Source organism: Bombina bombina, unplaced genomic scaffold (genome assembly GCF_027579735.1).
Source record: "Bombina bombina isolate aBomBom1 unplaced genomic scaffold, aBomBom1.pri scaffold_520, whole genome shotgun sequence".
NCBI classification, from domain to species: domain Eukaryota; kingdom Metazoa; phylum Chordata; class Amphibia; order Anura; family Bombinatoridae; genus Bombina; species Bombina bombina.
This window is the reverse complement of record NW_026511806.1, coordinates 2951-75039: the sequence shown is the minus strand read 5'-3', so window position 1 is coordinate 75039 and position 72089 is coordinate 2951.

The following is a 72089-nucleotide window of genomic DNA, read 5'->3' as shown; positions in this document are numbered from 1 at the left end:
ATTAAAATTAAAAAAATCTTGATTGTTGATGATCTTAATCCTCAGTTTGCTCGTACCCTAGAATTGCACTTTTCTACAGCCTTCCAAGCCTGTGTGCCAGGCCTACTTGAAAAATATTTACACCAATCATATTTGTTGTCACAGTATTCTTAGTAATTAAAAATTATAATTTTTGTTAATAGTTTTTGTGAATCCTCAGTTTGCTGGTGCCAGTGAATTGCACTTTCCTCCTGCCTTGCAGCCTGCTGTGTGCCCGGCCCACCTAGCCAATTATTGCCAGCAATCATATTTCTTTTAACAGTATTGCAAAAATTGTCAATCATCACTGTTTTGACTGTCAGTAATCAGTCTCCTAGTGTCCTTGAATTGCATTTACCTCCTGCCTGCCAGCCTTTTGTGCCAGGCCATCTTGCCAACTATTTACACCAATCATAATTGTTGCCTACAGTATAGTTACTAATTAAAATTAAAAATTTTTTGATTGTTGATCTTAATCCTCAGTTTGCTCGTGCCATTGAATTGCACTTTTCTACTGCCTGCCAGCCTGTGAGCCAGGCCCAACTATCCAATTAGTGCCAGCAATCATATTTCTTTTAACAGTATTGCAAAATTTGTCAATCATCACTGTTTTGACTGTCAATCTGCAGTCTACTAGTGCCCTTGAATTGCATTTTCCTCCTGCCTGTGTGCCAGTCCCAACTAGCCAATTAGTGCCACCACTCATATTTATTGTAACAGGATTGGAATTTTTGTTAATCATAATTTTGACTGTGATTCTTCAGTCTCCTAGTGCCATTGAATTGCAGTTTCCTTTCTCCCAGCATGTGTGCCAGACAGGCCCATTTGCCAACTAGTGCCAAACAATCATATTTGTTGCCACAGTACTTGTAATATTTTAAAAAATTAACAATTTGTGATTTTTAAAACATCTGTCTTTTTTGTTGTTGTCAGTCTCACAGCGTATACTGTGCCCACTTTCACAGTGCCACCACTCAATTGGTGTAATAGTATTGTTAGTGTCCATTTAAAAAAAAATGACAGGCAGAGGCAGGCCACCCCGCATGTTCCGTGGTCGTGGTCGTGGTGCTGTGATTCCTTTAGACCCTACAAATATGCACATTGTTCAGACGCCGGGTGCCAGGGGGGACGCAAAAACTTCTGAGGAGGACCTAGTTGAATGGCTAACACAGGACACCCAATCTTCTTCAGCTTCCGCTGCTAGTCCTCCTAACCTTGACGCACCATCTAAGTCCAGCTGTGCTTTGGGCAGGTCTCAAGTGACCAGTGCCACTCCCCCGCCTGTCGCCACCACCAACACTAGCACCACAGCCGCTTCACTTGAACTGTCACAGGAGTTATTGACACATTATTTGGAAGAAATGAGTGATGCGCAACCATCATTGACAGAGGATGTAGATAATAGTGATCAGTCTCAGTCAGGCAGCATTACCGACATGGAGGTACGGTGTGATGATGATGATGTTGTACCCGCTGCTGCTTCCTTTCTTGATGTTTCAGATACAAGTGAAGCGGTTGATGATGATGTGTCGGTGGATGTCACGTGGGTGCCTGCTAGAAGAGAAGAAGAAGAGGGGGAAAGTTCAGATGGGGAGACAGAGAGAAGGAGGAGACGATTTGGAAGCACGGGGAGGTCGTCTCAAGGAGCTAGTGGCACAGTCAGACAGCATGCATCGTCACCAGGGGTCAGCCAGACAGCACGCTGACGCCCATCAATGCATGCTGTTGCCACCACCAGAATGCCGTCATCGCAGAGCTCAGCAGTGTGGCATTTTTTTTGTGTGTCTGCCTCTGACAACAGCGATGCCATTTGCAACCTGTGCCAAAAGAAACTGAGTCGTGGGAAGTCCAACAGCCACCTAGGTACAACTGCTTTGCGAAGGCACATGGTCTCCCATCACAAAGGCCGATGGGAAGAACACATGAGTAGAAGCAGCACACAAAGTGAAAGCCGCCCTCCTCCTCCTGCTCCATCATCTTCAGCCACGTCAACCAGTGCTGTCCTCCTTGCCCCCTCTCAACCATCCTCCACTCAGTCTCTCTTACGTAGCAGTTCCTGGTCATCTGCCCACAGTCAGGTGTCTGTCAAGGACATGTTTGAGCGTAAGAAGCCAATTTCTCAAAGTCACCCCCTTGCCCGGCGTCTGACAGCTGGCTTGTCTGAACTCTTAGCCCGCCAGCTTTTACCATACAAGCTGGTGGAGTCTGATGCTTTCAAAAAATTTGTATCTATTGGGACACCGCAGTGGAAGGTACCTGGCAGAAATTTATTTTCACAAAAGGCAATCCCAAACCTGTACTCTGTTGTGAGAAAGGAAGTTATGGCATGTCTGGCACACAGCGTTGGGGCAAGGGTCCATATGACCACGGATAGCTGGTCTGCAAAGCATGGTCAGGGCAGGTATATCACCTACACTGCGCATTGGGTAAACCTGCTGACTTCTGACAAGCATGAAATGCGTGGCTCTGCAGAAGAGTTGGTGACACCGCCACGACTTGCAGGCAGGCCTGCTGCTACCTCCTCTACTCCTCCTACTCCATCCTCTTCCATAACCTCTTCCTCGGCTGAGTCCTCTTCAACTTCTGCGTCTTGCTCCACATCTATGGCACCCCCCCAGCTCCCCAGGTACTATGCTACATCCCGGGTACGGCAGTGTCACGCCGTCTTGGGGTTGACTTGCCTGAAAGCGGAGAGTCACACCGCACCAGCACTCCTGACCGCCCTGAACGCACAGGTGGATCAGTGGCTGACTCCGCACCAACTTGAGATTGGCAAGGTTGTTTCTGACAATGGAAGTAATTTGCTGGCGGCATTGAAATTGGGCAAGTTGACACATGTGCCGTGCATGGCACATGTGTGTAATCTAATTGTACAACGATTTGTCCATAAGTACCCAGGCTTACAGGACGTCCTGAAGCAGGCCAGGAAGGTGTGTGGCCATTTCAGGCGTTCCTACACGGCCATGGCGCACTTGTCCGATATCCAGCGTCGAAACAACCTGCCAGTGAGGCGCTTGATTTGTGACAGCCCGACACGGTGGAATTCAACACTCCTAATGTTTGACCACCTGCTCCAACAAGAAAAAGCTGTTAATGAGTATTTGTATGACCGGGGTGCTAGGCCAGCCTCTGGGGAGCTGGGGATATTTTTGCCAAATTACTGGACGCTCATGCGCAATGCCTGTAGGCTCATGCGTCCTTTTGAGGAGGTGACAAACCTTGTCAGTCGCACCGAAGGCACCATCAGCGACATCATACCATTTGTTTTCTTCCTGGAGCGTGCCCTGCGAAGAGTGCTGGATCAGGCAGTAGATGAGCGTGAAGAGGAAGAGTTGTGGTGTCCATCACCCCCACAAACAGCCTTATCAGCATCGCTTGCTGGACCTGCGGCAACGCAGGAAGAGGATTGTGAGGAAGAGGAGTCAGAGGAGGAATGTGGCTTTCAGGAGGAGGAGGAGGAAGACCGAGCACAACAGGCATCCCAGGGTGCTCGTTGTTGTCACCTCTCTGGTACCCGTGGTGTTGTACGTGGCTGGGGGGAAGAAGATACCATCAGTGAGATCAGTGAGGAGGAGGAGGAACGGGACATGATTAGCTCGGCATCCAACCTTGTTCAAATGGGTTCTTTCATGCTGTCGTGCCTGTTGAGGGACCCTCGTATAAAAAAGCTGAAGGAGAACGAGCTGTACTGGGTGTCTACGCTCCTCGACCCCCGGTATAAGCATAAAGTGCCAGAAATGTTACCAAATTCCCGCAAGTCGGAAAGGATGGAGCATTTTAACAATGAATTAAAAACTATGCTTTACACAGCGTATAAGGGTGATGTCACAGCACCACGGGAATGTAACAGGGGAAGAGATGAAATTAATCCTCCTCCCACGACCACGGCGGCAAGGACAGGACGCTTTCCTGACGTCTTGTTGATGGAGGACATGCGTACCTTTTTAACTCCCATGCACCATCAGAGCCTTTCGGGATCCAGCCTTAGAGAAAGACTCAACCGACAGGTAGCAGACTACCTAGCTTTAACTGCGGATCTCAACACTCTCAGGAGCGATGGACCCCTTGACTACTGGGTGTGCAGGCTGGACTTGTGGCCTGAGCTATCCCAATTTGCAATGGAACTTCTGGCCTGCCCCGCTTCAAGTGTCCTGTCCGAAAGGACTTTCAGTGCAGCAGGAGGTTTTGTCACTGAGAAGAGAAGTCGCCTAGGTCAAAAAAGCCTTGACTATCTCACTTTTATAAAAATGAATGAGGGCTGGATCCCGAAGGGACTGACATTGGGCGATACATTTGAATAAAAAAGGCCTGATGATGAGATGAGCTGGCTTGGGCTACAACTGGTACACAGGCTGGCCTTTTTTTTTGGTTATAAAGCCGGAGGACTTGCTTGACTTATCCGCCAACAACTAGTGTTCAAGCCACAAGCTTTTAGGGCACTTTTTAAATTTTTTACAAACATCAATTTTTCTGGCCTCTGCTACAGCAGTTGCTACAACAATACCCAATTTTTTCAGTCATTTGTACATTCATAATTTTTCTGGCCTCTGCTGCAGCTCTGTGGGTACAAAACTCAAATAAAAAAAATAAGGCACATAACAATAGTGATTAAACTGTTACGAATTGTACAACTTAGCATTAGCAAACCACTCATATCTGGTGGACCATTAAATTGAACGCAAAATGCCACAAATTTGAAGGAGGAGGACCGACCAAGCATCTTTATCCGTCTCTTGGTTGCTCTAAATTATCTCCGTGTTCCATCTATGCCATACCTGTACTCTATTGTGCAAAAGGGTGGCATATGTGGTGTTTCATGCTGTTGTGCCTGTTGCGGGTCGTGGCCCATGGTATAAAAAGGCTGAAGGAGAACGACCTGTAATGGGTGGCCCATCAAATTTTTAGAAAAATGTTCCTGGTTCCTCTCAATTATCTCTGGGTTTCTAAAATGGATGCCATACCTGTACTCGCTTGTGCAAAAGGATGGCATATGTGGTGGTGTTTCCTGCAGCAGTTTCTGTTGAGGGTGCTGGAACCTCTTATAAAAAAGCTGAAGGAGAACGACCTGGAGTGGGAGTCCAAGCATGGTTTTTGGGGCTATTTCACTTTTGAAAAAAAATATCTGTGGGTTTCTAAAATCAATGCTGTACCAGTACTCTATTGTTCAAAAGGATGCCATATGTTCTCTTTCCTGCTGGTATTTTGTTTGAGGGTCCTGGACCCTCTTATAAAAAGGACTAAGGAGAAAGAGGTGTACTGGGTGTCCACTCAATTTTGTTTTCTATTTCACATTTGCCCAAAATTATCTCTGGGTTTGTAAAATCAATGCTGTACCTGTACTCTATTGTTCAAAAGGATGCCATACGTCCTCTTTCCTGCTGGTCTTTTTTTTGAGGGTCCTGGACCCTCTTATAAAAAGGCCGAAGGAGAAAGAAGTGTACTGGGTGTCCATCGAATCATTTGTTTGATTCAAATTCCCGGTTGCAACAAATTATCTCCGGGTTTCTAAAATCAATGCCTTTCCTGTAATCTAATTTTCAAAAGGATGCCATATGTCCTCTTTCCTGCTGCTGGTTTTGTGTAGGGTCCTGTAGCCTCTGCTAAAAAAAGGCCTAAGGATAAATAAGTGTACTGGGTGTCTAATCAATCTTTTTTTAGATTTCACGGTTGCAACAAATTATCCCAGGTTTTCTAAAATCAATGCCTTTCCTGTAATCTATTAGTCACAAGGATGCCATATGTCCTCTTTCATGCTGTTGTTTCTGTTGAGGCTCCGGGAGCCTCTTCTAAAAAGGCCTAAGGATAAAGAAGTGTACTGGGTGTATAATCTATGTTTTTTTAGATTTCACGGTTGCAACTAATGATCTCTGTGTTTCTAAAATCAATGCCTTTCATGTAATCTAATTTTCAAAAGGATGCCATATGTCCTCTTTCCTGCTGCTGGTTTTGTTGAGGGTCCTGGAGCCTCTGCTAATAAGGCCTAAGGATAAATAAGTGTACTGGGTGTCTAATCCAGTTTTTTTTAGATTTCCCGGTTGCAAAAAATTATCTCATGTAATCTAATTTTCAAAAGGATGCCATATGTCCTCTTTCATGCTGCTGGTTTTGTGGAGGGTCCTGGAGCCTCTGCTAAAAAGGCCTAAGGATAAAGAAGTGTACTGGGTGTATAATCTAAGTTTTTTTAGATTTCACGGTTGCAACTAATGATCTCTGTGTTTCTAAAATCAATGCCTTTCCAGAAATCTATTTTTCTAAAGGATGCCATATGTCCTCTTTCCTGCTGCTGGTTTTGTTGAGGGTCCTGGAGCCTCTGCTAATAAGGCCTAAGGATAAATAAGTGTACTGGGTGTCTAATCCAGTTTTTTTTAGATTTCCCGGTTGCAAAAAATTATCTCTGGGTTTCTCAAATCAATGCCTTAAATGTAATCTATTGTTCAAAAGGATGCCATATGTCCTCTTTCCTTTTTTTTTTTTTTCTCGGTATTTTTGTTTATTTTAGAAAATGTAATGCACTTATAGGTTCACTAAGATTATGACTTTGCACACTGCCATTTTCCATGCAGCATTTTGACATGTCGTGTGATATGACTAGAAGATTGAAGAATGGTATGTTTTGAATCTGCTGAGCATAATAAAAAAAAAAAAAAAATTAATTTAACTTGAGTTAATAACTGAAGCATGACTTCAGGAGTCAGGTGTGGTCGTAGGTAGTGGTTGTTAGCAGATTATTTTTATTGCAAATTGCAATTGCCACAGCGTGCATAAAATGTGCGTCACTAGTCCAAATCTTACCTTTTTTTTTCATTCAGGGGTGTCCAGCGCCATATTGGAAAGGCAAAAAACAGGTCTCCGTACCCGTTGATATAAGGGGTGACTAGTGCTTTTACCAGGCTCCTCTTGGATAGCCCCAGAAAGTGTGACTATGAATCCCAAAAAGAAAATTAAATTAAGGTTGAAAACTAACTCCAAAGTAACTTGTAAGACCTGGAGCTCCTCAAACACACGTCCTACCGCAACAGCTATAGGCTCCGCCCCCCCAAATCTTACCTTTTTAATGCTAATTGATATTGCCACAGCTGGAACAACAGTAAATAACATGTGCGTCACCACAGTCTCCGAAGCTGTTGTCGGATGTATACAAAAACACTGATAAAGTATTCCTTTCGGGGCGCAAAGAGATGGCTACCGGAACACTCCAGGAAGTGTGGTGACTTCCCAAGAGTCGCTGTCTTGTGTTTCTGGTGATGTTGGAGACATCTGGGTAGTGTACAGGGAGGCCCAAAATCCTCTCCATCTCTGTGCACCACAGGACAGGACGTCCTTGTCATCCATAAGCACATGAAATTGCTTGCATTTTCCTTGGTTCAAGAAGTTCAGCTTTTGTGGTGATAGTACAGAATTAAATAAACTTTGGTTTCCTACCATACTCAAGACAATCTTGTTGTTACAAACTGCTATTTGTGACTGGCCCTTTAAATGGAAGGTTTCCCTGCTTCCCTGGATTTTGGAGAAGCCTATTTGCCAGCCTCCTTCCTCATGACTATGGCCCCTGGAAGATTGTGCCCCTGAGAGTATATTGACTTTTGTTGGGTGTGTGTGGCCCTTTGGGAAACGTCTGGGGACATATTGTGACTCTGGTGAACAATGCCCCCTTTAAGACTATGTCCCCAGACCTGTGAAATGACTTGTCCCTGGCTTTCTCCCACTTGGTTCAGTTTCATTGTGTGCCATTAAGAGTTAAATTTTGTTCAGCTTCAAGAAACCTATTCTAAATACAAGTCTGCTGGGATTAGCTCTAATTAGGTTTAGTGATCAACTTTCCCATTGTCTAATCAGACTAGTATTGATAAGGTGGACTGCATTGTTTTATTGTGTGTAATGTTATCTGCTGAAGTAATGTTGTGGCCTGTCAAAGGGAGTGTCTCTCTATCTAATATCAAATGTGTGATGGGGGATTTTATGCCTCCCCCTGAGAGTGTCCTGTTTTGCATGTAACCTCAATAAAAAGGAGGCTGTGTGCTCCAGCACATCAGACCTATTTTCTGTCCCTCTAACTTGCAGCTTTGACTCATGTTTGTAGGGGACAGCTTCAGCTAATATCACTACAGGGATTGCTGACTACGGTGCTGCTGCTCCTTTGGTGAGCGCTAGGAGCATCCTTTTCTACGGTCCAACTTCCAGCCAGCCTGGAGGCAACCGTAACATTTGGCGGCAGCGGTGGGATTGGCGTCCTAGCGCAAGGAGCAGCACCACAACAGCACTGGTATCGTAGGAAAGTTATTGAGGGCAACGCTAGCCACTGCGCAGCGTCCCTACCTACAGCAGCATGGAGCTGACAAGATACTGGTCAGAACCCTGTGAAGAGCACCTCAACCTGATCCGTCGCTATGAGGGCGCGGATTTCGTTCCAGAGGTAAAGAGGCGGCTAGTCCGATATGGTCCAGGCCCTGCGCAGGAGGTAGTCAGTCGCCTCATCCGGGAATTGGCTACTGAGAACGAAGCGGCACGAGCCTTTGAGCGCCAACTGTGGAGTTTGAGGGTCTGGACACCTGGTCTCCAGCGAGAAAGTGAGTCACAGGGAGCGGAGAGCAACGACCTCCCTTCCCAGCGGCAGCCAGAGTTACAGGGAGAGGAGAGCAGCGACCTCCCTCCCCAGCGGCAGTATACCGTGCAGAGGGAAGAGACAACCAGTCCCCTTCCCCAGCCAGAGATACCAGAGGCAGCAGGCCTCATAGACTGGTCCTGGGAGGACCCCCAGCAGGCAGGTGGAGATGGGACCGCAGTCTCTCTACCGGCCCTACAGGGATGCTGGGCAGGCGGCCCAGATCCCCAGCGACAGACCCAGCTACAGGGAGGGGAGAGCATCGACCTCCCTCCCCAGCCGGAGTGTGCCTTCCAGGGAGAGGAGACAACCGGTCTCTCTCCCCAGCCGCAGCATGTTCCACAGGAAGCGGAGAGCATCGACCTCCCTTCCCAACGGCCACCGGAGTATCAGGAGGAGGAGGTAAGCCAATCTCCCCCTCCCCAGCTAACTCCTAACTTGGGCCCAGGGTTAACAGTGGAGATGTTAACCCCCACTGACCCCCACGTTCCCTTTGCCACCGGGCAGGACTATGCCCCAATTCCCCCAGCAGAAGAGCTGGCATCAGAACAGAGCGCTGCTGGCCTCTGCCCTACAGACCCCCTTGTTACAGGACTGGCCTGCAAACCCCTCACCCCAGCAGAAGCGCTGGCACCAGGGCAGAGTGCCGCTGGCCTCTGCCCCCCAAGTACCATCAGCTATTTGCACAGCTGCGCCAGGAAGGCAGAGGATGCTACACTTTCATCCTATAACCTGGAACCTACAGGCCAGTGCTACTTGTTGTGGGGGGGCTGCTTTGCTGCTAGTGTTTATTTGTGGGTGGGTTGCGAGACTAACTTAGGCACTGACCGACAGAAGGTCAGGTGCCTTGTTAGTCTCCCTCCAAAAGGGGAGATATGTTACAAACTGCTATTTGTGACTGGCCCTTTAAATGGAAGGTTTCCCTGCTTCCCTGGATTTTGGAGAAGCCTATTTGCCAGCCTCCTTCCTCATGACTATGGCCCCTGGAAGATTGTGCCCCTGAGAGTATATTGACTTTTGTTGGGTGTGTGTGGCCCTTTGGGAAACGTCTGGGGACATATTGTGACTCTGGTGAACAATGCCCCCTTTAAGACTATGTCCCCAGACCTGTGAAATGACTTGTCCCTGGCTTTCTCCCACTTGGTTCAGTTTCATTGTGTGCCATTAAGAGTTAAATTTTGTTCAGCTTCAAGAAACCTATTCTAAATACAAGTCTGCTGGGATTAGCTCTAATTAGGTTTAGTGATCAACTTTCCCATTGTCTAATCAGACTAGTATTGATAAGGTGGACTGCATTGTTTTATTGTGTGTAATGTTATCTGCTGAAGTAATGTTGTGGCCTGTCAAAGGGAGTGTCTCTCTATCTAATATCAAATGTGTGATGGGGGATTTTATGCCTCCCCCTGAGAGTGTCCTGTTTTGCATGTAACCTCAATAAAAAGGAGGCTGTGTGCTCCAGCACATCAGACCTATTTTCTGTCCCTCTAACTTGCAGCTTTGACTCATGTTTGTAGGGGACAGCTTCAGCTAATATCACTACAGGGATTGCTGACTACGGTGCTGCTGCTCCTTTGGTGAGCGCTAGGAGCATCCTTTTCTACGGTCCAACTTCCAGCCAGCCTGGAGGCAACCGTAACACTTGTAGTTCAAGCTTCGGACTTAAGTGGGAAACAGTGGCCTGTCCATACCAGGAAGATGATTTAGACAGAAGTAACGGGCTCTGATTGCAGGTGACACATGTTTATCGTCAATCAAAGGGGTTGCGTGCAGAATATGGCTGATGGCCCCTTATTCACATGTATGTCCAGAGCCACAACATTTGCAAACAGCCAGAAGAAAGGTCGGTTCTCACCAGCCTTAAGTTGAGCTTCAATTACCAAATGCTGATATTCAAAAAATAGACAAACAGTGCCTTAAAAAACACATTTGCAATATGGATTCACCAGAGCAAGGTCATTGCAAGTACTTCCCACGATAACAAAATTAAAATGCCACAACTCCGCAATCTTCCCCTTCACATTATTATTGTCACACTCCATTGTACTCCTATGCCCACCTCCCTGCTCTTGTTTTTGTTGAGGGTCCTGGAGCCTCTGCTAAAAAGGCCTATGGATAAATAAGTGTACTGGGTGTCTAATCAATGTTTTTTTCTATTTCCCGGGTCATATAAATGATCTCTGGGATTCTAAAATCAATGCCTTTCCTGTAATCTATTATTCAAAAGGATGACATATGTCCTCTTTCATGCTGTTGTTTCGGTTGAGGCTCCGGGACCCTCTTATTAAAAAGGCCTGAGGAAAAATAAGTGTACTGGGTGTCTAATCAATGTTTTTTTCTATTTCACGGTTGCAAATAATGATCTGTGGGTTTCTAAAATCAATGCCTTTCCTGTAATCTATTATTCAAAAGGATGACATATGTCCTCTTTCATGCTGTTGTTTCGGTTGAGGCTCCGGGACCCTCTTATTAAAAAGGCCTGAGGATAACTAAGTGTACTGGGTGTCTAATCAATGTTTTTTTCTATTTCCCGGGTCATATAAATGATCTCTGGGATTCTAAAATCAATGCCTTTCCTGCAATCTATTATTCAAAAGGATGACATATGTCCTCTTTCATGCTGTTGTTTCGGTTGAGGCTCCGGGAACCTCTTATTAAAAAGGCCTAAGAATAAATAAGTGTACTGGGTGTCTAATCAATGATTTTTTCTATTTCCCGGGTCATATAAATGATCTCTGGGATTCTAAAATCAATGCCTTTCCTGTAATCTATTATTCAAAAGGATGACATATGTCCTCTTTCATGCTGTTGTTTCGGTTGAGGCTCCGGGACCCTCTTATTAAAAAGGCCTAAGAATAAATAAGTGTAATGGGTGTCTAATCAATGTTTTTTTCTATTTCCCGGGTCATATAAATGAGCTCTGAGATTCTAAAATCAATGCCTTTCCTGTAATCTATTATTCAAAAGGATGACATATCTCCTCTTTCATAATGTTTTTTCTGTTGAGGCTCCGGGAGCCTCTTATAAAAAGGCCTAAGGATAAAGAAGTGTACTGGGTGTCCAATCAATGTTTTTTTCTATTTCCCGGGTCATATAAATGATCTCTGGGATTCTAAAATCAATGCCTTAACTGTAATCAATTGTTCACAAGGATGCCATATGTCCTCTTTCATGCCGTTGTTTCAGTTGAGGCTCCGGGAGCCTCTTATTAAAAAGGCCTGAGGATAAATAAGTGTACTGGGTGTCTAATCAATGTTTTTTTCTATTTCCCGGGTCATATAAATGATCTCTGGGATTATAAAATAAATGCCTTAACTGTAATCAATTGTTCACAAGGATGCCATATGTCCTCTTTCATGCTGTTGTTTCAGTTGAGGCTCCGGGAGCCTCTTATAAAAAGGCCTAAGGATAAAGAAGTGTGCTGGGTGTCCAATCAATGTTTTTTTTTATTTCACAGTTGCAAAAAAATTATCTATGGCTTTGTAAAATCTATGCCTTACCTGTCATCTATTGTTCAAAAGGATGCCATATGTCCTCTTTCCTGCTGTTGTTTTTGTTGGGGGTCCGGAACACTATTCTAAAAAGGCCGAAGGAGAACGACCTGTACTGTACTGGGTGTCCAATCATGTTTTTGTTTTCAATTTCACGGTTCATAATAAATATCGCTGTGTAACTAAAATCAATGCCATACCTGTACTCTGTTGTTCAAAAGGATGGCATATGTGGTGTTTCATTCTGTTGTGGTTGTTGAGGGTCGTGGCCGTGGGACAGCGTATAAAACGGCTGAAGGAGAACAACCTGTACAGCCTTGCTCCTCTTTTTAGGCAGGCCAGCTCTTTGCATACATGCCCACAGACTCTGTAACGCATGCCTCTTTTAGGGAGAGGTGCAGCCATAATGCAGGGTCAGAACCTCTGCCTGCAACTATTATACTCGATTTTGCGAAAGGAAGTAAGCTTACCATGGTTCCCTGCACGCACGTATTGTTGTTATATTTTGGTGAGGGTAATCATGATGGCCATGTAGACCACCACCACTGAGAGTCCTGGAAGTAACAGGTATGAGATGAAAGAGCTAAGAATAGTAGAACTTGAAACAACAGAGTTAGCCATGGGTGTTAGTGCAAGACCGCTTGGCTTTTTTTTGGCTTTGGGTGCGGCTATTCATGCAGGCCATATAATATAGAGCTGCCACCATTCGGTGTCGTATCAGCTATTAAACTAATAAGAACAGTACTACCAAAATACAGCCAATGAAGGGCCTTATGAAGAATGAGCCAAGGTTGGTTTGTAGTATTTGGTTAGGCTAATCATGATGGCCATGTAGACCACCACCGAGAGTCCTGGAAGTAACAGGGATGATGAGATGAAAGTGCTAAGAATAGTACTACTTGAAACAACAGAGTTAGCCATGGGTGTTAATCCAAGACCGCTTGGATTTATTTTTGTATTGGGTGCGGCTAATCATGCAGGCCATATAGAGCTGCCACCATTCGGTGTTGTATCAGCTATAAAAATAATAAGAACTGTACTATCAAAATACAGCCAATGAAGGGCCTATGAAGACTGAGCAAAGGTTGGATTGCAGTATTTTGTTCGGCTAATCATGATGGCCATGTAGACCACCCGTAACAGGGATGAAAGTGCTAAGAATAGTACTAATTGAAACAACCGAGTTAGCCATGGGTGTTAGTCTAAGACCACTCGGCTTTTTTTTGGGTTTGGGTGCAGCTAATCATGAAGGCCAGATAGACCTGCCACCATTTGGTGTTGTAACAGGTATTAAACTGCAAAGAACAGTACTACTTAACACAACCTACTTACCATGGGTCCCAGAGCATATGTTTGGTTATTATATTTTGTAAGGGTAATCATGCAGGCCATATAGACCTCCACCGATAGGGTGAGTATGAGTAACAGCTATTAAAATGCGAAGGACATTACTAATTAACACAACATAGTTACCATGGGTCGCAGACCAAGAGCAGATGTCTTATTATTATATTTTGTATGGGTAATCATCCAGGCCGTATAGACCTCACCAAATAGGGGGAGTTACAGAGATTAAAGTGCTAAGAATGGTAGTACTTAAAACACAACCTAGTTAAAATAGGTACCAGACCGCATGTCTTATTATTATATTTTTTCAGGGTAATCAGGCAGGCCATATAGAACACCCCCGATAGGGGGGGGGGACAGGGATTAAAGTGCTAAGAAAAGTACTAATTAACACAAGCTAGTTGGGTCCAAGAACGCATGTTTAATTATTAGACTTTATTAGGGTAATTATATATCTAACAAATCTATCTATTTCTCTTCTATCGATTCTATCTAACTATCAATCTATGTATATCTATCTATCTATCCTATCTATCAATCTATCTGCTGTCCGGGATGTTTTGAGACAGCCACTTTGGGAATGTTAGTTGATTTAGGCCCATTATGGCTTAAAAGCAGACTCTGCATAAACTATGTAATTTTCCATGGGAGTTTTGCCAGGGATCCCCCTCCATGCGACAGTCCAGGTGTTAGTACCCTTGAAACAACTTTTCCATCACTATTGTGGCCAGAAAGAGTCCTTGTAGGTTTTAAAGTTCGCCTGCCTATTGAATTCAATGGCGGTTTGCGCGTTCGCGAACAATACCGGAAGTTCGAGTCCGCCGTTCGCGAACCGAAAATTTTAGGTTTGCGACATCACTACATATAATGTGTGGCTTTGTGTATACATATAATGTGTGGGTTTGTATATACATATAATGTGTGGGTTTGTGCATTTAAAAGTCAGTAGTTAAGAGTTTTATGGGCTAACGCCGTAACATAAGACTCTTAACTAAAGTGCTAAAAAGTACACTAACACCCATAAACTACCTATTAACCCCTAAACCGAGTCCCCCCCCCCCACATCGGAAACACTTAAATAAATTATTTAACCCCTAATCCGGAGCAGGTCCATCTTCAATCCAGCCGACGCGGAGCATCCTCTTCAAACGAAGTCCAAGCGAAGAATGAAGGTTCCTTAAAATGACGTCATCCAAGATGGCGTCCCTTGAATTCCGATTGGCTGATAGGATTCTATCAGCCAATCGGAATTAAGGTAGGAAAAATCCTATTGGCTGATGCAATCAGCCAATAGGATTGAGATCACATTCTATTGGCTGATTGGAACAGTCAATAGAATGCAAGCTCAATCCTATTGGCCAATCGGAATTCAAGGGACGCCATCTTGGATGACGTCATTTTAAGGAACCTTCATGCTTCGCTTGGACTTCATTTGAAGAGGATGCTCCGCGTCGACTGGATTGAAGATGGACCCGCTCCGCTCCGGATGAATGAAGATAGAAGATGCCGCCTGGATGAAGACTTCTGCCGCTTGGAGGACTTCTTCTGCCCGGATCGGATGAAGACTTCTGCCCCTCAGGAGGTCCACTTGTGCCCGGCTGGGTGAAGACGGCTCAAGGTAGGGAGATCTTCAAGGGGGTAGTGTTAGGTTTTATTAAGGGGGGATTGGGTGGGTTTTAGAGTAGGGTTGGGTGTGTGGGTGGTGGATTTTAATGTTGTGGGGGGTATTGTATTTTTTTTTTACAGGTAAAAGAACTGATTACTTTGGGGCAATGCCCCGCAAAAGGCCCTTTTAAGGGCTATTTGTAATTTAGTATAGGGTAGGGAATTTTATTATTTTGGGGGGCTTTTTATTTTATTAGGGGGATTAGATTAGGTGTAATTAGTTTAAAAATTTTGTAATTATTTTTTTATTTTCTGTAATTTAGTGTTTCTTTTTTTTCGTAATTTAGTTTATTGAATTTAATTGTATTTAATTGTAGGTAGTTTAGTTAATTTATTTAATGATAGTGTAGTGTTAGGTGTAATTGTAACTTAGGTTAGAATTTATTTTACAGGTAAATTTGTACTTATTTTAACTAGGTAGCTATTAAATAGTTAATAACTATTTAATAACTATTGTACCTAGTTAAAATAAATACAAAGTTGTCTGTAAAATAAAAATAAACCCTAAGCTAGCTACAATATAACTATTAGTTATATTGTAGCTAGCTTAGGGTTTATTTTATCGGTAAGTATTTAGTTTTAAATAGGAATAATTTATTTAATTGTAGTTATTTTATTTAGATTTCTTTAAATTATATTTAAGTTAGGGGGTGTTAGGGTTAGGGTTAGACTTAGGTTTAGGGGTTAATAACTTTATTATAGTGGCGGCGGCAGATTAGGGGTTAATAAATGTAGTTAGGTTGCAGCGACGTGGGGGGCAGATTAGGGGTTAATAAATATAATGTAGGGTTCAGCGATGTTGGGGGCAGCAGATTAGGGGTTCATAGGGATAATTTAGGTGGCTGCGGTGTCCGGAGCGGCAGAGTAGGGGTTAATAATTATAATGTAGGTGGCGACGATGTCGGGGACGGCAGATTAGGGGTTAATACGTGTAATATTAGGGGTGTTTAGACTCGGGGTTCATGTTAGGGTGTTAGGTGCAGACATAAAAAGTATTTCCCCATAGGAAACAATGGGGCTGCATTAGAAGCTGGATGCTGCTTTTTTTGCAGGTGTTAGGTTTTTTTTCAGCCGGCTCAGCCCCATTGTTTCCTATGGGGAAATCGTGCACGAGCACGTTTAGCCAGCTCACCGCTACCGTAAGCAACGCTGTATTGAGGTGAGATGTGGAGCTAAAGTTTGCTCTACGCTCACCTTTTTGCGGCTAACACCCTGTTTAAAAAAACCTGTAATACCAGCGTTGTCTTAAGGTAGCGTAAAAAAAAAAAGGCTCGTTAGCAACGCACCCCTGTTACCGCAAAACTCGTAATCTCGGTGATTGTTTTTGTTGTGTTTTTTATACTAACTAATTCACAAAATATACATTATACTTGTCATATTTGGTATATAAGAAACGGTGGTGGTGGTGGTGGGAGGGGAGGGTTGTAGTGGACAGCTTTGCCTTAAAATGCCCAGGCCTATTTTTGGTCCCAGTCCGGCCCTGATTGCGCATGTGTTAGGTGTTCGTTTTTATTTTCAGGGAGTTATAGGAGTTACGGTGCTCACATATTCAGAGCAAGGCTTGCTGCGCCTGCCTATGTGTGGCGAGGTGAAAATAGAGTAAAATTTCTCCATTTTCGCCACGTAAGTCGGCACCGTATATGTGATGGCAAAACTAGACTAAACACCAGCCGCGCCGCATATGTAATCTTGGCCTTAATGTGGTTGTAACCAGCAGTTTGTCTGTTTCAGTGGGTATTTTAGGGACCTTCATGGAAGTAAAGTAAAACATGAACGAATCGCTAGGTGACTAATGTGTGTTTGCAGGTTTTTCAGTAAAGGTCCAGATTACAAGAAGAGTGCTATTTAACGCTCCTGTTTAACCATTAATTACGCTAGAAGTAAGCATTTTGCGCTCAACGGGTTACGCTTGTATTATGAGTTGAAAGTTGTTTTCACTCGCACGCTAACCCAACAAGTGCAAAAAGCCAATTTTACACTATTGTGGGATCGTTCACGTATTCCTCCATAGAAGTCATTGGAGAAAAAAAAAATGTAAAAAACCTAACACCCTACTAGTGCGCAAGCCCAATTGAATATTCTCGAGTGCCCTAACCCGACATGAAAATATGAATATTTCACATTCCAATTTTCTTCACATAGAAGAATATGTTCTATTCATTCATAAATACATATTTCTATATATATCTGATGTTTTTTTTGGTACAATATATATCTATACCTATATAGGTGATTATATATAGTTATGTATTTATAAATAGATATTCCTATATATATCTGTATATATCTATAAGACATATTCTGCTATGTTAAAAATGAATATTGCATAAAAATTATTTCACATGTTTTTATCTACTTAATTGCAAAGGGTTCCAATGCATATACATATATATATTTCTGAGATTATATGTGTATATAACATAATTTATGCTTACCTGATAAATTTATTTCTCTTGTAGTGTATCCAGTCCACGGATCATCCATTACTTATGGGATATTAACTCCTCCCCAACAGGAAGTGCAAGAGGATTCACCCAGCAGAGCTGCTATATAGCTCCTCCCCTAACTGCCATTACCAGTCATTCGACCGAAAACATGCAGAGAAAGGAAAACCATAGGGTGCAGTGGTGACTGTAGTTTAATGGAAAAATTACCTGCCTTAAAGTGACAGGGCGGGCCGTGGACTGGATACACTACAAGAGAAATAAATTTATCAGGTAAGCATAAATTATGTTTTCTCTTGTTAAGTGTATCCAGTCCACGGATCATCCATTACTTATGGGATACCAATACCAAAGCTAAAGTACACGGATGACGGGAGGGACAGGCAGGCTCTTTATACGGAAGGAACCACTGCCTGAAGAACCTTTCTCCCAAAAATAGCCTCCGAAGAAGCAAAAGTGTCAAATTTGGAAAATTTGGAAAAAGTATGAAGAGAAGACCAAGTTGCAGCCTTGCAAATCTGTTCAACAGAAGCCTCATTCTTAAAGGCCCAAGTGGAAGCCACAGCTCTAGTAGAATGTGCTGTAATTCTTTCAGGAGGCTGCTGTCCAGCAGTCTCATAGGCTAACCGTATTATGCTACGAAGCCAAAAGGAGAGAGAGGTAGCCGAAGCTTTTTGACCTCTCCTCTGACCAGAATAAACGACAAACAGGGAAGACGTTTGTCGAAAATCCTTAGTTGCCTGTAGATAAAATTTCAGGGCACGGACTACATCTAGATTGTGTAGCAGACGTTCCTTTTTCGAAGAAGGATTAGGACACAAAGATGGAACCACAATCTCTTGATTGATATTCCTGTTAGTGACCACCTTAGGTAGGAACCCAGGTTTAGTACGCAGAACTACCTTGTCTGAATGAAAAATCAGAGAGAATCACAATGTAAGGCAGATAACTCAGAGACTCTTCGAGCCGAGGAAATCGCCATTAAAAACAGAACTTTCCAAGATAACAACTTGATATCAATGGAATGAAGGGGTTCAAACGGAACCCCCTGTAAAACATTAAGAACTAAGTTCAAACTCCATGGTGGAGCAACAGTTTTAAACACAGGCTTGATCCTAGCTAAAGCCTGACAAAAAGCTTGAACGTCCGGAACTTCTGACAGACGTTTGTGTAAAAGAATGGACAGAGCTGAAATCTGTCCCTTTAAGGAACTAGCGGATAAACCCTTTTCTAAACCTTCTTGTAGAAAAGACAATATCCTCGGAATCCTAACCTTACTCCATGAGTAACTCTTGGATTCGCACCAATATAAGTATTTGCGCCATATCTTATGGTAAATCTTTCTGGTAACAGGCTTCCTAGCCTGTATTAAGGTATCAATAACTGACTCAGAAAAACCACGTTTTGATAAAATCAAGCGTTCAATTTCCAAGCAGTCAGCTTCAGAGAAATTAGATTTTGATGTTTGAAGGGACCCTGGATCAGAAGGTCCTGTTTCAGAGGTAGCGACCAAGGTGGACAGGATGACATGTCCACTAGATCTGCATACCAAGTCCTGCGTGGCCATGCAGGCGCTATTAGAATCACTGATGCTCTCTCCTGTTTGATTCTGGCAATCAATCGAGGAAGCATCGGGAAGGGTGGAAACACATAAGCCATCCCGAAGGTCCAAGGTGCTGTCAAAGCATCTATCAGAACCGCTCCCGGATCCCTGGATCTGGACCCGTAACGAGGAAGCTTGGCGTTCTGTCGAGACGCCATGAGATCTATCTCTGGTTTGCCCCAACGTCGAAGTATTTGGGCAAAGACCTCCGGATGAAGTTCCCACTCCCCCGGATGAAAAGTCTGACGACTTAAGAAATCCGCCTCCCAGTTCTCCACTCCCGGGATGTGGATTGCTGACAGGTGGCAAGAGTGAGACTCTGCCCAGCGAATTATCTTTGATACTTCCATCATTGCTAGGGAGCTTCTTGTTCCTCCCTGATGGTTGATGTAAGCTACAGTCGTGATGTTGTCCGACTGAAACCTGATGAACCCCCGAGTTGTTAACTGGGGCCAAGCCAGAAGGGCATTGAGAACTGCTCTCAATTCCAGAATGTTTATTGGTAGGAGACTCTCCTCCTGATTCCATTGTCCCTGAGCCTTCAGAGAATTCCAGACAGCGCCCCAACCTAGTAGGCTGGCGTCTGTTGTTACAATTGTCCAGTCCGGCCTGCTGAATGGCATCCCCCTGGACAGATGTGGCCGAGAAAGCCACCATAGAAGAGAATTTCTGGTCTCTTGATCCAGATTTAGAGTAGGGGACAAGTCTGAGTAATCCCCATTCCACTGACTTAGCATGCACAATTGCAGCGGTCTGAGATGTAGGCGTGCAAAGGGTACTATGTCCATTGCTGCTACCATTAAGCCGATCACCTCCATGCATTGAGCTACTGACGGGTGTTGAATGGAATGAAGGACACGGCATGCATTTTGAAGCTTTGTTAACCTGTCTTCTGTCAGGTAAATCTTCATTTCTACAGAATCTATAAGAGTCCCCAAGAAGGGAACTCTTGTGAGTGGAAAGAGAGAACTCTTCTTTTCGTTCACCTTCCATCCATGCGACCTTAGAAATGCCAGTACTAACTCTGTATGAGACTTGGCAGTTTGAAAGCTTGAAGCTTGTATAGCACAGATGTCTTCCTCTGAATCAGACATGTTTAACACACTAGCAAATAAACTAGCAACTTGGAAATACTTTTCAAGTAATTTACTATAATATGAAAACGTACTGTGCCTATAAGAAGCACAGAAAGAGTTATGACAGTTGAAAGTTAATAAACTGAAAGGTTATAGCATCAAATCTTTGTAAAAAACACAATTTTAGCAAAGGCTTGTTCCCATTAGCGAAGGATAACTAACCCTGATAGCAGAAAAAAAAGTTACAGAAATAAACGTTTTTTATCACAGTCAACTACAATCTCACAGCTCTGCTGTGAATGATTACCTCCCTCAAAACAAGTTTTGAAGACCCCTGAGTTCTGTAGAGATGAACCGGATCATGCAGGAAATACAATGAGCTTCTGACTGAATTTTTTTGACCTCCCCCTCACACACAACAGTGAGAGAGATCAGTAAACTGTCATAAATTAAATAAAACAACTGCCAAGTGGAAAAAATAATGCCCAAAACATTTTATTCACCCAGTACCTCAGAAAATGAAACGATTTTACATGCCAGCAAAAAACGTTTAACATAAATTAAGTGTTATTAAAGAGCCTGTTGCCAGTCCCTGCAAATTAGGCTAAAATCTTATGCACACAGTATAATTCCAGTGAAGTGCCATTCCCCAGAATACTGAAGTGTAAAATATACATACATGACAGCCTGATACCAGTTGCTGCTACTGCATTTAAGGCTGAGTTTACATTATATCGGTATGGCAGAATTTTCTCATCAATTCCATTGTCAGAAAATAATAAGCTGCTACATACCTCTTTGCAGATTAATCTGCCCGCTGTCCCCTGATCTGAAGTTTACCTCTCCTCAGATGGCCGAGAAACAGCAATATGATCTTAACTACGCCGGCTAAAATCATAGTAAAAACTCAGGTAGATTCTTCTTCAAATTCTACCAGAGAAGGAATAACACACTCCGGTGCTATTATAAAATAACAAACTTTTGATTGAAGGTATAAAACTAAATATAATCACCATAGTCCTCTCACGCATCCTATCTAGTCGTTGGGTGCAAGAGAATGACTGGTAATGGCAGTTAGGGGAGGAGCTATATAGCAGCTCTGCTGGGTGAATCCTCTTGCACTTCCTGTTGGGGAGGAGTTAATATCCCATAAGTAATGGATGATCCGTGGACTGGATACACTTAACAAGAGAAATGTCTGTAAATACACATATACATACATAAATAAATGGCTTGGCTGTGCCTTCTTTTAAAATGTATGGTTTAATGTATCACTGCACTTACTCTATAAATATGGAATGTAAATTAGGATATCTGTTAAATCTTTATAGTAATTTTCTCTGCTATATACTTACCTAATAATGTCACCTAGATAACACATTCCTTAGAAATAGACCAATGTATTGGACAAATAAAGCACAATCTGTTAAAGGGACAGTCAAGTCCCAAAAAAACTTTTATGATTGAAATAGGGCATGTAATTTTAAACAACTTTCCAATTTACTTTTATCACCAATTTTGTTTTGTTCTCTTGGTATTCTTAATTGAAAGCTATACCTAGGAGGTTCATATGCAAATTTCTTAGACTTTGAAGGCCACCTCTAATCTAAATGCATTTTGACAGTTTTTCACCACTAGAGGGTGTTAGTTCATGTGTTTCATATAGATGACATTGAGCTCATGCATGAGAATTTACCACGGAATGAGCACTGATTGGCTAAAATGCAAGTCAAAAAAACTGAAATAAGAGGGCAGTCTGCAGAGGCTTAGATACAAGGTAATTACAGAGGTAAAACATGTATTATTATATCTGTGCTGGTTATGCAAAACTAGGGAATGGGTAATTAAGGGATCATCTATCTTTTAAAACAATGTGTTGACTGTCCCTTTAACATGTTTTTTTAATATTAGGCAACCATCGCACACTCAAGTTATGCCTTCAGAAAGCAAAGAATCCCAGAGAAAGTATTCACTTTTGTATACAACATGCAAACAGGTGAGCATAGAAAGCCAAGTGAACACTTATGGTTTAAGGACATACAGTATTTTCAGCCAAACAAAATCATACATCATGGACAGTCAAGTGAAGGTCAACAGTCAAGTGAACACACACACCATGCACAACCAAGTGAAAGCCTACAGCCAGGTGAAGGCACACATCCTGGGCAGTCAAGTGAAGGCACACATCCTGGGCAGTCAAGTGAAGGCACACATCCTGGGCAGTTAAGTGACTGCCAACAGCTAATTGATGGTACGCATTCTAAATGGCCATTTACAGGCAAACAGTTAAGTGAAGGTACACAAGATCAACAGCAAAGTGAAGGCAAACAGCTAAGTGAAGGAGCAGATCGTTCACAGCCAAGTGTATGCCAACAGCCAAGTTTAGATCCAAATCTTGGACAGCCAAGTAAAAGCATACTTCTTGGACAGCTACATGAAAGTTCACATCCATGTGATGGCACACTTCCTGGGCAGTCAATTTATGGCACACACTCAGGACAGCCAGAAGAAGGCGAACAGCAGATTAATGGCACATATCATGGAAAGGCAAGAAAAGGTACACTTCACAGACATCCTAGCGAACAACAGCAGCCAACTGATGGCACACATCCTGGACACACAAATAAAGGCCAACAAATAAGTGATGATATACATCCTGGACATCCATGTGAAGGACCACATGCAAATGAGGCCAAAATTCCTAGACAGCAAAGTGAAGACACACATCCTGTAAAGCCAAGAGAAGGCCGCAAGCCAGGTAATGGCACACATCATGGAAAGCCCACAAATGGCACACATAAAGGGCAGTCAATTGGAAGTCAACAGTTAAGTGATGGCATACTTCCTGGACAGCCAAGTGGTAGCATTAATACCAAACAGCCATGTGAAGTCCCACAGCTAAATTATGTTATGCTTCCTGGACAGCCAAGTAATGATGCATATCCTGGACAGCCAAGAGAAGGACAACAGCCAAGTGATCACACACATGATGGACAGCCTGAAAATGTCACACATAAAGGACAGCCAAATGGAAGCATACATACTGGAGATCCATTTGATGGACCAAAGCCAAGTGATAGCACAGATCCTGGACAGCCAGGACAAGGTATAAATCATGAACATCCAAGTGAAAGCCCACTGCCAAGTCATGGCACACATTCTGGACAGCCAAGTGAAGTCCAACAACCAAGTTATGGCACACATCCTGGAAAGCTAAGAAAAGTAATACATAAAGTGCAGCCAAGTGATAACACAAATTCTGGACATCTAAGAAAAACTACACATCATGAACAGCCAACTGAAAGCCAGCAGCCATATAAAGGTTCAACTTATACTCAGTCAATTCAAGTCCCATGGCCAATTAAGGGCACCCAGCTACGTAAAGTAAAACATCATAGGCAGCCAAGTAAAGATCTACAGTGCAGTGAAGGCCAACAGCCAAGTGTAGGACAGTATCATATACAGCCATATGTAGGTCATCAACCATGTGAAGACAATCTGCAAAGTAAAGTCACACATAATGAACAGCCAGGTGAATCTAAACAGATAAGTGAAGGTATACATCATGGTCAGCCATATGAAGGTCAACAGCCAATTGAAGGACCACATCATACAGAACCTAATAAAAGTCAACAGCCAAGTAAAGGCACACTGCCAAGTGAAGAAATACATCATGAACATCCAAATAAAGACTTACATAGTGGTCAAAGAAGTGAAAACATACTTCATTGGCACCCAAGTGAAGGCCAACAGCCAAGTGAAGGCATTCATTGTGAGCAGCCAAGTCAAAACCAACTTCACGAAGAGCCAATTGCAAGTGAAAAGCTAAGTAAAGGCACACATCATGTACATTTTAAAATCAAAATGAGCAAACAGAAAGCAAAACATACCATAAGTGATGACTCCATACATCATGTACAGCCAAGTGAAAGCCAACAGCCAAAACACATCATACATCAAGGACAGCTAAGAGAAGACAAACAGTCAAGTAGAGTCACATATGATGGACAACCAAGTAAAGGCAAACCAACAAGTAAAGATTCACATCATGGACCGCCAACTGAAGACACACATCACAGACAGCCAAGTAAAGGCCAACAGCCAAAAAAAGAATCACATTATGAACACCCAAGTGAGGACCAACAGCTAAGCAAAAGCTCACATCATGGGAAGTCAAGTAAAGGCATAAGTAAAGGACAGACCAATAAAGGCACATTGTCAGTCAAAGCCATAGATCATGGAAAGCCAAGTGAAATCAAAGACCAAGAAAAGCTAAGAGAACACCAACAGCCAAGTAAAGACAAACATCATAGGCAGCCAAGTGATGGCCAACATACAAGTAAAATCTCACATCTCAGAAAGCCAGATGAAAGCAAGCATCAGAGAAAGCCAGATGAAAGCTCACATCACAGAAAGTCAGATGAAAGCTCACATCACAGAAAGCCAGATGAAAGCTCACATCACAGAAAGTCAGATGAAAGCTCACGTCACAGAAAGCCAGATGAAAGCTCACATCACAGAAAGTCAGATGAAAGCTCACGTCACAGAAAGCCAGATGAAAGCTCACGTCACAGAAAGCCAGATGAAAGCTCACATCACAGAAAGCCAGATGAAAGCTCACATCACAGAAAGTTAGATGAAAGTTTACATCACAGAAAGCCAGATGAAAGCTCACATCACAGAAAGCCAGATGAAAGCTCACATCACAGAAAGTCAGATGAAAGCTCACATCACAGAAAGCCAGATGAAAGCTCACATCACAGAAAGCCAGATGAAAGCTCACATCATGTGCCAAGAAATGACAAACAGTTTGGGCAGGTAAACAAAAATACACATGATAAAAAGGCAAGCACACACCTCGAACAGCCTAACAAGGACCCACTCAACAGCCAGCTAAGGAAAGGTAGACAGCATGAAAAAACAGGTAAAACTAGACAGGTTAATCAACTAAGTTTACACCCAAAGAATGGACATCCAAAAAAAGACACACAACATGGGCCCCCGAGTAAAAAAACCCAGCTTGGATATCCTAATAATGCTTTACAGCACGGACATCCAAATAAAGTCACACAACAAGTACAACAAAGTAAAGGCGTGCAGCATGGACAGTCAAGCAAAGGTAGACAGATTAGACAGCCAAGCAAAGTAACACATCATGGACCCTCAAGCAAGAGCAAACAACATGATGAGCCTAGCAAAAGTGCACGGAATGTACAACCAAGTAAAGGAAAACAGCATGAGCAGCCAGGCAAAGGTACACAAAATGGACAGTCAAGCAAAAGGAAACACCATGGACAACCAAGCAAAGGCACACATCATGCAAACACACCAAGCAAACAAGATGGACAGTCAAAAAAGGGGATTTTTGATAAAGTGAAGCAAATACTCTGGTTTCAAGCTTTCAGAAAGCGTAATGGAAAAAAAGCATTATAGAGACAAGGATCATAAAACAGAGGGAAGGAGCAGTGGTAAAATAAACTTCTCTCTAAAATGTCTGAATAGACCATTTATTTGAAAAAAAAATCTTAATGTCTTTAATTTCAATGGTTAAGGTGGCACAGAAGGGGTTTAAGTGTTGTAACTAATTAAAAGGAGGTTCATTTCTAAAGATACAGACAACACATCCCTATATGCATATCTTGATACGTGTAACCTACCATCACTCACCTCAGCTCAAATTGAAGCTCTCTAGACTCCCCAATAACTCCATCCAAAATAGCGTCAGCTATAAAGGACCTTAAAGTTGGAAAGAGCCCAGGCGGGTTCTCTGCCAAATACTATCAAATATTTGCCCCAATTCTCATACCGCACTTACTCAATCTATATAATAAGGTCTCGCCCTCCAACCCTTTTCCAACCTCTATGTCAGAGGCACACATAGTAGTCCTACCCAAGCCAAGTAAAACCCCAGAAAACCCCCAAACTTTCGCCCTATATCCTTACTCAACGTTGACACCAAAATATATGCTAAAATATTTGTGTTTGAATAATAAAAAAAGTGTTTGAATAATATACTTCCCCACATGATCCACCTTAACCAAATGGGCTTCACCCCATGTAGAGAAGCTTAAGATAACACTTTAAAGATCATTAGCCTAATAGAATATACTACAAGGACCAGAACCCTGACTATCTTCGCATCCATGGACGCGGAGAAAGCTTTTGACAGGCTGAACTGCAACTTCCTTAAACAGACACTAATCAAATTCAAATTCCCTGACTCATTTATATAGAAAATGTTTGCACTATATAGTACCCCAAATGCCAAAATCAAGTTAAATGACTCCTTATCGTCCCCCTTTTTTTTTTATTATTATCAGGTATTTGCAGAGCGCCAACAGATTCTGCAGCGCTTTCCAATTTACAACTGCACACGACAAGGCTGCCCCCTCTCTCCCCTTCTATTTGCTCTGGCAATTTAAGTCTTAGCTACCAGGATCAGACAAAACACAAATATCACAGGCATTAAGCTGAACAATAAGGAATATAAAACCTCCCTATATGCCGATGATATATTCTTGCCTCTCACCGATCCCCTACTTTCCCTAAAAGAACTTAACAACAAATTTTATTTATATGTGAAATAAAATGTGTCAAAATAAAAAAATAAAAAATCAGATACAGACTTGGGCCCAGATGGGTTCTCTGCCAAATACTATCAAATATTTGCCCCAATTATCATACCGCACTTACTCAATCTATACAATAAGGTCTCGCCCTCCAACCCTTTTCCAACCTCTATGTCAGAGGCACACATAGTAGTCCTACCCAAGCCAAGTAAAACCCCAGAAAACCCCCAAACTTTCGCCCTATATCCTTACTCAACGTTGACACCAAAATATATGCTAAAATATTTGTGTTTGAATAATAAAAAAAGTGTTTGAATAATATACTTCCCCACATGATCCACCTTAACCAAATGGGCTTCACCCCATGTAGAGAAGCTTAAGATAACACTTTAAAGATCATTAGCCTAATAGAATATACTACAAGGACCAGAACTCTGACTATCTTCGCATCCATGGACGCGGAGAAAGCTTTTGACAGGCTGAACTGGAACTTCCTTAAACAGACACTAATCAAATTCAAATTCCCTGACTCATTTATATAGAAAATATTTGCACTATATAGTACCCCAAATGCCAAAATCAAGTTAAATGACTCCTTATCGTCCCCCCCTTTTTTTTTATTATTATTATTATCAGGTATTTGCAGAGCGCCAACAGATTCTGCAGCGCTTTCCAATTTACAACTGCACACGACAAGGCTGCCCCCTCTCTCCCCTTCTATTTGCTCTGGCAATTTAAGTCTTAGCTACCAGGATCAGACAAAACACAAATATCGCAGGCATTAAGCTGAACAATAAGGAATATAAAGCCTCCCTATATGCCGATGATATATTCTTGCCTCTCACCGATCCCCTACTTTCTCTAAAAGAACTTAACAACAAATTTTATTTATATGTGAAATAAAATGTGTCAAAATTAAAATGTCAGATATCAAATAAAAAAGTCGAAGAGTCCTCTTGAGTAAGGTACAATGACAAACTTTAATCCTGTTCTTGCGGATCCTCAGAAACAATAGTGTAGGAGAGATATAACTTAGCTCTCAGTATAAGCGCTTAAAAATAAAACACCTCCTGGTTTACAGCAAACAGGTTTAATTAAACCTGGGTCCTCTACTCTTCTCCATCTATACTTTTTCGCTAGGTAAACTTATCAATAGTTATGGTTTCAAATATCACCTCTATGCTGATGACACCCAGATCTACCTTTCCACCCATGCTCTCTCTCCCTCTGTCCTCTCTCATGTCAGCAACTGCTTATCTGGTATTTCTTCCTGGATGGCCTCTCACCACCTAAAGATTAACATGTCCAAGACTGAGCTCCTTCTTATCCCCCCCTCAAGCTCTACGCCGACTTCAGACTTCTCTATCCCTGTTGACGGCATCACCATTTCCCCATCTCCCCAAGTCCGCTGCCTCAGAGTCACACTTGACTCAAACTTATCCTTCATCCCCCATATCCAATTGCTTTCTACATCCTGCCGCAATCATCTACGCAATATTTCTAAAATTCGCCCTTTTCTGAGCGCTGACACAACAAAGCAAATAATCCACTCCCTTGTTATCTCACGACTTGACTACTGCAACAACCTACTCGCTGGCCTTCCTCTTTCCCGCCTCTCCCCCCTTCAATCCATCCTAAATGCCTCTGCCAGGCTGATCCACCTTTCCAGTTGAACTGTATCTGCTGCACCTCTCTGCGAGTCCCTTCATTGGCTCCCCATTCACAGCAGAATTAAATTCAAAATTCTCACCCTTAAATACAAAACTCTCACCAACGCCGCTCCCCTCTACCTATCCTCTCTAATACACAAGTATACTCCAGCCTGTCCACTAAGATCCAACAATGACCTACTCCTTGCATCCGCAACTATCACCTCCTCTCATGCTAGACTGCAGGACTTCTGTCGTGCAGCACCTACCCTCTGGAACACTCTCCCTCGTGCTGTCAGGCTTTGCCCTAATCTTTCTTCCTTTAAATGCTCCCTGAAGACTTTTCTGTTCAGAGAAGCCTACCACCCAACTCAATAATAAATTAATTTCACTTACCTAATATTTCCCTCATCTAACTCTGTATTAACATCCTTCTCAATCTTGCAGTCCTCACCTCCTGTTTCCCAACCTCCTACCCTTCTAGATTGTAAGTTCCCACGGGAACAGGGACCTCAATCCCTCCTGTATGTGTTTGTAAATTTTGTCCTGTATCTTACAAGTCTTGTATTGTTTTATTTAAATGAATTGTATCCATGGACAGCGCTGCGGAATATGTTGGCGCTTAATAAATAAAGTATAATAATAATAATTAAAAACAAAAACAGACATAAATCACTAAGGGTTAAAAACAACTTTGCAGGTATGCACACGTTATTGTGTCAGTGTCCTAACTTCACAGGATCACGTATATACACAGCGAGTTCAAGGTAGCAGCCGTTTGCTGGTTTTACCCTTCTTTGTGACAACTGAACTAAATTCCGGGCATAATAAAACCCTGTCCTGGCTTGATAGACTACACACTATAAAGATGTCTGTTTTACCTAAAATCCTATACCTCTTCCTAACAGTACCAATCAATCTTCCTATATTCTTTCTCAATAAACTTTAAAGCATACTAAATAATTATTTGGCATAACAAGCCCCCCCCCCCCCCCGGGAATATCAAATCCACTATCTATAGACTTAAAACTAGATTAGGTATGGGCTTGCCAAACCTTCAACTTTACCAGATAGCTTGAACAACTGGTGCAAACACTCAGAACATTAAGAATGGATACAAAGAACATGATTTGGCAAGGAATAGACAGTTAGCGTAATGCACGTGGGATATTTCCCTATCAGACCAAACTTGGCCAGTAGTCTTCTTATCCCGGGGGTCAAGTGGAAGGATATAGAAATATCCCAGAACAAAGTAAGTTTAAGAAATGAGGTAAGCAGTACTCAGGGTAGACAGGGTAGTCCTTCACGGCAATAAGATTAAGGCAGAGAATGGTCAGAGACTGGCAGAGTTCGGCAACAGAAAGGCAATCCAGCAGTATAGCAGTACAGGGGTAAACCAATAGAATGGTCATGAACAGGCATAGGTCGGCAACAAAAGGTAATCCAGAAGTTTAGCAGTTCAGGGGTAAACCAATAGAATGGTCAGGAACAGGCAGAGGTCGGCAACAAAAAGTAATCCAGCAGTTTAGCAGTGCAGGGGTAAACCAATAGAAAGGTCAGACAGGCAGAGTTCAGTAATGATTTGGCAATCCAGCAATTCAAGGGTTAAAAAGGTAGAGTGGTCAGACAGGCAGAGTTCAGTAAAGATAAGACAATCCAGCAATACAACAAATAAAGCCCCTAGAGCACACACAGTAACACCTATACTTGGGCAAAGATGAGAGCAACTGAGGTACTTACATAGGTGCAAGATTCGCACAGAGGAGAGCACAGATGAGATCTGGACCGGCATCAGGAAAGAAAGGACATGCGGCAATGGCAACGGATCAGAGCGGCGGCTGTAACCTGAGGAGCGGCGTAACATAGCCCCCCCCCCCCCCCACTCAAGGGTTCCCTCCAAGAACCGGAGTCGGTTTCAAAGGATGAGCAGCATGGAATTTGGAGACCAAAGATTGAGCATGCACATCATGGACAGGGACCAGGAACGATCCGCCACAGAGTAACCCTTCCACTGAACTAGGTATTGGAGATGTCTGCATTTAATTCTGGAGTCTAGCAACCTCATACTCCGGTTCCCCTTGAATCATGAGTGGAGAAGGAGGACGTCTGAGTTGAGTATATTTACTTGTGATGTAGGGTTTAAGCAGGGAAATGTGAAAGCTCGGGTGAATGTGCAAGGTCTTAGGCAAGGGCACTCTGTAGGCAACAGGAGAAAGTCTTTTGAGGACTTTATAAGGACCAATCTACCGAGGTCCTAATTTGTGACAAGGTTGACATAAGCGGATATGTTGGGTAGAGACCCAGACACGATCACCTGCAGGAAAGGCACAAATATGAGCTTGATGATGATTATCAAACCTCTTGTATCTGGAGATGGTAGAGCGTATTCTTTGCCAATGGGTGGTGAGGTCAGTGAAGCGACGCTCTGCAGCAGAAACTACTGTGGATTGAGCAGGAAGAGAAAAACATGAGGTTGATAACCAGCTGCGGCCTGGAAAGGAGAGCATCGTAGAGAAGAATGTCAATGAGTGTTCTTTGCCAGTTCAGCTAGGGGTAACAAGCCAGACCAATTGGTATGCTGTGAATTGACATATGCTCTGAGATAAGCTTCAAGATCATGATTGGTCCTTTCCGTTGGCCCGTTAGTCTAGGGGTGATAACCAGAGGACAAAGAAACAGTGGTTCCAAGCAATTTGCAAAAGCTTCTCCAAAAGGTAGAAATAAATTGAGGGCCTCTGTCAGAGACGATATTCACGGGTATACCATGGAGCCATACCACGTGTAACAGAAAAAGAGCAGACAATTCTTGGGCTGTAGGTTTGGAGTATCAATCTACCACAACCCAGATGAGTGTATAATGGTCAGAAGGAGGGAGATCTACAACAAAATCCATGGCTATGTGTGTCCATGGTTGTTTAGGTATGGACAATGGTTGAAGTAGGCCATGAGGTAGGGAACGGAGTATCTTATTAACAGTACAAGTCTGACAAGCCTTGACATAATCCTGAGAGTCCGACTTCATGGTAGGCCACCACACATGTTGGGAAAGGAGTTTAAAGGTTCTTGTAAAACCAATATGACCTGACAGCTTGCTATCATCTGTTGACACTCTACAAATAATCGATAATAATAATATCATAAGCCCAGGATAGCACAGGAGAGCGAAGGTTTGGAGGAACATAAAGGATCTCAGGAGACGCAGGGGCTTCAGAAGGTTTTCTTGACTGGGCACTTTGCAGTCTTTGAAGAAGAGAAGTGTAAAGCTGAGCAGCCACACAGGAGGGATGTATGATGTGTTCGATAGAAGCTTCAGAAGAGTCATTAGACTGAGAAAACTGACGGGAAAGCCTTCATCAGCCTTTTTATTCTTGGTCCCAGGAAGGTTAGAGACTAAAAAGTTATAACGGGAAAAGAATAGGGCCCACTTGGCCTGTCGAGGATTGAGTCGATGAGCAGTCTCTAGGTATGTCAGATTCTTGTGGTCAGTAAGAATCTGAATGGGGTTGGCAGTACCCTCTAGCCAATTATACCATTCAGTCAGGGCCATCTTAATGGCTAAGACTTCACGATTACCCACATCCTAATTCCTTTCTGCAGGAGTGAACCGTTTGGAGAAAAAAGCTACAGGGTGCAACTTGGAAGTTAAAGGGTCCCTTTGGGTTAAGACTGCACCAGTTCCTATCTCAGAGGCATCAACCTCTAAAGTGAACTGCAAGTCAGGATCAGGATGGCAGAGCACAGGAGCAGAACAAAAGACCTTTTTCAGATGAGAGAAAGCATCCACAGCTCCAGGAGAGCAATTCTTGCAGTCTCTGTTTCGTTTAGTCAGCTCAGTAAGTGGAGCAACAATTTGGGAGACATTCTTTATAAACTTGCGATAATAGTTGGAGAACTCCAAGAATCTCTGTAGTTCCTTTAATGAGGTGGGTTGAGGCCATTCCAGAACTGCGGTTAGCTTTGTAGGATCCATGGTAAAACCTTCCTTCGAGATGACATAGCCAAGGAACTGGATCTGAACTTGATCAAACTCACATGTATCCAGTTTGGCTACCAGAGAATTGTTTCTGAGGTGAAGAAGTACCTGTTTTACATGCTCATGATGCTCCTCAAGGGTGGAGGAGAATATGAGGATGTCATCCAAATAGACAATGACAGTGTGATTAAGGATGTCACTGAAGACATCATTTACAAATGCTTGGAAGACAGCAGGGGCATTACACAGCCCAAAAAGCATTACGATGTATTCGTAATGCCCTGATCTCGTGTTGAAGGCAACCTTCTATTCATGTCCTGGGAAGATACGAATGAGATTGTACGCCCCACATAGGTCCAACTTTGTAAAGTAGCAATCATTTTGGAGCGAATCATATAATTCAGTGAACAAAGGAATAGGATAACGATTCTTGATAGTAATGTTGTTTAGGGCTCTGCAGTACATGGTTTGAGACCACCATCCTTTTTACCGACAAAAAAGAAGCCAGCCCCGGCACGAGAGGAGGAAGAGACAAATAAAGTCTTTAGCTAGGTTTTCTTGGATATATTCCTCCATGGCCTTGGTTTCGGCTTTGGAGAGCGGGTAAGTCCTCCCTTTTGGAAGTGGGGCTCCAGGAAAAAGGTCAATTTTGCAGTCGTAAGGATGGTGAGGTGGCAGCACATCAGCTGCTTTCTTTTCAAAAACATCTGTAAATTCTGCATACACTGAGGGAAGATTAGACGGGGTCTGAAGGCTGGCTATAGGGATGTGATGCAGCAGAGTAACCTAAGCCAGGCAGGAGTGAAAAAAGGATTTACCCCAGGAGGCCAACTGCCCCTCAGTCCAGTCGAACTGAGGATTGTGTTTACATAGACAAGGAAGACCAAGGATAACTGGTTGTGCAGGAGAATGAATGACATTGAACTGCAATTGTTTGGTATGTAGGACTCCCACAGTCATGGTTAGGGGTGCTGATTTAAAATGGATTAAACCTGATCTAAGGGGAGTGCCATCCAGAGTAGTTATTTTAATACATTGTTTTTTCTGAAGAAGATCCAGAAAATTTCCAGCTGCCCCTGAATCAATGAAGGCTTGAGCGTGGACAGAATTCTGAAGAAAGGTAAGGGTAACAGGTACCAGGATCCGAGAAGAGTGAGGGGATTTAGTAGTGGCCACGCTTAGAGGTACCCCACTGTTATCCTCTAAGCGTTGGCTTTTCCCGGCAGTATATCACAATTCTTGAGTCGGTGTGAATTAGAACCACAATAGAAACACAGTCTCAATCTCCTTCTCTGTCTTTCAGATTCAGAGGGCTTAAGGGAAGAGAGATCCATGGGGTCCTCTTCAGAGGTAACTGGAGGTGTTGAAGGGGTAGAGGATAGTCTAGAGACTGGACGAGTAGGAGGATAAGGGGGAAGGATTCTGCATTTGCTCTCTCTCTCAGCTTGTCTCTCCTTAAAGCGAGAATCCAGACTGATACAAAGTGTTATGAATTCATCCAAGGAAGTTGTAACATCACGATAAGTGAGCTCGTCCTTGATACGCTCATGCAGGCCTCTCCTGAAGGCCGCTTTGAGAGCACTGCCATCCCCACTGGTCTCATGTGCCAAGGTGCGAAACTCGATGGCGTATTGTGCCACAGATCTATTGCTCTGGCGGAGATCCAAGAGAAAGTACTCTGCAGCAGAAATGCGGCCAGAGGTGCAAAAAACAGAATGCAGAAATTAAGGCATCAGCATCGTTCATTAGTTGAGAACTTCCAAAAGGGGAGAGACCCAGGCTAGGGCCTTGACTTTTAATAAAGAAATGATAAAAGTGACCTTTGACTGATGAGACTGGAAGGTGTGAGGATCATTGCTGAAGTGTAGCCTGCACTGGTTGAGAAAACCCCTACAGTCGGTAGTACCATCATGCTTGTCAGGCAACGGTATCCGCGGTATACTTTCATAAATAGGGGGGAGGGGGGGAGTTGCAGCACTAGCAGCAGGGGCAAGCTGTGTAACAGCAACAGGAGCAGCGTTTTTCTCTGCAATCAGTGAGGATAGTAGTTATAGCCTCAAGTTTAGAATCCACATTCTGCAAGTGTATGGCGTGGGTTCCCAGGGTCTGTCCCTGAAGAGAGACTGCTCTCACTACTTCATTTGGGTCCATGGCCCATTCCTCTATCAGACCAAACTTGGCCAGTAGTCTTCTTATCCTGGCGTCAAGTGGAAGGATAAGGAAATATCCCAGAACAAAGTGAGTGTAGAAATGAGGTAAGCAGTCCTCACGGTAGACAGGGTAGTCCTTCACGGCAATAAGATGAAGGCAGAGAATGGTCAGAGACAGGCAGAGTTCGGCAACAGAAAGGCAATCCAGCAGTTTAGCAGTACAGGGGTAAACCAATAGAATGGTCAGGAACAGGCAGAAGTCGGCAACAAAAGGTAATCCAGCAGTATAGCAGTACAGGGGTAAACCAATAGAATGGTCAGGAACAGGCAGAAGTCGGCAACAAAAGGTAATCCAGCAGTATAGCAGTACAGGGGTAAACCAATAGAATGGTCAGGAACAGGCAGAAGTCAGCAACAAAAGGTAATCCAGCAGTATAGCAGTACAGGGGTAAACCAATAGAATGGTCAGGAACAGGCAGATGTCGGCAACAAAAGGCAATCCAGCAGTATAGCAGTACAGGGGTAAACCAATAGAATAGTCAGGAACAGGCAGAAGTCGGCAACAAAAGGTAATCCAGCAGTATAGCAGTACAGGGGTAAACCAATAGAATGGTCAGGAACAGGCAGAGTTCAGTAATGATTAGGCAATCCAGCAATTCAAGGGTTAAACAGAGAGCAACTGAGGTACTTACATAGGTGCAGGGTTCGAGCAAAGGAGAGCACAGGCAAGATCCGGACCAGCATCAGGAAAGACAGGACGTGTGGTGATGACATCATCGCTGTGCGCCTGAAGCAACCGCCGCGTCCATGGCAATGGCCATGACAACAGATCAAAGCAGCGGTCGGAACCCAAAGAGCGGCGTGACAGGACTGCTGGACTCCTCGTACACATAGATAACAGCTACAATGACAAAACTAACTTTCGACCTCTGGGACAAAAATATTATTAGATTTCATAACAAGGTTGCCATAGAACAAACATTAGGCATTAAAATATCTTTAGACCCCTCCTTATATTTAATAAACAATTTTCCTAGAATCAAATGCAAACTAAGATACCGATTGCTACTTCTAATGCTTAACTGTGCTAAAAGATGAATCCCTAGGAAATGGAAGTCAGCTAATGTTACTACTATGGGAATCCCTAGTCACTCACACTTTACTTCTTGAGAACTCTCACTGTGTTAGCACTAACAGATGGATCATTTTCTTTCTATGAATTTCCTCTGGGAAGAATACTCCAACTCATAAAAAAACGTGTTGTTTTTCTTTATTAAAGGGACAGTCAACACCAGAATTTTTGTTGTTTAAGAAGAAAGATAATCCCTTTATTACCCATTCCCCAGTTTTGCATAACCAACATTGTTATAGAAATACACTTTTTACTTCTGTGATTACCTTGTATCTAAGCCTCTGCAAACTGTCCCCTTATTTCAGTTCTTTCGACAGACTTGCCTTTAGCTAATCAGTGCTCACTCCAAGGTAACTTCACGTGCATGAGCTCAATGTTATCTATATGAAACACATGAACTTATGCCCTCTAGTGGTCAAAATGCATTCAGATTAGAGGCAGTCTTCAAGGTCTAAGAAATTTGCATATGAACCTCCTAGACTTAGCTTTCAACTAAGAATACCAAGAGAACAAAGCAAAATTGGTGATAAAAGTAAATTGGAAAGTTGTTTAAAATGACATGCCCTATTTAAATCATGAAAGTTTTTTGTATTTGACTGTCGCTTTACTTAAAGGAGATTCACATGATCAGTTGAAGACTTTGGGGTCTATTTATGAAATATCTGTCTGACATGATCCGATCAGCAGATCATGTCCGACAATACGCTCTCCGCATTCAGCATTGCACCAGCAGCTCTTGTGAACTGCTGGTGCAACGCCGGCCCCTGCAGATTTGCGGCCAATCGGCCGCTAGCAGGGGGTGTCAATCAACAAGATCGTATTGGATCGAATGATTTCACGCGATCTCTGTCCGCCTCCTCAGAGCAGACGGACTGGTTATGGCGCAGCGTCCTTTAGACCGCTGCTTCATAACTGGTGTTTCTGGTGAGTCTGAAGGCTCGCCGGAAACACGGTCCTTTAAGCTCCATACAGAGCTTGATAAATGGGCCCCTTTGTGAAGAACATTAAACTCTTCCTCTGCATCCTTTGGCTGAGCTGCATTTAACTATTAAATAGTAGTATATAGCCCACTTGCACGTCACAGGTCCGAGAGTCAGTACCCAGTGATGTAGACTATATATTAGTACTCCCATAGTAGCAAGAGGCAAAAATAAATCAAAACCCTTAACATTGTATACATTCAAACCCTCTCTGGTCACCAAGAGGTTAAGCATGCAGCAAGGAAATAGCGCCATCTGCTGGATTCCTCTTTCAATGCTTCTCTATAAAACAGCAAATTAGTATTTGGATATCAAACCTAGGAACACTCTGATGAAATAACTATATAGAATAAAGATACATAATGGCTCTAATCCCTTTTATTATTACTATTTTACTAAGCAGCTGAGGAGATATGAAAATAAATGTGTTTAGCACAATTTGTTCCTGCTCATTGCCTATAACACAGTTACGCAGGTCTAATTACTTATTCTTTAGTAGCGCTAATCAAATTAAGATCTACCTACAAAATGCCCTTAGACTTAAATCTAAATTTTGTAGAACAAAAGTCCTGATCAGTTGGATAGTAATGTAATGAGAATTAGAGCTTGATTATCTAATGGTCTCTGGGACTAAATCTCACTACTACAGCAAAATGTCTGCCGGAATAATCTAATGGTCTCTGGGCCTAATTCTCACTACTACAACAAAATGTCTGCCGGAATAATCTAATGGTCTCTGGGCCTAAATCTCACTACTACATCAAATTGTCTGCTGGAATAATCTAATGGTCTCTGGGCCTAATTCTCACTACTACAACAAAATGTCTGCCGGAATAATCTAATGGTCTCTGGGCCTAAATCTCACTACTACAACAAAATGTCTGCCAGAATAATCTAATGGTCTCTGGACCTAATTCTCACTACTACAACAAAATATCTGCCGGAATAATCTAATGGTCTCTGGGCCTAAATCTCACTACTACAACAAAATGTCTGCCGGAATAATCTAATGCTCTCTGGGCCTAAATCTCACTACTACAACAAAATGTCTGCCGGAATAATCTAATGGTCTCTGGGCCTAATTCTCACTACTACAACAAAATGTCTGCCGGAATAATCTAATAGTCTCTGGGCCTAAATCTCACTACTACAACTAAATGTCTGCCGGAATAATCTAATAGTCTCTGGGCCTAATTCTCACTACTACAACAAAATGTCTGCCGGAATAATCTAATGGTCTCTGGGCCTAAATCTCACTACTACAACAAAATGTCTGCCGGGATAATCTAATGGTCTCTGGGCCTAATTCTCACTACTACAACAAAATGTCTGCCGGAATAATCTAATGGTCTCTGGGCCTAATTCTCACTACTACAACAAAATGTCTGCCGGAATAATCTAATGGTCTCTGGGCCTAATTCTCACTACTACAACAAAATGTCTGCCAGAATAATCTAATGGTCTCTGGGCCTAAATCTCACTACTACAACAAAATGTCTGCCGGGATAATCTAATGGTCTCTGGGCCTAATTCTCACTACTACAACAAAATGTCTGCCGGAATAATCTAATGGTCTCTGGGCCTAATTCTCACTACTACAACAAAATGTCTGCCGGAATAATCTAATGGTCTCTGGGCCTAATTCTCACTACTACAACAAAATGTCTGCCGGAATAATCTAATGGTCTCTGGGCCTAATTCTCACTACTACAACAAAATGTCTGCCGGAATAATCTAATGGTCTCTGGGCCTAAATCTTACTACTACAACAAAATGTCTGCCGGAATAATCTAATGGTCTCTGGGCCTAATTCTCACTACTACAACAAAATGTCTGCCGGAATAATCTAATGGTCTCTGGGCCTAAATCTCACTACTACAACAAAATGTCTGCCGGAATAATCTAATGGTCTCTGGGCCTAATTCTCACTACTACAACAAAATGTCTGCCGGAATAATCTAATGGTCTCTGGGCCTAAATCTCACTACTACAACAAAATGTCTGCCAGAATAATCTAATGGTCTCTGAGCCTAAATCTCACTACTACAACAAAATGTGTGCCGGAATAATCTAATGGTCTCTGGGCCTAATTCTCACTACTACAACAAAATGTCTGCCGGAATAATCTAATGGTCTCTGGGCCTAATTCTCACTACTACAACAAAATGTCTGCCGGAATAATCTAATGGTCTCTGGGCCTAAATCTCACTACTACAACAAAATGTCTGCCGGAATAATCTAATGGTCTCTGGGCCTAATTCTCACTACTACAACAAAATGTCTGCCGGAATAATCTAATGGTCTCTGGGCCTAAATCTCACTACTACAACAAAATGTCTGCCGGAATAATCTAATGGTCTCTGGGCCTAATTCTCACTACTACAACAAAATGTCTGCCAGAATAATCTAATGGTCTCTGGGCCTAAATCTCACTACTACAACAAAATGTCTGCCGGAATAATCTAATGGTCTCTGGGCCTAATTCTCACTACTACAACAAAATGTCTGCCAGAATAATCTAATGGTCTCTGAGCCTAAATCTCACTACTACAACAAAATGTCTGCCGGAATAATCTAATGGTCTCTGGGCCTAATTCTCACTACTACAACAAAATGTCTGCCGGAATAATCTAATGGTCTCTGGGCCTAAATCTCACTACTACAACAAAATGTCTGCCGGAATAATCTAATGGTCTCTGGGCCTAATTCTCACTACTACAACAAAATGTCTGCCGGAATAATCTAATGGTCTCTGGGCCTAAATCTCACTACTACAACAAAATGTCTGCCGGAATAATCTAATGCTCTCTGGGCCTAAATCTCACTACTACAACAAAATGTCTGCCGGAATAATCTAATGGTCTCTGGGCCTAATTCTCACTACTACAACAAAATGTCTGCCGGAATAATCTAATAGTCTCTGGGCCTAAATCTCACTACTACAACTAAATGTCTGCCGGAATAATCTAATGGTCTCTGGGCCTAATTCTCACTACTACAACAAAATGTCTGCCGGAATAATCTAATGGTCTCTGGGCCTAAATCTCACTACTACAACAAAATGTCTGCCGGGATAATCTAATGGTCTCTGGGCCTAATTCTCACTACTACAACAAAATGTCTGCCGGAATAATCTAATGGTCTCTGGGCCTAATTCTCACTACTACAACAAAATGTCTGCCGGAATAATCTAATGGTCTCTGGGCCTAATTCTCACTACTACAACAAAATGTCTGCCAGAATAATCTAATGGTCTCTGGGCCTAAATCTCACTACTACAACAAAATGTCTGCCGGGATAATCTAATGGTCTCTGGGCCTAATTCTCACTACTACAACAAAATGTCTGCCGGAATAATCTAATGGTCTCTGGGCCTAATTCTCACTACTACAACAAAATGTCTGCCGGAATAATCTAATGGTCTCTGGGCCTAATTCTCACTACTACAACAAAATGTCTGCCGGAATAATCTAATGGTCTCTGGGCCTAAATCTTACTACTACAACAAAATGTCTGCCGGAATAATCTAATGGTCTCTGGGCCTAATTCTCACTACTACAACAAAATGTCTGCCGGAATAATCTAATGGTCTCTGGGCCTAAATCTCACTACTACAACAAAATGTCTGCCGGAATAATCTAATGGTCTCTGGGCCTAAATCTCACTACTACAACAAAATGTCTGCCAGAATAATCTAATGGTCTCTGAGCCTAAATCTCACTACTACAACAAAATGTCTGCCGGAATAATCTAATGGTCTCTGGGCCTAATTCTCACTACTACAACAAAATGTCTGCCGGAATAATCTAATGGTCTCTGGGCCTAATTCTCACTACTACAACAAAATGTCTGCCGGAATAATCTAATGGTCTCTGGGCCTAAATCTCACTACTACAACAAAATGTCTGCCGGAATAATCTAATGGTCTCTGGGCCTAATTCTCACTACTACAACAAAATGTCTGCCGGAATAATCTAATGGTCTCTGGGCCTAAATCTCACTACTACAACAAAATGTCTGCCGGAATAATCTAATGGTCTCTGGGCCTAATTCTCACTACTACAACAAAATGTCTGCCAGAATAATCTAATGGTCTCTGGGCCTAAATCTCACTACTACAACAAAATGTCTGCCGGAATAATCTAATGGTCTCTGGGCCTAATTCTCACTACTACAACAAAATGTCTGCCAGAATAATCTAATGGTCTCTGAGCCTAAATCTCACTACTACAACAAAATGTCTGCCGGAATAATCTAATGGTCTCTGGGCCTAATTCTCACTACTACAACAAAATGTCTGCCGGAATAATCTAATGGTCTCTGGGCCTAATTCTCACTACTACAACAAAATGTCTGCCGGAATAATCTAATGGTCTCTGGGCCTAAATCTCACTACTACAACAAAATGTCTGCCGGAATAATCTAATGGTCTCTGGGCCTAATTCTCACTACTACAACAAAATGTCTGCCGGAATAATCTAATGGTCTCTGGGCCTAAATCTCACTACTACAACAAAATGTCTGCCGGAATAATCTAATGGTCTCTGGGCCTAATTCTCACTACTACAACAAAATGTCTGCCAGAATAATCTAATGGTCTCTGGGCCTAAATCTCACTACTACAACAAAATGTCTGCCGGAATAATCTAATGGTCTCTGGGCCTAATTCTCACTACTACAACAAAATGTCTGCCAGAATAATCTAATGGTCTCTGGGCCTAAATCTCACTACTACAACAAAATGTCTGCCGGAATAATCTAACGGTCTCTGGGCTTAAATCTCACTACTACAACAAAATGTCTGCCGGAATAATCTAATGGTCTCTGGGCCTAAATCTCACTACTACAACAAAATGTCTGCCGGAATAATCTAATGGTCTCTGGGCCTATTTCTCACTACTACAACAAAATGTCTGCCGGAATAATCTAATGGTCTCTGGGCCTAAATCTCACTACTACAACAAAATGTCTGCCGGAATAATCTAATGCTCTCTGGGCCTAAATCTCACTACTACAACAAAATGTCTGCCGGAATAATCTAATGTTCTCTGGGCCTAAATCTCACTACTACATCAAAACGTCTGCTGGAATTATCTAAAGGCTGCTTTTACCTTGACAACAGTCTCGCGGAGGGGTATTCCCTGTATAGTCTGTGAAGGAGATACATATACTACAATAGGGTCTTACACAAAAGGTCATAATTTAACAATCATATGGATGAAAAAAATACCTAGTAAAGGCTTTATACATGGGTGCATTTTTTTTAAAAATCTGTTTTATAGAAATTTTATAAAATAGTACAATTAGCACAATAGACATACTGATCGTATTTCGTTTTTAACAGTAACAAATTACAACTATAATAGGCATACATCACTATCAAGAATCTATGGTATATAGACATATTACAACATTATCAAACATTTTAAGATCATACGTATAAAATACAATACTAGTTAACCACATTTTATGTATTACAATCTCAACATTGTGGTACAAAAATGACCTAATAACCCCTAAACTATATGGTCTAAATCGGTACAAGTGCGTATGTCCCACATTCTTTGAATGTAATCCTAATATATCTGTCCCATGTTTCTTTCATTGCAGAATAAATAAGTGTATTTATAATTTTTAGGTACCCATACTCCTCCAAATTTAGGATAGTAAAAAACTGCTGTCTCCATTGAGGGATGGTAGGGATATTTATTGATTTCCAATTGTATGTTATAAGCGATTTCAAGCTATTGCTCACTATAGGCTAGGAGACAAATTTGGAATCCTGGGAGGGATCCAAACAATTGGGGTGCGCTAGAAAATATGTAAATCAGTCAGTGCACAAACCGTCAATAAGATGATTAGATAGATAATGCCAAATGGCTCCTGTGAGATGAAAAGAATGGAGTGAATGCAGTTCCATGGTGGCTGCTGTTCCGTGATGGCAGCTCCTCTGATCCTCGATGTGGGGATTCTGTAGAATTAGAGTTGAAAAAGAGGGCGCCACATAGCGTAATAAAGTTAGAACCAAATGCAAGTTGAAATGAATCAAAAATGCTTACCAAATGAATATGCACCTTACTGTAACCGGTGCTGACAAGCCGACTAACACTCACAGTGGTTAGTACACTGGTGTCTGTAGTATACTGCGTCTGGATGAAGGTCGAGTGATTCTGTCTGACTCCGTGTTGGGTCAATCACTTTCTTTACCAGCGTGATATTGCTATGTTAGATTCACACTGCAAACAATGTGACAGACTTTGACCCTTGCAACTTGAAGATAAAAGCAAAGGACAACTTCCGTGAAAGTAAAAATATATTTATTCCATACAAGTACCGCTACGCGTTTCTCGACCGTAACTGGTCGTTTCCTCAGGCATGAAATAATGGATACAATTGATACAAAGTAAAAGCCTTATATGCAGGTGTATTTTAAAAACGGAAGTTGTCAAAGAACCTAAAATAACCAATGATAGCTTAGTCGACATGGTGATTATAATTACCCCTGATTACAGATTCAACTGTGAGTTAACCCATAAAACTGTTAAAAAGGTCTAATATGACTGTTTAATCTGACATCAAAAAAGAGAAAAAAACATGGTATTTTGTTATCCATATTGATCGTGTCTGTGTTAGAGTATAAATATGACTGTTTAATCTGACATCAAAAAAGAGAAAAAAACATGGTATTTTGTTATCCATATTGATCGTGTCTGTGTTAGAGTAAAAACTACTAAAAAGAGAAAAAATAAGAAAGAAAATAATGCTGGTTAAAAAGGAGAAAGAGTGTTAATGGTTTTGAATCTGTAAAGTTTTTTGAGAAAAACCGAGAGATGTATTGTTGCAATGAATGTATTGGGTATGTATGGCTAAAAGTGTGTAAATTACAAGAGAGGTGGGATTACCCGGCCCTAGGAGAAAAAGAAAGAGGGCGCCACATAACGTAATGCCGATTTTTAAAAAAATATATAATGTATTAATTTTATAAACTTGTATAATATATAAAAAGTGTTCTAATCTCAAATTTGCTGGATGTGTGAGGGAGGTATAAGTTTGATAGGAATTCTTCTTTGAAATAAATGTGTGTTAGTGACTTAATTTTAATAGATCACTATTTCCCGATAAGAACCACCAACAATTTGACATTGTAGGCAAACACTATTTGGTCTTCATTAAAATTTCTAATAGGGTAGTCCCACACTAACAAATTTGACCTGGTTCTAATTATTTTCCTTAGGACTGATAAGGCCACGATATCCATCACATGAGCAGGATCCCCTATTCCATTAATATTTCCACATACACACCACTTTTAGACACACAGGTCCCAATCCCCCTGCACATTTGTTTTATGCAACAATGATTCCTTTATTTTATGTTTCTTTTTATCGGCATCATATGATCGATATGGGCCAGTGTTTTTAACACGGTCACTACAGTACAATATAACTTCGAAAAACTTTTTTCATACACGCATATTGCATCCCATTTTCACATTAGCCAGAATCTCTATTAGCAATTATATTCTGACATCACAGATCTATGCACCAATTTTCACAATATTTACACACTATCTCACACATGTACTCAAAGGTGCACACAGCACTATGATTGCATACATCATCACTAAGTTATACAAGGACTTTATAACATAGGTCCACATAGAGTTTATCTGAATAAGTTTAAACAGCGGTCACATAGGACTGCATTAACATTCATTCTCACATGTCCCAACACATACAGGGTATTCATCAAATCAAATAAAAGTCCGCAGGCACCATGATTTTATTTCATTCATCATGCCTTAGTATCATAGGGACTCCATAGTGATCTATTAAAATTAAGTCACTAACACACATTTATTTCAAAGAAGAATTCCTATCAAACTTATACCTCCCTCACACATCCAGCAAATTTGAGATTAGAACACTTTTTATATATTATACAAGTTTATAAAATTAATACATTATATATTTTTTTTAAAATCGGCATTACGCTATGTGGCGCCCTCTTTCTTTTTCTCCTAGGGCCGGGTAATCCCACCTCTCTTGTAATTTACACACTTTTAGCCATACATACCCAATACATTCATTGCAACAATACATCTCTCGGTTTTTCTCAAAAACACTTTACAGATTCAAACTAAAACCATTAACACTCTTTCTCCTTTTTAACCAGCATTATTTTCTTTCTTATTTTTTCTCTTTTTAGTAGTTTTTACTCTAACACAGACACGATCAATTTGGATAACAAAATACCATGTTTTTTTCTTTTTTGATGTCAGATTAAACAATCATATTTATACTCTAACACAGACACGATCAATATGGATAACAAAATACCATGTTTTTTTCTCTTTTTTGATGTCAGATTAAACAGTCATATTAGACCTTTTTAACAGTTTTATGGGTTAACTCACAGTTGAATCTGTAATCAGGGGTAATTATACTCCCCGTGTCGACTAAGCTATCATTGGTTATTTTAGGTTCTTTGACAACTTCCGTTTTTAAAATACACCTGCATATAAGGCTTTTACTTTGTATCAATTGTATCCATTATTTCATGCCTGAGGAAATGACCAGTTACGGTCGAGAAACGCGTAGCGGTACTTGTATGGAATAAATATATTTTTACTTTCACGGAAGTTGTCCTTTGCTTTTATCTAAAAGTTGCAAGTGTCAAAGTCTGTCACATTGTTTGCAGTGTGAATCTAACATAGCAATATCACGCTGGTAAAGAAAGTGATTGACCCAACACGGAGTCAGACAGAATCACTCGACCTTCATCCAGACGCAGTATACTACAGACACCAGTGTACTAACCACTGTGAGTGTTAGTCGGCTTGTCAGCACCGGTCACAGTACGGTGCATATTTATTTGGTAAGCATTTTTGATTCATTTCAACTTGCATTTTGTTCTAACTTTATTACGCTATGTGGCACCCTCTTTTTCAACTCTATTGCTCACTATGAATATAAGTTTTCATTTATAGCTAGGAAGCTTTGTGGGGACCTTATTAAATAGGATCTACTGGTAATGGAATCTCTAATAATTTAGAAGTTTCCTCCGCTACTAACTTCCACAAAGCATTAATGGGGGGACATTGCCACCAGATATGTGACATATGTCCTATATCTAATTTACATCTCCAACATGTATTGCTTTTTGAGCTAAAAGGTTTATTTCTATATTTTTGCTCGAGACAGATACCTTTGTTAAATTGGAGAAAATATGGTTTATATCCCCCTGTATTAAAGGTATATCGAACTCCTTTCTCCACCTCTCTATATAATAAGGATGTTGTCCTGGTAACTTTTGCTTTAACATGTTATAAATGAGTGACAATGTACCCCGTACGGGAGTGGAGGAGATACCAAGCTTCTCAAAGTTTGTTAAACTTCTGAGTAAATTAAAATTTTCATAATGTTTATTGATATAGGAATGGCATTGAATAAACAGGAACCAATTTGCAAAGACATCCCATCCCTTCTTAACTCAGTTTGAGAGGACAACCTAGATTATCGTCTATTAAACGTTTATTTTGTGCTTTCCAACAGAATACCCGAAGATGTATATTATCAGTCAGATCATGTTCTAGCTGAACCCACGCCTTCTGGTCTAGGTTGGTGAACCAGTCAACTATCCTCTGTAGGAAGATCACCTGTCTGTATTTGTATAGATTCGAGACCCCTATCCCGCTAGCATTACGCGACATGCGCATGATGTTTTTATTTATTCAAGCTGTTTTTTTTGTTTTTTCAAATAAATTCATGAATATGTCTCTGTAAATTTGTAAGGAAAGTCGGTGGCAGTGGGATTAGTAAATATAGAACTCTAGGTAAAATGTTCATTTTGAATATGGACATCCTACTGTCAGAGTGCCAGGAATCAGACTGAGACAAGAAGTGCAAAAATAATCACACCTTTATAAATAACAAAATTAATAAAAAGTCCACAAGTCAAATAACAAGCCAGGAGTCAAAACCAGAGCTGGTAGTCAGACGAGCCGAGTCAGGAGCCAAAGCGAATAGTCAGCCGGAATCAGGAACAAGGAGAACAACAAAGTCAGGAACAAGCCAGGGATCAGGATCCAGGAAGGATGTCAGACAGCCGGGTAATACACAGGCACTGGAACACAGGAACTCACAAACAGGTCTTAGACAATGCAAGGGCGAAGCATACTGAACAGAGGCCCTTTAATTAATAAGTGATTCATGTTTCGGGTTCTTACGGCCATGGGATTTAGGGGGGCATTCATACAAGCTTTAGGAAGCATTTATTCCAATCCGACAGCGGTGGTGGGGGCGGCGGGATATCTCTCAAGACATATAGATATCAAGAATGGGACACGACAGGGCTGCCCGCTGTCGCCACTGATATTTGCAATCTGTATAGAACCGCTAGCAGCTAATATTAGGAACATGAAGGAAATTGAGGGAGCGAAAATAGGAGCTTCGGAATATAAAACCATGCTATTCGCTGATGATGTCCTATTGACAATCACCAGACCCATGAGCTCGTTGCCGTATTTGTACAGACTATTAGATGCATACTCGGGAATCTCGGGTTACAAAATAAATTCTGGTAAATGTGAGGCACTTGCGATTAATTTACCCCCCCACACCAAAAAATTAATCGAACTAAATTTTGCAATTAATTGGGCGAAAAACTATATCACATATTTGGGGGTCAAGATAGGCGATAAAGCGGCAGATCTATACAAATTAAATTTCATTCCTGTGTATAAAGCGATCAGAAATGATCTGAGGAGATGGAGAAAATGTAATTTTTCATGGTATGGGAAAATGGTATCCATAAAAATGAATGTACTCCCAAGATTAATGTACTTATTCAGGGCTATACCGATTAATATACCGTTGTCAGAACTACAGGCGTTACAGACTGATGTACTGAAATTTATAAGGGGAGATGGGAGACCGAGAATAGCTGCCAAGTTGCTAACGCTGCACAGACAAGTAGGAGGAGTGGGAGTCCCAATCCTGGTGGAGTACTACCAGGCTGCTAGGTTGGCGCAGACAGTTACATTGGGGAAAGAAGGAAACGAGCTGATATGGCCGCAAGTGGAGGCGGAAATAATGGGTAGTACTAGAGCGGCGGATATTCTGTGGGATCTTGAAGGACGCTTGAAGTCAAAGGAGTATAGGTCACCAATAACGGTTGATGCAATAGGTTTGTGGGAGGGAATCACGAAAAAGATGCATTTGATTAGGAATGATTCAGGGCTGAGACCGATTAAGTTTCTTATACAAAAAGAGTTAAGAAGGACAGTGGACAAATGGGCAAATAAGGGGTTGTATAGAGTGGCAGACTTCTATACGGGCACTAAATTACTTTCATTTAACTCAATTAGAGACTGAATAAACCCAGAGCAGCTACACTGGTTTATGTATTTGCAAATTAGTTCAACCTTAGCAACATATAGGAAGGACACACAAACCCAACAGCTCACTGAGTTTGAGAAATTGATGGTGAGCCCCAATAGGGGGAAAAAACTGATTTCCAGGATATATGTCCTACTCCAGAAAGCTAAACGAGATATCGAACTAACAATGACAAAAAAATGGGAAAGAGATACATTGGAGACGTGGGGGGATGAGGAATGGAACGAACTGATAGCGAACTCCTATAGAGGCCTGATTAGTGCAGATATGAGGGAGAATTGTATAAAGGTGATGTTTAGATGGTACTTGACACCGGAGAGAACAGCTCATTTCTCCATAGGATTTAACGGATGCTGCTATAGAGGCTGTCAAGAGAGAGGTACATATAAACATATGTGGTGGAAGTGTCAGGACGTTCAGGCGCTATGGAGGAAGCTGTCCGAATTAATTAGCAACTTATTAGATGAGAGAGTGAATCTTACCATGTCGCAGGCTTTACTCCATGAAAGGGTGAAACCTTTCAACACAGCAATTAATAGATTTATAAAAATAGTTTGCACGTGCTTAAGAATATGTATAGCCAGACATTGGAAGGAGGGAGTGCCCTCATGGCAGGAACTGATAGGAAAAATCAAGGAGACCTACACATTGTCAGAACTGACTGCATGGGCACAAGGACAGACTGAACAATTTCAAAAGACTTGGTTTTATTGGGTACTAAGGTTCAGGGAATAACCAAGAAGGAGAGACTAGGGGACAACTAGGTACTGGACTTAATGGGGTAGCCTATTTTAGAGATAGAGAGTCTCCCTCCACGAGAGAGAATAGCGGAGTTAGCGGGATGTCACCACCTCGAGAAGACTGGTAGGTTTGTTAAGAGGTAAAATGGCACCTCCTGATAGGGAGAGGGTGGGTAAGGGGGGGGGGGGAGGGATGGTTAGTTAGGATGTGCAAAATATGAAGGCAGTAAAAAGTACATAAGCATGGGGAAACTACGCAGGGTATCAAACATAGGAAGATATGTGGTCATGAGAGTTATGTAACCTGTAATCCCAATGAGTTTTGATGTGTAATAACCTTTATTTAAATCCTATTGTACTAATGGGGTAATGCGAAAAGTTCTGTATTGTTTTAAGATGTTGTAACCAAATAATAATAATAAAAATCATTTCAACATAAATAATAAGTGATGACATCAACAATTCTGAGACTGCAACCTGTCTCACACAGATGATGTACAACAGTCTGGTCATAAGAGGGCGTGCAGGAAATGAGCAGCATCACACAATCTGCATCAGATTCAGCAAGAAAGGTGAGCAAAATGGCTGCCAGCAGCACATGGCAAACAGAGCAGGGGAAAAAACCCTGACAGTACCCTCCACTCAACGACCCCTCCCCTGCAGGAGGACAAAAGGCTTATTGGGGAAACGGGCATGGAAGGCACGGAGGAGGGCGGGAGCATGAAAATCAGAGGAGGGAACCCATGAACGCTCCTCCAGACCATAGCCCCTCCAGTGAACCAAATACTGTACGCGGCCCCTGGACATACGAGAGTCAATAATGGTTGTCAACAGAGAACGGACGGGGACGAGGCAACACAGTGATAAACCGATTACAAACCAATGGTTTCAAGAGGGAGACATGAAAAACATTGAAGATGCGCATTGCAGGAGGAAGATCAAGAGCGTAGGCCACAGGATTGACCCGTCGGAGTATCCGAAAAGGACCAACATAACGGGGTTGCCAGTTTATTAGAAGGCAAACGAAGGTTCAAGTTGCGTGAGGACAGCCAAACCCTCTCACCAACCTGGTAGGAAGGCGCGGGCAGACGCCTACGATCAGCCTGGAACTTTTGGCGCTGCATAGAACGATGAAGGCAATCCTGAATCTGCACCCACGTGGAACGGAGTTGCCGGAGATACTCCTCCAAAGCTGGAATACCCTGAGACATGAATGAATCAGCCAACAAGGACGGTTGAAACCCATAATTCGCCATGAACGGGAATAACTGGAATAACTAGGAGGAAGCATTAATTGCACTATTACAAGCAAACTCTGCCCAAGGTAACAGTTCAGACCAATTATTAAAGGAACGCCAAAATCTGGAGACAAACTGGCTACCCCGGTCTGACACTATCTCCTTGGGTAATCCATGTAAACGGAAGACCTCCCGGGCAAAAATTGAAGCAAGCACCTGAGCAGTAGGCAACTTCTTCAATGGAATGCAATGTGACATTTTAGAAAAATGGTCAACCACCATTAGGATAACAGTATTGCCATTGGAAACAGGGAGCTCGACAATGAAGTCCATAGAAAAATGTGTCCAAGGACGCTCACCATTAGCAATAATTTGAAAAAGACCCACAGGTAGATGTCGAGGAGTCTTATTCTGTGCACAGATTGAGCAGGAAGCAACACAAGCAGCAATATCAGAACGAAGACCTGGCCACCAGAATTGTCGAGTGGCAGACCAAATCATTTGGTTCTTGCCCGGGTGACCTGCGGCTTTAGGATAGTGGTAAGTGTGCAATAGTTTAGTTTGAAGATTCTCAGGTGCATTTACCACTAGGTTTCTCAGAAGGTGCATTGGTTTGTGCAGCCAGGATCTCCTCCACTAAGGTAGAAGTCAAATTAGTAGGTATGGTGGCCAAAAATTGGTCAGGAGGTATAACTGGAATAGGTACAGACTCCTCCTTAGACAGAGGCGAAAATTGACGAGAGAGGGCATCAGCCCTAACATTCTTACTACCAGGCAGGTAAAAAACCACATAATTAAACCGATACAAAAATAGTGCCCATCTGGCCTGTCGGGCGACAAACGTTTTGCTTTGGATAGATAAGTCAAATTCTTGTGGTCAGTCACCTCTAGAAGGTGCCTCCATTCCTTGAGTGCCAAAATTATGGCCAGTAATTTCCTGTCGCCAATTTCATAATTGCACTCCACCAGAGACAATTTCCTAGAGAAGAAACCACACAGATGCAAGGAGGTAGGACGTTGAGACAAGAGGGCACTTACTCCAGTCTCAGATGCATCGACCTCAAGAACGAAAGGCAGGACAGGGTTAGGATGAGCCAGAACTGGAGTGCCAGCAAAAGGCAGTCTTAAGACTCTCAAAAGCCTTATTGGCAGTAGGTGACCAATGGAGTGGATCATTCTCCTTACGGGTCATGTCAGTGATAGGTTTGACCAAGGAAGAAAAGTTTTTAATAAACTTCCTATAGTAATTAGAAAAGCCCAAAAAACATTGAATAGAGCGAAGACCAACTAGGTAAAGCCACTGCAGGACTGCAGACAACTTGTCAGGATGCATGGAGAACCCTGCAACAGAGATTACATAACCTAGGAAGGTTACTTGAGTCTGATGGAAATCACATTTCGCGAGTTTACAAAACAGGTCAATCTCACATATTCTCTGAAGTACCCGTGTAACATCAGAACGATGAGCCTCAAGAGTGGGTGAGTGTATGAGGATATCATCTAAGTACACCACAACACACTGTTGTAACATATCTCGTAGGACATCATTAATAAATTCCTGGAAAACAGGTGTAGCCTTACATAGGCCAAAGGGCATTACAAGATACTCATAATGCCCACTCCTGGTGTTAAATGCTGTTTTTCATTCATGGCCTTCCTTAATCCTAACGAGAATGTATGCTCCTCTCAAATCAAGTTTAGAAAAGACTGTAGCTCCCTTAAGGCGGTCAAAGAGTTCCGTAATGAGCGGAATAGGGTAAGCATTCTTAATGGTAAGACGATTAAGACCCCTATAATCAATGCATGGTCTTAATTTGCCACCCTTTTTCTTCATGAAGAAGAAGCCAGCCCTTGCAGGAGAGCAGGATTTGCGGATGATCCCCCGTGACAGAGCATCGGCAACATACTCTTCCATAGCACAATTCTCAGCAACCGAGAGAGGGTAAACCCGGCCCCGAGGAGGAATGGATCCGAGTTGCAGGTCTATGGCACAATCATAAGACCAGTGAAGAGGCAACGTACCGGTACGCACCTTGTCAAAAACATCTTGGAACTCTCGGTACTCCTTAGGCAATTGAGATACCGAAGAAGTGCACAGGACTTTGACTGGTTTCCGAAGACAAGTGGAAATACATTGCAGAGACCATGACAAAATTATGGACCTACGCCAGTCGAGACTGGGATTGTGCTTTTGGAGCCAGGGATAACCTGAACAACCGGAAAATGCAGAGAGTTAATCACCTGGAACTGGAGGGTTTCAAAATGGAGAACTCCAACAACCATGGATAACGGAGTGGTTTTGTGAATAACGAGTGCAGGCTGAAGGGGCCTAATACAGGAATGGAGTGCTGTGATACAAAAGCACTGTCAATGAAACAGCCCGCAGCACCGGAGTCAACAACAGCATGGTTGACTATGAAGGAGTCCACCCATGAACGGACAACCGTGACCAAAGGTTTCTCCTTTAGAGGTTCCGGGGATGAGAATAAACCACCCAAGGTCTGCCTCCGACAGGACCCTAGGTGTGAGCGTTTAACCAGTCATGTAGGACAAGACTTTAAAAGGTGGCCCTGTAACCCACAATAGAGGCAGAGCCCCTCCCTCCTCCTAAAGGCCCTCTCCCCTGCGGAGAGATGCGTGAATCCCAACTGCATCAGCACAGCAGACCCTGGTGACTCGGGATCAGTAGACATGGGAGGAGAGGGAGGCATGGGTGGGAACGACAACGTAGGAGACAACAAAACAGGAGGCTTCCACAAGTGTTCCTTGAAAGAGAGCCTCTTTCTGAGTCTGATGTCAATTAGGATTAAAAAAGACACCAAAGCCTCAAGATCCTCTGGTAAATCTCTGGCAGCAACTTGTTCTTTAATTGCATCAGAGAGCCCATAAAAGAAGGCGGCAACAAGGGTTTCATTGTTCCAACCAACCTCTGTGGCAAGAGTATGGAACTGAGCACATTTGGACACTCTGGTCCAAATGTGCAGTGGGAGTCAGCAGGGTTTGCAGGGCTAGTGCAAATTGATACGAGCGGTGATCCTGTTCATCTATCCTGGAAATTATTGTAAGTAAAGGTGGATTATTAGCACCATCAGGATTCATGTTCCTTGCGTAATGTCAGGGTGCCAGGAATCAGACGAGAAGTGCAAAAATAATCACACCTTTATTAATAACAAAAATAATAATATAAGGTCCAAAAGTCAAATAACAAGCCAGGAGTCAAAACCAGAGCTGGTAGTCAGACAAGCCGAGTCAGCAGCCAAAACGAGTAGTCAGACGAGCCGGAATCTGGAACAAGGATAACAACAAAGTCAGGAACAAGCCAGGGATCAGGAATCAGAAGAGACGTCAGACCCCTGACACCTACCTAACCAAGATGTCTTTTGATCTCCAAGAGGACATATCTGATATGATAGTCTTTTGAAGAGGTATAAAATTTGCCTCAAATATATCTGTTATTGAAGGGGTGAGATAGGTCTCTAAATATTTGAGAGAAGTGTGTAGAATCCGAAAAGGACATAAATGTCTTGTCTTTTGTATTTGATCATCAGAGAGAATAATAATCAACTTCTCTGATTTCGAATTATTTACTAAGAAATTTGAGACAGACCTGAATGTCTCTAATTCTGACATAATTATTGGTATCGATTTCACTAGATTAGTTATAAAGAGCAGAATATCATCCGCATACAACAGTATTTTATGTAAGGTGTGTCTAATAGTAATCCCTTCTATAACATTATGAGATCTAATGGGTGTAGCGAATGCTTCTACCGTACATGCAAATAATAAAGGAGACAGCGGGCATCCATGCCTAGTTCCATTCGTTTTTGGGAATGTCTCAGATAAAGTGCCATTAACTCCCACTCTGGCTGCTGGGGCTGCATATAGCGCAAATAATTTTTAAATGAAATCTTGGCCTAATTGAAATTTAATAATATCTGGCATCATACTACTAAGTCTATTTGCTAAAAGCTTAGCATATAATTTAATATCTGTATTTAACATCGATATAGGTCTAAGTTTTCGACTGTTAGCCTTTTTGCCTACTTTTGGTAAAATCATAATATAAGCTTCTAAGGCTTCTTTTGAAAAAGGGGTAGATTTGGAGATATTGTTAAATAGATTCTGTATATGGGGGATTAGTGTATGAGCAAATTGTTTATAATAGTAATTTGGGAAACCATCTGGCCCTGGGGCTTTATTTAAAGGGAGATTTTTAATGGTATCTGCTATTTCTTCTGGGTTGAATGGTTGGTTAAATTTCTACCTTTGCTGATTATTTAATGTGGGAGAATCATTATTATTCTTTATTTATAAAGCGCCAACAGATTCTGAAGCACTGTCCATTGGTAACAAAGATAAAAGGACAGTACAATATGAGACACCAGACAAAATGTAACAAACAAATACAGGGGGAATTCGGAGCTCTGTTCCCGTGGGAACTTACAATCTATTGCTAAGTATTTTTCTATGTTCTGTAATTTGGTAGTATTATTATTATTGTTATTAATTGTATAGAGTCTTGAGTCATCTTAATATGGTATATAATTGACGTACATATTGAAAAAGTATGTGGTTTTGATGAGTAATGTCACTTATCTTTAACACTTATCTTTAACAATAGAACAAAACTATAACATAAAACATAACATAGTTTTGTAAACATATAACAAGTAAACATTTGTCCAACAAAGAGGTCTGCTAGCCAGATCACTCTTCCCCATCATAAGAGTATATTTACATATTCTATATGGATACATACCATGAGGCCTAGTTATCAAGCCGTCTACTTTACCTGCCTTCGCCGGCCCAATACACCCGCCTAAGCTCGCCTACCATCGCCACCGCAGACCTGAAAAATTTCGCCTAAGTTATCAATAAAGCTGTCAAAAAGCCGTGCACCAAGTACGGGGCGATGAGCAGCGGACTGTGATAGTTATCACTCATCCGATCTCGCTGCTCTTCGGCTTTTTGACAGCTTTATTGCTAGCCTGTCACTAAGCACCCACACTAACTACACTGTCCTACCCCCTATACCGGCGCCCCGGGAGCCCCCCGCAACTAAATAAAGTTATTAACCCCTAAACCGCCCCTCCTAGACCCCGCTGCAACTCTTATAAATGTATTAACCCCTAAACCACCACTCCCGGACATCGCCGCCACCTACATTATACCTATTAACCCCTATCCTGTCCCCCTATACCGCCGCCACCTATAATAAAGTTATTAACCCCTATCCTGCGGATCCCGGATCTCGCCGCAACTAAATAAATACTTTAACCCCTAAACCGCCGCTCCCGGACCCCGCCGCAACCTATATTAAACTTATTAACCCCTAATCTGCCCCCCCTACACCGTCGCCACTGTAATAAAATTATTAACCCCTAAACCTAAGTCTAACACTAACCCTAACAACCCCCTAACTTAAATATTAATTTAATAAATCTAAATAATATTTCTCTTATTAACTAAATTAATCCTATTTAAAACTAAATACTTACCTTTAAAATAAACCCTAATATAGCTACAATATAAATAATAATTATATTGTAGCTATCTTAGGATTTATTTTTATTTTACAGGCAACTTTCAATTTATTTTAACTAGGTAGAATAGCTATTAAATAGTTATTAACTATTTAATAGCTACCTAGCTAAAATAAAGAGAAATTTACCTGTAAAATAAAAACTAACCTAAGTTACAATTACACCTAACACTACACTATACTTTAATAAATTATTCCTATTTAAACTATATACTTACCTGAAAAATAAACCCTAAGATAGCTACAATGTAATTAATAATTACATTGTAGCTATTTTAGGGTTTATATTTATTTTACAGGTAACTTTGTATTTATTTTAACTAGGTACAATAGCTATTAAATAGTTATTAACTATTTAATAACTACCTAGCTAAAAGAAATACAAAATTACCAGTAAAATAAATCCTAACCTAAGTTACGATTAAACCTAACACTACACTATCTTTAAATAAATTAAATACAAATACCTACAAATAAATACACTAACTAAAGTACAAAAAATAAAAAAAGAATATTACAACAATTTTAAGCTAATTACACCTACTCTAAGCCCCCTAATAAAATAACAAAGCCCCCCAAAATAAAAAAATTCCCTTCCCTATTCTACATTTAAAAGATACCAGCTCTATTACCTTACCAGCCCTTAAAAGGGCCTTTCTCCTACATTGGTGTATCCGGTCCACGGCTTCATCCTTACTTGTGGGATATTCTCAATCCCTACAGGAAGTGGCAAAGAGAGCACACAGCAAAGCTGTCCATATAGCTCCCCTCAGGCTCCGCCCCCCCAGTCATTCTCTTTACCGCTATAACTAGTAGCATCTCCCCGGGGGTGGTAAAGAGTATGTGGTGTTAGTTGTAGTTTTTTATTTCTTCTATCAAGAGTTTGTTATTTTAAAATAGTGCCGGCTTGTACTATTTACTCTGCAGCAGAAAGTGAAGAAGATTTCTGCTAAGAGGACTATGATTTTAGCACCAGTAACTAAAATCCATTGCTGTTCCCACGCAGGACTGTTGAAACCAGATAACATCAGTTGGGGGAACAGTTTGCAGGCTTAACTGCTTCAGGTATGATCAGTCATTTTTCTAACAAAACCCAGTAATGCTAGAAGACTGTCAGAAATTCCCTCTGGGATAGGTAAGCCATTGTTATTAGATTCAGCAATAAAAGGTTGGCTTATTTTAAGGGCTTATGCTGGTTGACACTATTGTGGGCTAATCGATTGCTTTTTAGCAAGTTTTCAACTTAAATAAAACACTTTTGGGGATTAATTTGCGCCTGGCACTTAGTTGGACACCTAATCTAGTCAGAAAGGCCCCTCCACTCTGGTATGCAGAGGAAGGAAGCCACATTTTCGCGCCTCAATTGCGCACTTGTTTTGACTAGCCAGTTCATGCTTCACGTGGGGAGTCCGGAGGCATCAGAAAGGGCTCCAGGGAGGCTTATATTCTTACCAAAATAACCCTAAGGAAGGTAAAAGCCACAGGGCAAGCTGTAGCAGAGTACTGTTAACCGTTAACTGCTGTTATTAGTTCCGGTTTGAGCAGTAAGGAGTTAATTGGTCTGAAAATTTGTGTGTAACCTTTTCAAAGCATTATGACACTGTGGTGAAAATTTAATAAAAATCGGATGTGTTTTTGATGGTTTTTTGATGTTTCAGTAATAAAGTGTGCACTTTTATTATTTAAAGGGACAGTAACGTTTTTGTCAAAAATACATTTTATTGCATTGAAGTTACTTTTAAGTCTGTTAAACATGTCTGAACCTTCAGATAGCCTATGTTCTGTATGTTCAAAGGCCAAGGTGGTTCCCCCATTAAATTTATGTGTGAAATGTGCTATAGCGTCCAAACAGCTTAAGGACTGTACAATTACACTTAAAGATATAGCCCAAGATGATTCTTTAGCTGAAGGGTGTGAAGATAGCTTGCTATCCTCCCCTTCTGTGTCAACACCAGCTATGCCCGCGCAAGCGATGCCCAGTACATCTAACGCACCAATTGCGATTACTATGCAACAGTTAGCGGCAGTAATGGATAATTCTCTCTCAGCATTTTTATCCAAACTGCCTGCTTTTCCTAGGAAGCGTGATTGCTCAGTTTTAAACACAGAGGATGAGCAAGCAGACGCAGAGGATAAGTTATCTGTAGTTCCCTCACACCAATCTGACTTAGCGGTGAGGGAAGGCCTGTCTGAGGGAGAAATTTCTGACACACGAAAGGTTTCTCAGCAGGCAGAGCCTGATACTATAGCATTTAAATTTAAGCTAGAACACCTCCGTGCCCTACTTAAGGAGGTCCTAGCTACACTTGATGATTGTGATCCTTTGGTGATCCCAGAAAAATTATGTAAAATGGACAAATTCTTAGAGGTCCCAGTACACACTGATGCGTTTCCAATACCCAAGAGGGTGGCGGATATCGTTAATAAGGAGTGGGAGAAGCCAGGAGTACCTTTTGTTCCCCCTCCTATATTTAAGAAAATGTTACCAATTGTTGATCCCAGAAGGGACGCGTGGCAGACGGTCCCTAAGGTAGAGGGGGCAGTTTCAACGCTAGCTAAGCGCACGACTATACCAATAGAAGACAGTTGCGCTTTCAAAGATCCTATGGATAAAAAATTAGAAGGTTTACTTAAGAAAATCATTGTTCAACAGGGTTTTCTTCTTCAACCAATTTCTTGCATTATTCCTGTAACCACTGCAGCGGCTTTTTGGTTTGAGGAACTAGAAAACTCGCTCCAAAAGAAGACTTCTTATGATGAAGTCATGGACAGAATTCACGCCCTGAAGTTGGCTAATTCTTTCATTACAGACGCCGCTTTCCAGTTAGCTAAATTAGCAGCGAAAAATTCTGGTTTTGCAATTGTGGCGAGCAGAGCGGTTTGGTTAAAGTCTTGGTCGGCGGATGTGTCGTCCAAAACAAAATTAATTAATATTCCTTTCAAGGGTAAGACCCTATTTGGGCCAGAGTTGAAGGAAATTATTTCAGATATCACTGGGGGAAAGGGCCATGCCCTTCCACAGGATAGACCTTTCAAGGCTAAAAATAAGTCTAATTTTCGTTCCTTTCGCAATTTCAGGAAAGGACCGACTTCCACCTCTACAGCCACTAGGCAAGAGGGTAACGCATCCCAGCCCAAACCAGCATGGAAGCCTTTGCAAGGCTGGAACAAGGGCAAACAGGCCAAGAAGCCTGCTGCTGCTACCAAGACAGCATGAAGGGGTAGCTCCCGATCTGGGACCGGATCTAGTAGGGGGCAGACTTTCTCTCTTTGCTCAGGCTTGGGCAAGAGATGTTCCGGACCCCTGGGCACTAGAAATTGTTTCTCAGGGGTATCTTCTAGAGTTCAAGGACCTTCCTCCAAGGGGAAGGTTCCACATGTCTCGCTTATCTTTAGACCAGATAAAGAGACAGGCATTCTAACGTTGCGTAGAAGACCTATTAAAGATGGGAGTGATACACCCAGTTCCAACAGCGGAACAAGGACTGGGTTTTTACTCAAACCTGTTTGTAGTTCCCAAAAAAGAAGGAACTTTCAGGCCAATTCTGGACTTAAAAATTCTAAACAAATTCCTCAGAGTTCCATCATTCAAAATGGAAACCATTCGGACAATTTTACCAACGATCCAGGAGGGTCAATACATGACTACCGTGGACTTAAAGGATGCGTACCTGCATATTCCTATCCACAAAGATCACCATCAGTTCCTGAGGTTCGCCTTTCTGGACAAACATTACCAGTTCGTGGCTCTTCCGTTCGGATTAGCCACTGCTCCCAGAATTTTCACAAAGGTGCTAGGATCCCTTCTAGCGGTGCTAAGGCCGAGGGGCATTGCAGTAGCACCTTACCTAGACGACATTCTAATACAAGCGTCGTCCCTTAACAAAGCAAGGGCTCATACAGACATTGTTCTAGCCTTTCTGAGATCTCACGGGTGGAAGGTGAACATAGAAAAAAGTTCTCTGTCCCCGTCCACAAGGGTTCCCTTTCTGGGAACAATAATAGACTCCGTAGAAATGAAGATCTTTCTGACAGAGGTCAGGAAGTTAAAGCTTCTGAACACTTGTCAAGTTCTTCAATCCATTCCTCAGCCCTCCATAGCTCAGTGCATGGAGGTAATAGGACTAATGGTTGCAGCAATGGACGTGGTTCCTTTTGCTCGAATTCATTTAAGACCATTGCAACTGTGCATGCTCAAACAGTGGAATGGGGATTATGCAGACTTGTCTCCCCAGATTCAAATGGAACAGAAAACCATAGACTCACTCCTCTAGTGGCTGTCTCTAGATCACCTGTCTCAGGGAATGAGTTTCCGCAGACCGGAGTGGATCATCGTCACGACCGACGCCAGTCTTTTGGGCTGGGGCGCGGTCTGGGAGTCCCTGAAGGCTCAGGGTCTATGGTCTCGGGAAGAATCTCTTCTCCCGATAAACATATTGGAATTGAGAGCGATATTCAATGCGCTCCAGGCATGGCCTCAACTAGCGGAGGCCAGATTCATCAGATTTCAGTCGGATAACATGACGACTGTAGCGTACATCAATCATCAGGGGGAACGAAGAGTTCCCTGGCGATGAGAGAGGTATCCAAGATCATCAAATGGGCAGAGGATCACTCCTGCCATCTATCAGCAATTCACATCCTAGGAGTGGACAACTGGGAAGCGGATTATCTGAGTCGTCAGACTTTCCATCCGGGGGAGTGGGAACTTCACCCGGAGGTTTTTGCCCAGTTAACTCAACTATGGGGCATTCTGGATCTGGATCTGATGGCGTCACGTCAGAACTCAAAAGTTCCATGTTACGGGTCCAGGTCCAGGGATCCCAAGGTGACACTGGTAGATGCCTTAGCAGCGCCTTGGTCGTTCAATCTAGCTTATGTCTTTCCACCGTTTCCTCTTCTCCCACGGCTAGTAGCCAGGATCAAACAGGAGAAGGCTTCGGTAATTCTGATAGCTCCTGAGTGGCCACGCAGGACCTGGTATGCAGACCTGGTGAATATGTCATCGGTTCCACCATGGAAGCTACCTTTGAGGCAGGACCTTCTAATTCAAGGTCCATTCGTACATCCAAACCTAGTCTCTCTGCAACTGACTGCTTGGAGATTCAACGCTTGATTCTAGCTAAGCGTGGGTTTTCAGATTCAGTTATAGATACCCTGATTCAGGCTAGAAAGCCTGTCACTAGGAAAATTTACCATAAGATATGGCGGAAATATCTTTGTTGGTGCAAATCCAAGGGTTACTCATGGAGTAAGATTAGGATTCCAAGGATTTTAGCTTTTCTCCAAGAAGGATTGGAGAAAGGTTTGTCAGCTAGTTCCTTAAAAGGACAGATATCAGCTCTGTCTGTTTTGTTACACAAACGTCTGGCAGCAATGCCAGATGTTCAGGAGTTTGTGCAGGCTTTAGTCAGAATCAAGCCTGTCTACAGACCTGTGGCTCCTCCATGGAGTCTAAATCTAGTTCTTTCAGTTCTTCAGGGGGTTCCGTTTCAACCTCTACATTCCATAGATATTAAGTTACTATCTTGGAAAGTTTTGTTTTTGGTTGCTATCTCTTCCGCTAGAAGAGTTTCTGAATTGTCTGCTTTGCAGTGTAATTCACCCTATCTGGTGTTTCATACAGATAAGGTCGTTTTACGTACCAAACCTGGTTTTCTTCCAAAAGAGGTTTCCAATAAGAATATTAACCAGGAAATAGTTGTTCCTTCTCTGTGTCCTAACCCAGCTTCTAACAAGGAACGTCTGTTACACAATCTCGATGTGGTTCGTACCTTGAAGTTTTACCTAAAAGCAACTAAAGATTTCAGACAAACATCGTCCTTGTTTGTTGTCTATTCTGGTAAGAGGAGAGGTCAAAAGGCGACTGCGACCTCTCTGTCTTTCTGGCTGAAAAGCATCATCCGGTTGGCTTATGAGACTGCTGGAAGGCAGCCTCCTGAACGAATTCTAGCTCACTCTACTAGAGCTGTGGCTTCCACTTGGGCTTTCAAGAATGAGGCTTCTGTTGAACAGATCTGTAAGGCAGCGACTTGGTCTTCACTGCATACATTTGCCAAATTTTACAAATTCGATACTTTTGCTTCTTCGGAGGCTATTTTTGGGAGAAAGGTTTTGCAAGCAGTGGTGCCTTCCGTTTAGGTTACCTGACTTGTTCCCTCCCTTCATCCGTGTCCTAAAGCTTTGGTATTGGTTCCCACAAGTAAGGATGAAGCCGTGGACCGGATACACCAATGTAGGAGAAAACAGAATTTATGTTTACCTGATAAATTTCTTTCTCCTACGGTGTATCCGGTACACGGCCCACCCTGGCATTTTAGTCAGGTTTAAATTTATTTTTTATAAACTACAGTCACCACTGCACCCTATGGTTCTCCTTTTTCTCCTAACCGTCGGTCGAATGACTGGGGGGGGCGGAGCCTGAGGGAAGCTATATGGACAGCTTTGCTGTGTGCTCTCTTTGCCACTTCCTGTAGGGATTGAGAATATCCCACAAGTAAGGATGAAGCCGTGGACCGGATACACCGTAGGAGAAAGAAATTTATCAGGTAAACATAAATTCTGTTTTTGCGGGGCATGCCCCAAAGAAAACAGCTCTTTTGCCTGTAAAATAAAAATACAACCCCCCCAACATTAAAACCCACCACCCACACACCCCTACTCTAACCCACCCAAACCCCCCTTAAAAAAGCCTAACACTACCCCCCTGAAGATCTTCCTACCTTGAGTCGTCTTCACTCAGCCGAGCCGAATTCTTCATCCAATCCGGGCGATGTCTTCATCCAAGCATGGCGCTGAAGAGGTCCATCATCCGGCTGAAGTCTTCATCCAAGCGGGGGCTGAAGAGGTCCATCATCCGGCTGAAGTCTTCATCCAAGCGGGGGCTGAAGAGGTCCATCATCCGGCTGAAGTCTTCATCCAAGTGGGGGCTGAAGAGGTCTTCCATCCGGCTGAAGTCTTCTATCAAGCGGCATCTTCAATCTTCTTTCTTCCGGCTCCATCTTCATCCCGCCGACGCGGAACATCCTTCCTCCATGACGAACTCCCGACGAATGAAGGTTCCTTTAAATGACGTCATCCAAGATGGTGTCCCTCGAATTCCGATTGGCTGATAGGATTCTATCAGCCAATCGGAATTAAGGTAGGAATAATCTGATTGGCTGATGGAATCAACCAATCAGATTCAAGTTCAATCCAATTGGCTGATCCAATCAGCCAATCAGATTGAGCTTGCATTCTATTGGCTTGACGAGAGGTGTCTCCTAACTAGGTAGGGGCTGTTATCATAATATTCAGACCTTTGGCCAAAAGATCCAGATCTTGTATGTTTTTATATGTGTAGGTGGATTCCTCATGTGAGATGCTATATTTTGTCATTGCAGAGATCTCTATTAAGTAAGGCCTCACTTTTTAGACTTATATTTGCAATAGACAAAGAAGGAGAAAAATCCCATAAGAAAGTCCTGAGGTGAAATTCAAAAGGGAGCTGTGTTCCACATTGATATTACATCTTCATTATGATATATTTATTGCTTATAGAAATAGACCATTTTTTATGTTGCAGGTCATTGCTGTATATGATATTGAGAATACGGGGGGTAGTTATCAAGCCGTCAACCTCAAATACGCTGGAATTCCGCAGCGTATTTGTGGCGAGGCTGATTCGCCTTAGTTATCAAAGGCTAGAGACCGGCAAAAGTAGAATTTTGTGACGTAAGTTTAGATCCGCCGGACTCAGTCCGACACAGATCGATTCTTACGTCACTCCAGATGTTCGGCACACAAGTGCGGCACAATCTGACTACTTTTGCTAGTTATCAAAAAACTAGCAGGTACGCTCGGCACTTTTACGGCCCAGCGTACCTGGTTTTCAAACCGCCACCCTGGAGGCGGCGGATCCCATAGGAATCAATGTGAGTCTGACCATAGCGAAAGTACAAGTTCACTGCTGACAGACATCCCATTGATTTCTATGGGAGCTGTCTACACCTAACACCCTAACATGTACCCCGAGTCTAAACACCACTAATCTGTCCCCCCTACACCACCGCAAACTAAATAAAGTTATTACCCCCTAAACCGCCGCTCCCGGAGCCCACCGCAAGCTAATCTATACATATTAACCCTTAAACCGCCACTCCCGGAGCCCACCGCAACTATAATAAGTGTATTAACCCCTAAACCGCCGCTCCCGGAGCCCACCGCAAGCTACTCTATACCTATTGTGGCAAACCTAGCCACTTCTGGACTATAATGTAAGAAAGGTTGTCTATAGGCTGTATATTGTGCTATGTAGATGTGACAGACCCTTCTGTCAGTACTGAAGGAGTTAACTGTGTTCAGCTTTAGCCTCAGCTATTGTGCACTGTCATTAAAGTTAGTGATAAACAGTCCATTGTTTAATCACCCTCAGAGAGCAGATGCTTAGGTGATAAGAAAAGCCAAATGTGTCTTGTGTTTAAATTGTTATCAGTTTAAGCAAGGTAAATCTATTGTATCATGTCAAGGGCGTGTTCCCTCCATCTAATGTACAACATTCTTTCAACCCCCCCATCTGGGGGGTCAGACCTGCATAAATACTAGGCATAGCCTTTTAATAAATGTCATTCTGTTTTAAACCTGAAAACTGGCTGGGTTGTGAATTGCTGATTCCCTATGCAGGACATTGTTCCCTGGTGTTAACCCTTGGTATCCAGTTGGTACCGTTACAATTGGTGGCAAGCGACGGAATGAACCTTATCGCCCAGAAGAGCAACTACACAAGCCAGTAACCTCAGGAAGAGGGGGATTACTACAATACTGACTAAGATGGAAGGAGTACCAGGGACCGAAGTGAATGGAGATGGATTATTCTAAGCTAAAGAGACAAACGTTAAAGGAACTGCTAGAAGCCAGGGGAAAGATAGGCAGCAGCAAACCCAAGGCTATATTAATTGCTGAGCTGATGAAGGGAGACAGAGCTCGTAGCGCTACGGCTCCAGCAGCCATGGAGGAGACCCTATACCAGAGGGAAATGAGGACCAGGCTGGAATTTTTACCCCAACCTGTACCACGGGATATGCTATCCGTGGTAATGGCAGATGTGCAGGAGTACGTGATGGCACACAGTCCCCGGAATGTATCCTCCCGAGCAGAATCCATTTTGGACGCACTCAGCAACCCAGTAAGACCCAAAATCCCATACCATGCATTTAAAATGTTTTGTGAGGAGAAGGATGAGATCGATGGGTATTTACAGGATTTTGAGAGACTGTGCGAGTTACATGATTTGGAGCAGTCCGTATGGGTGCCGGTGCTAGCAGGCAAGCTAGCCGGTAGAGCAGCGGAAGCGTATCGCGCTGTACCCAGGGAGGACAGCAAGGATTACGCTAAAGTGAAGAGAGCGATCTTGGAAAGATATGCCATTACCCCAGAGGCATACCGGCGCAAGTTTAGAGGCCTGCGCAAGCCAGAAAGAGATTCACATGCAGAGTGGGCCCACAAGCTGGATCAAGCATCTCAAGGGTGGATACAGGCCAGCCAAGCTACCACCATGGAAGAATTGCGGCAACTGATGCTGTTGGAGCAATTCTTTAATGGCTTGTCCCCAGAAGCCCAAGAATGGGTGAGAGATCGAAAACCCCGCACCTTAACCGAAGCAGCCAGATTAGCATACCAGCATTTTGATGCCAGGAGGCACCATGGACTACAGCCTAACAACCCCACAGCAGCACCTTTTCGCCCAGCCCCAGGGAATCCACCACCACCTTCACGATACAACGGACGGGCGAATATACATTGCCACACCTGCAAGCAGTGGGGACATATGGCACGTGAGTGCACCCAAAATCGGAGCAGACAAGCTTGGAACCAGGTCAGACAGAACCTGGCCCCAAGGGCGGCTGCTCACCATTACCAAATGGAGCCAGCCGCTCATGAGGTGTTGAGCACCCAAGCCGAGGAACCCCTGGGAATTCTGCATGAGGTGATGTCGGTCCGGGCCACCGATAACCGGCAACATCACCGCCAGCTGGTGACCGTAGAGGGGAAGGAGGTCCAGGGACTTCGGGATTCGGGAGCTACTTTAACCCTGATAGCTCCCCATTTGGTGCCGGATACAGCACACACTGGCGGATCCATGGCAGTACGAGGGGCAGGGGGAGCGGTATACCGATTGCCCACTGCTAGAGTGGAGTACAGACCCCCAGTCACCCCAGCAGCTGCCAGTTACCAGCCCCAGGCGCACCGCTATACCACACGGCCTCCGGCCACGAACTACCCTCAGAGAGCCCGGTTCAATTCCCGGGGCTACTCACAACCTATTCGGTGCTTTGGATGTAAGCAACTAGGGCACAAAAGACCAGAGTGTCCCCTAAACGCAGCGAATCAAGCACAGTCCTGGAGAAGACCCGCCGGTGGAACCCCACATAATCCTCAGCCTGCGGCCCGCTACGTAGAGGCGCCAGAATGCTGGGGCAGCCTACATGAAGCAGACCCCGTGCAAGCTGCCCACCGGAATAACCGGCAACGGGTTAAAGTGAATGGGAAGGAGGTCAGTGGTCTACGGGATACTGGTGCTACCATGACCTTGATTCAAGAGAACTTGATGCCTGAGAAACAGCACACTGGAGACAATGTGGCTGTGAGGGTAGCAGGGGGCACTGTGTTCCGCCTACCTGTTGCCAGGGTACATTTGGATTGGGGAGTGGGCACTAGACCTGTGAATGTGGGGGTCAAGAAGGACTTACCTGCTGATGTTCTCCTTGGAAATGACTTGGCCCCCCTTGTTTCTGCCTATGTTCCCATGGGTCCCGCTGATGTTAACCTTGTGACTACCCAAAGCCCAGTCCCTCCGGGAAGAGGTACATTTTAACCATGGTGGACTACGCCACTAGGCACCCTGAAGCTTACTTGAGCCGAAAGTTGTTGCCCCGTGAAGTAAGCTACGCCGCCATCGAAAAAGAATGCCTGGCCGTGGTGTGGGCCCTCAAAAAGTTGCAGCCGTACCTGTATGGACAACCTTTTTCCTTACTCACAGATCACAACCCGTTGGTGTGGCTGAACCGTGTGGCCGGTGACAATGCCAGGCTGCTGCGCTGGAGTTTGGCGCTGCAGCCCTTCGACTTTACAATCCATTACCGCCCAGGGAAACAAAACGGTAACGCCGATGGGTTGTCCAGACAAACTGAACTTGAAAAGTGATCTGTGAGTACTTCCCCGGACATCCCCAAGCCGATCCGTTGGGATCAGACTGTGTATGCCGGCTTGGTTCCGGCTTGGTTCTGGGGGAGCATTGTGGCAAACCTAGCCACTTCTGGACTATAATGTAAGAAAGGTTGTCTATAGGCTGTATATTGTGCTATGTAGATGTGACAGACCCTTCTGTCAGTACTGAAGGAGTTAACTGTGTTCAGCTTTAGCCTCAGCTATTGTGCACTGTCATTAAAGTTAGTGATAAACAGTCCATTGTTTAATCACCCTCAGAGAGCAGATGCTTAGGTGATAAGAAAAGCCAAATGTGTTTGTGTTTAAATTGTTATCAGCTTAAGCAAGGTAAATCTATTGTATCATGTCAAGGGCGTGTTCCCTCCATCTAATGTACAACATTCTTTCAACCCCCCCATCTGGGGGGTCAGACCTGCATAAATACTAGGCATAGCCTTTTAATAAATGTCATTCTGTTTTAAACCTGAAAACTGGCTGGGTTGTGAATTGTTGATTCCCTATGCAGGACATTGTTCCCTGGTGTTAACCCTTGGTATCCAGTTGGTACCGTTACACCTATTAACCCCTAAACTGCCGCTCCCGGAGCCCACCGCCACCTACATGATACCTAGTAACCCCTTATCCTGCCCCCCCTATAATAAAGTTATTAACCAGTATCCTGCCGATCCCGCACCTCGCCGCAAATAAATAAATAGTTTAACCCCTAAACTGCCGCTCCCTGACCCTGCCGCAACCTATATTAAATGTATTAACCCCTAATCTGCCCCCCCTACACCGTTGCCACCTATAATACATTTATTAACCCCCTATCCTGCCCCCCACTACACCGCCGCCACTGTAATAAATTTATTAACCCCTAAACCTAAGTCTAACACTAACCCTAACACCCCCCTAACTTAAATATTAATTAAATAAATCTAAATAATATTTCTATTATTAACTAAGTTAATCCTATTTAAAACTAAATACTTACCTATAAAATAAACCCGAATATAGCTACAATATAAATAATAATTATATTGTAGCTATCTTAGGATTTATTTTTATTTTATAGGTAACTTTCAATTTATTTTAACTAGGTACAATAGCTATTAAATAGTTATTAACTATTTAATAGCTTACCTAGCTAAAATAAAGAGAAATTTACCTGTAAAATAAAAACTAACCTAAGTTACAATTACACCTAACACTACACTATACTTTAATAAATTATTCCTATTTAAAACTAAATACTTACCTGTAAAATAAACCCTAAGATAGCTACAATATAATTAATAATTACATTGTAGCTATCTAAGGATTTATATTTATTTTACAGGTAACTTTGTATTTATTTTAGCTAGTTAGAATAGTTATTATATTGTTATTAACTATTTAATAACTACCTAGCTAAAAGAAATACAAAATTACCTGTAAAATAAATCCTAACCTAAGTTACAATTAAACCTAACACTACACTATCATTAAATAAATTAAATAAATTAACTACAAATAACTACAATTAAATACAATTACATAAACTAACTAAAGTACAAAAAATAAAAAAAGCTAAGTTACAAAAAATAAAAAAATAAGTTACAAACATTTAAAAAAATATTACAACAATTTTAAGCTACTTACACCTAATATAAGCCCCCTAATAAAATAACAAACCCCCCCAAAATAAAAAAATACCCTACCCTATTCTACATTAAAAAAGTTCAAAGCTCTTTTACCTTACCAGCCCTTAAAAGGGCCTTTTGTGGGGGCATGCCCCAAAGAGTTCAGCTCTTTTGCCTGTAAAAGAAAAATACAACCCCCCCAACATTAAAACCCACCACCCACATACCCCTAATCTAACCCAAACCCCCCTTAAAATAACCTAACACTAATCCCCTGAAGATCATCCTACCTTTAGTCGTCTTCACTCAGCCGAGCCACCGATGGAACTGAAGAGGACATCCTGGGGGCGCTGAAGAAATCTTCCATCCGATGAAGTGATCCTCCAAGCGGCGCTGAAGAAATCTTCCATCCGGGCAATGTCATCTTCCAAGAGGCGCTGAAGAAGTCTTCTATCCGGGCGAGGTAATCTTCGAAGCCGGGTCTTGAATCTTCATCCCGCCGACGCGGAACACCCTTCTTTCCTGACGGACTACCGACGAATGATGGCTCCTTTAAGGGACGCCATCCAAGATGGCATCCCTTCAATTCCGATTGGCTGATAGGATTCTATCAGCCAATCGGAATTAAGGTAGGAAAATACTGATTGGCTGATGGAATCAGCCAATCAGATTCAAGTTCAATCCGATTGGCTGATCCAATCAGCCAATCAGATTGAGCTCGCATTCTATTGGCTGATCGGAACAGCCAATTGAATGCAAACTCAATCTGATTGGCTGATTGGATCAGCCAATCGGATTGAACTTGAATCTGATTGGCTGATTCCATCAGCCAATCAGAATTTTCCTACCTTAATTCCGATTGGCTGATAGAATCCTATCAGCCAATCGGAATTGAAGGGACGCCATCTTGGATGATGTCCCTTAAAGGAGCCTTCATTCGTCGGTAGTCCGTCGGGAAAGAAGGATGTTCCGCGTCGGTGGGATGAAGATTCAAGACCCGGCTTCGAAGATGACCTCGCCCGGATAGAAGACTTCTTCAGCGCCTCTTGGAAGATGACATCGCCCGGATGGAAGATTTAATCAGCGCCGCTTGGAGGATCACTTCATCGGATGGAAGATTTCTTCAGCGCCCCTTGGATGATCACTTCTGCCGGTCCGGATGTCCTCTTCAGTTCCATCGGTGGCTCGGCTGAGTGAAGGGGGGGGGGTTGTATTTTTCTTTTACAGGCAAAAGAGCTGAACTCTTTGGGGCATGCCCTCACAAAAGGCCCTTTTAAGGGCTGGTAAGGTAAAAGAGCTTTGAACTTTTTTTATGTAGAATAGGGTAGGGCATTTTTTTTATTTTGGGGGGGTTTGTTATTTTATTAGGGGGCTTAGATTAGGTGTAAGTAGCTTAAAATTGTTGTAATATTTTTTTAAATGTTTGTAACTTATTTTTTTTATTTTTTGTAACTTAGCTTTTTTTATTTTTTGTACTTTAGTTAGTTTATGTAATTGTATTTAATTGTAGTTATTTGTAGTTAATTTATTTAATTTATTTAATGATAGTGTAGTGTTAGGTTTAATTGTAAGTTAGGTTAGGATTTATTTTACAGGTAATTTTGTATTTCTTTTAGCTAGGTAGTTATTAAATAGTTAATAACTATTTAATAACTATTCTAACTAGCTAAAATAAATACAAAGTTACCTGTAAAATAAATATAAATCCTAAGATAGCTACAATGTAATTATTAATTATATTGTAGCTATCTTAGGGTTTATTTTACAGGTAAGTATTTAGTTTTAAATAGGAATAATTTATTAAAGTATAGTGTAGTGTTAGGTGTAATTGTAACTTAGGTTAGTTTTTATTTTACAGGTAAGTATTTCGTTTTAAATAGGAATAATTTATTTAAGTGTAGTGTAGTGTTAGGTGTAATTGTAACTTAGGTTAGTTTTTAGTTTACAGGTAAATTTCTCTTTATTTTAGCTAGGTAAGCTATTAAATAGTTAATAACTATTTAATAGCTATTGTACCTAGTTAAAATAAATTGAAAGGTGCCTGTAAAATAAAAATAAATCCTAAAATAGCTACAATATAATTATTATTTATAGTGTAGCTATATTTGGGTTTATTTTATAGGTAAGTATTTAGTTTTAAATAGGATTAACTTAGTTAATAATAGAAATATTATTTAGATTTATTTAATTAATATTTAAGTTAGGGGGTGTTAGGGTTAGTGTTAGACTTAGGTTTAGGGGTTAATAATTTTATTACAGTGGCGGCGGTGTAGTGGGGGGCAGGATAGGGGTTAGTAAATTTATTATAGGTGGCGACGGTGTAGGGGGGGCAGAATAGGGGTTAATAAATTTAATATAGGTTGCGGCGGGTTCAGGGAGCGGCGGTTTAGGGGTTAAACTATTTATTTATTTGCGGCGAGGTGCGGGATCAGCAGGATAGGGGTTAATAACTTTATTATAGAGGACGACGGTATGGGGGGGCAGGATAGGGGTTACTAGGTATAATGTAGGTGGCAGCGGTGTCCGGGAGCGGCGGTTTAGGGGTTAATACATTTATAAGACTTGCGGCGGGGTCTAGGAGCGGCGGTTTAGGGGTTAATACATTTATAAGACTTGCGGCGGGGTCTAGGAGCGGCGGTTTAGGGGTTAGTAACTTTATTTGGTTGCGGGGGGCTCCGGGGGCGCTGGTATAGGGGGTAGAACAGTGTAGTTTAGTGTGAGTGCTTAGTGACAGGCTAGCAAAAAATCTGTAAAAAAGCCGAAGAGCAGCGAGATCGGATGAGTGATAACTCTCACAGTCCGCTGCTCATTGCCCCGCGGCTTTTTGACAGCTTTATTTGATAACTTAGGCGTATTTTTTCAGGTCCGCGGCAGCGATGTGAGGCGAGCTTAGGCGGGCGTATTGGGCCGGCGAAGGCAGGAAAGTTGACACGATGATAACTACCCCCCATTGTCTTCTATTAAAAGTAGGTCACACTTTAAGGCTCCTCTATTTTGGCCATACTTCCCGCTTGCAGAAAAATGCTGCCCTATATTTGGCAATATCAGTGGAAAATAAAAAAACGTTAGAAAAGAGAGATATGACAGTATGCATACACGCTATCAATAAAAAGACAGGGAATCAAGCACTCTTTTAATATAAATGTTTATAGCAATAAAATGTGAGTTCCAAAAAAAAAATACAGAAACCAGAGATATTTTCACAACAAAATTTAAGCACATAAAAAGGAAAACAAAAAACTAAATATAAGCAATAAATGCAAAACCTAAAAACAGAAGAAAAAAAGGAACCCAATTAAAAGTGAATTAGTGATGTCACCATGAAGATCATAATGATAGGGCAGCCCCTACCTAAATTAGGAGGGTATATGCGGTCATGGTGTAGTCCCCCACTATCCCTACAATTAAGAAAATGCTCACTGTAACAGCAATTACTTTAGATAGATAGCAAAACAAGTCGACAGGGTTAAAACAGCAAATAGCATTAATATGCACAATGTACAGCTGTAAAAAAGATATAATAGAAATGACCCTGCATATATAAAAATGCAGGGTCTGAAACAGAAAGACAATGTGTTAATTGTTATGACACACACTGAGAGTCCCCCCATATGTATAAGTAGTATGCAACAGCAAGATAGTTAGTGTTCTCAAGCGCTGTGATA